Source organism: Haplochromis burtoni, unplaced genomic scaffold (assembly GCF_018398535.1).
Source record: "Haplochromis burtoni strain Fernald_Lab_line unplaced genomic scaffold, NCSU_Asbu1 Contig_41, whole genome shotgun sequence".
Classification (NCBI taxonomy): domain Eukaryota; kingdom Metazoa; phylum Chordata; class Actinopteri; order Cichliformes; family Cichlidae; genus Haplochromis; species Haplochromis burtoni.
This window is the reverse complement of record NW_024582402.1, coordinates 157886-212885: the sequence shown is the minus strand read 5'-3', so window position 1 is coordinate 212885 and position 55000 is coordinate 157886. Positions and strand designations below refer to the sequence as shown.

Below are 55000 nucleotides of genomic sequence, written 5' to 3'. Positions count from 1 at the left end.
AATGCATTGAGTCACTTTACAAAATCATGAGCTGGTCTGAGTCACTGAAAATAACCACGTGCATCCATATGGGTGGTCTGTACTTGCTGTCATTTACTTGGCTGTGCAGACCAACAATCTCAAGCTGTTATTTGAGCTTCTCTTTACAACTCAACAAGTATTTCAAGTCAGCAGATGTTACAGACTGAGTTAACTTAGTTTACAGAACTCTTTTTCATTGTCCTGATGTCTTTCCTCTAAACTTCCAATTTTTTTTTCATGAATCAGGTTAATGTTTTCATAAGGCTCTCGCTCTGTCCACGTAACATTCAATTTCCTTTTGACTAAGACTGTTTTTGTTGGTTTTAGCAGTCAGCTCCTGTAAAGCCTATGGAGATCAAGACCCAGTGCTCAGGGACCCGTATGGACCCCAAGATCTGCCCCGGAGATCCAGACTTTATAGCCTTTATCAACAACAATGACTTGTGGATAGCCAACATTAAGACAGGCGAGGAAAGGCGACTCACGTACTGCCATAAAGGTCTGAAGACTCAGTTTTTTTTATTTAAGCAGTATTTTTATTGAGTGAGCTTTACAAATTTCACACTATTAGTGTGTGTCTTGTTTTGGCACTTCATCTTCCCTGTTTTTTCTCATCCAATTTCACTTTGTAGCGCAGAGAGAAAACAACTTTGAGATCCCACATGTTCAGTTTTGTGTTTAGGCATATGAATATGGCATATGGATTTGAACCCATTTGCTAATTTATTCAATTTCTTCCAGGTTTAGATAATGTTAAGGAGGACCCAAAGTCTGCAGGTGTAGCAACTTTTGTCATCCAGGAAGAGTTTGACCGTTTCACTGGCTACTGGTGGAGCCCCACAGCAGTAGAAGGTCAGCAGTATGTATTTTTCCAATAGTACCAGCTCAGCTCGGCTCGACTCAGTTTTTAGGGTTTTCCATTAGGTGGTAGTACCTGGTACCAGGTACTTTTTAGTACCCGCTTGGCCAGGATTCCAAGTGACCTGAGATCTGATCCAAAAAATGTGATGTCATCAGACTGCATGCGGCCGATTGTCAGTCAGTGGCGTCACTCGATGAGTCATGAGAGTGTCTCCTTCACAAAAATCGAAGCTGCCATTTTTTAAACCTGGCAATGAGAAAAAACATTGTGGTCCCCGAGCCTGACAAAAAGCCATACACTGAGCAGCGGGTGTACCATCACCTCGATGCCCTCTATTGTTATGGTGTTCGTGTTGCATACAAATAATGTCGCTGAACTTTCAGCTGCACTGCTATAACGACCCCACGTACATTAGGTGGCACTCAATTGTAATGGAAAACTTCCGAAACTGAGTTGAATCGAGCTGCGTTGAGTTGAGCCGAGTAGGTTCTCGGCTCAATGGCTCTTACTAACAAAAGCAATTCTTAAGGAACGATTCTTGCAGCCCATGTTATAGGTTCTGTTTCTTTGGATAAATTGCGTTAATTGTTTTTCTCCCGTCAGACCCTAATGGAGGTAAAACAGTGTACCTTCTGTATGAAGAGGTGGATGAAACAGAGGTAGAAATTATTCATGTTCCATCTCCGGCACTTGAGGAGCGGAAAGCAGACGCATACAGATATCCTCGCACAGGTCAGTGCAGGTTTGCACAATGTATGCACAAGGATTTAGAGTAGTGAAAACATACGCACACATTTCTACAACTTGTATTTTTTTCTAATCTCTTATTTATAGGTAGCAAAAATCCCCAGTCTACACTTAAACTGGCAGAGATCAAGACAAATCATCAAGGAAGAGCAAGTGTCTCACTTCCTTTTCTTCACTTTTTTTCTACGTGCTTTAGCATCTTCATTCTTTAGCATGATCTTTATCTCACGTGTGCGTATGCATGTGTATGTGTATTTACAGATAGTGAGCACACACGACAAAGAACTGGTCGCCCCCTTTAACTCCTTGTTTCCTGGGACAGAATACATCGCCAGAGTAGGATGGACGAGTGACGGCAAATAGTGAGTGTTGCAAAATTCTGCCACTCTCAGAATAAACCAGCATAAGAAACTGTCTGATTGAGAACCTTTTAAAATTGTGGCATCAGTTTGGAAGCTATGGACGTACACAATAGTCTCGTTAGTTTTTACAGAAGTTGTACTGGAGGGAACTATTTTTCATTCACGATTGCTCATCATTCCATACAAATTAGTGTTTTGATCGTTGTCTGCTCTCTGTTGTAGTGGTTGGGCAGTGCTGTTAGACCGTAGTCAGAGGAAACTGCAACTTGTTCTGCTGCCACCCGCCCTCTTCATCCCAGTGACAGATGATCCAGCTCTAAGACAGGAGAGTCTGGAGGCTGTGCCCCCTAACACGCAGCCATACATAATCTATGAAGAAACCACTGACGTCTGGATAAATGTAAATGTTTTCTCACAGCTCTCTATGGTTACATTTAAAATAAACATTTAAAATAAACTGATTAAGTACATTTATAAATTCTAATTATGACGCTTTCTTTCTTTCTGCAGGTTCACGATATATTCTATCCCTTTATTCAAACGACAGAAGATGAGTTTACTTTCATTTGGGTAAATGAGTCTAAAACAGGTTTCAGCCATCTGTATAAAATCACATCCCAGTTACAACCAGGCTGCTACCGTTGGATAGAGGAATACCAGCACCTAGAGGGTAAGAAACTAGGAGATGCCTCTGCATTGATTTGAAATGAAATAATCAGATTTTTTAGGCTGATATTACTTTTGTCTTTAGACTCAGCTGTTAGCGTTTACATTATAGAATGTTGATTTTTACTTTTTTGTCCTCCAGGAGACTTTAAATGTGCAATCAAAGAAGAGGTTACATTGACCTGTGGGGAATGGGAAGTGTTGGCAAGACATGGCTCCAAGGTGAGTGCCAAATACAAAAGAAAAAAAATCACACTTATGAGAGATACAGGTGAACTCAGTAAGAAAATATTTGGGCAGTTCTCAATTTTAATCTCAAGTAATGATCATGAATTTGGAGTGTTGATTCTAAATCCTAATTTTAGGGTGTTTATAAAAAGACTGGTGCTGCAGTGTCTGAAGTTGACAACAGATCCACATCAACTGACATTTGGTATTTCCCTGGAGATTTTCTGTCAGGCTTCTGCTGCAGTCAATTTCAATTTTTGCTTGTTTCAGGCATTTTTTTGTTTTCAGTCTGGGTAAAACAGATGGACAGAAAATGTCTAAACATGTTGACATTGTGCATAGTATGGATGCAAACACCGTCAAATGCTACTAAAGCTGAAAGATGACAAGTTAACCTGATGCTACCTTTAAAAAAATCACTAGAACAGTCAAATATACATGTTTGTTTGAAATGTACATTTTACTGTATTTTCTGTATTTTGTATTCTGGAGTTCAGCACCAATGCTGACTAGGTGTCAGCTTTTCTAAACTATTTAATATATTATTTGAAACAAAGATTTTTCAGTGGCTTTATTTAGGTTTGTCATGGACTACTTTATGGCATCTGAAATTGCTGTATTTTTGCTGAGAGCTGCTGTTTTCATTCACCTTCAAATGCTCTCTAATGTTTCCTTTGCTAGATCTGGGTCAATGAGGCAACAAAGTTGGTGTATTTCCAGGGCACCAGAGACACTCCTCTGGAGCATCATCTTTACGTGGTCAGCTATGAGTCACCTGGAGATGTGGTCAGACTAACTAAGCCTGGCTTCTCTCATAGCTGCTCTGTTAGTCAGGTACTATCATTTATTTGTGCACGTACCTGTTTGCTTAACTCTGTGTGCAAATTTCAGTAATCCAGCTGTTTATCCACCTGTTTTTTTTAACATGTTGCTCAACAGTTGAGTTGCTTTAACATATTTTACTGTTTTGAGTAGTTCTGGTGGGAACAAATACTTCAGTCAGTGCCAGAATTACATTTCAAATATATGAAAAATAAATAAATAAATAAATATAAGTGTTGTTGTCTTACACCTGGGGAAACAAGACCAGTCCAGATTAAGTACAGCTAATAGAGGATATAGAGAAGGTTTAAGTAAAGAGAGAAACTGCCTGCTTAAGAGCAGTGAGAAATAAAGCACTGGCTTGAAGGAAGCGTTTAACCTTCTCCAGGCAGGCAGTTACGACCTAACATCCTGATCACCCCACATACATATTTTATGAGGTTTTTTTACTCAGAAGTACCACTGCAGGACTTGGTTGTGCATTAGCAACAAAAAACTTAATTCGGGCCTGAGAGGGTTAAAGAGAGTGTTGACAGCATACTTGATAGTGTCTCATGTCGGGCTTTGTTGTAGTTAGTGATACAACTTTGCATCCCTCTTGCCTTTTATTTCCTTCCTCTTCTTTATAAGGCATCTCTTTCTCTTCTCTCTTCTTGCAGAACTTTGACTTTTTTGTCAGCCACTACAGCAACGTGAGTACTCCTCCCTGTGTTCACGTCTACAAGCTGACTGGCTCAGAAGGTGACCCGCTGCACATGGTTCCTGAGTTCTGGGCCAGCATGATGGAATCGCCAGGTAAACAGAGCCTGATGTAAAAAAGACCATGTAACATCGCTCGCACTAAAGACGGAGAGGCACTGCTTGTCAGCAGTGTGTACACTGAGATAGTATCCAAGAGCAACTGCATTCCTCTGTCTATAAGTGGTTAGTTCCAACGAAAAGTACTTGTTTGACGTTTTGTCAAACTAAAGGAAAAGTCAGCCAAGAGTCATTGTTTTAAAATCTCTCAAAGGATTTGATAAATTTGGTTTTCACATGGTAAATGTTTTGTTCCCTTTTTTTAAAAACCTCTCTTGCAGTTAAAAAATTACAAGTCTGGCATTAAACAAAACAAAGCCTCTCTGTGTCAGTATAGTTTTGTGCAGAGGATAGTCTGTCCAAGTGTGAGTGTTCATATCAGGAGACGATCCTAAACATCATCACATTTCTTCTGTTTCTGGGAGCTTTGGAACTCCCGAAATTTAAGGCTTAAAGTTTATTAACCTCTTTAATTCAAACTACTTATCATGGACCAAACCATCACAATGGATTGAAAATTGCTCTATATAAATTTTTTTAGCACTACACCTTTAGTTAATGTAGTTTTCATTATATGCGTGTCAGCTTGAACAGTTTGTGCTTTGTTGGAAGAGTAGGAATTGAAGCAGAAGTCTTGATTTAGACTTTTGCAGGGAATTTTTGCAGACGGTGTAAACTATCTAGTGGCCGACATCGTTGCTAGCATTTATGCTTGTGCAGGTGCATTATGTGTAATTACCTTGTGGCCGTATCTTGGTGTTTTATGTGTGGCACCAGACGATAGACAGCATTTTATTTGTTTGTTTGTTGGTTTTGTTTTTTTCTGCCTTCATGTCCATTCCGATAAATTCTGCAATCTCCCACCTGAAATTTACTGACATTAGAGAGTCCTTACATTGATGTTAGAATTATGTTTCCTTGTATTTAGCCACTTAGAGAATAACAATCAATATGCTAACTCAAAGTAGCCGAACATGCACAATGCACGAACAAGCCAATCACAGTCGATGCAATCTGTAGTTAAATTTCTAGAGAGGGGTGGTTGAGGTGTAGATTTCCCACTAAAACATAAATCCCTGTTAACCGCCACCCCATTGCAGGAGCTTCTACAGAGTTGCTTGTCATGATTGTGCTGTTAGCTGAAACAATGTTTTGAAGCTGTAAAAATCTGGCTGAGGGAATGAAAAATAAACCTGCAGCAGAGTCCAGCTGTGGAATATAGTACAGGTTCAAGAGTATCAGTAACCTTAAACACTAAAACGTTTCATTTTTTTATTCCCAAACAATCATTTAGTTCTGTAAAATGTTTTAGAGTGCTGAGGTTTTTTTCTGCTGTAACATTTGTTGACAAAGGGTTCTCAGGCATGCTGTATGAAGCACTTTGAGTAGAAAAACTTTATATAAGAGAACCAGTCATTTCACAATTTACATTTTTTTCGACATAAAACCTTGTTTGCGTATGCCTAACCTGGTGACTGCTTGTTGATGTCATCCAGGTTGTCCGGGAGATTACAATCCACCTGAGATTTTCGACTTTCCGGGGAAGTCAGGCTTCCAGCTTTATGGGATGGTATACAAGCCTCACAACCTGCAGTCTGGGCGGAAACACCCCACTGTTCTCTTTGTCTACGGAGGCCCACAGGTTTGTAGCTGCATCTTATCCATCTTACTTCTAACTGTGTAATCATCGGCTTTGTTACATAAGATTTAATCATTGCTGCCTTCCCTTTGTGGCTAATAAATGCTGCTCTGAAAGTCTATTACTGTGTAAACAAAATGTTTCTAAGAATGTGATTATATCTTTGTATATGTAGGTGCAGTTGGTTAACAACTCTTTTAAGGGCATGAAATACCTCCGCCTGAACACGCTGGCTTCTCTCGGCTATGCTGTGGTTGTCATTGATGGGAGGGGTTCTTGTCAGAGGGGCCTTGAATTTGAAGGAGCACTGAAAAACAAAATGGTAAAGTTTGACACATACAAATAATAATCCAGTATCATTAAAGAAATAGATGTGATGTCAAAGCTCCAGCCGAAATAACTCTGTTTGCCTCTCCAGGGTCAAGTAGAGATTGAAGACCAGGTGGAGGGGCTGCAGTATGTAGCAGAGAAGTTTAACTTTGTGGACCTGAGCCGTGTTGCCATCCATGGCTGGTCCTATGGAGGTTTCCTTTCTCTCATGGGCCTCATCCAGCGACCCAATGTCTTTAAGGTTGGACTACCTGTTTACCCTCAAGCTGTCGTTTATTGTTAAAACCATATTAAACTTTTGCCTATAGCCCAAAACATGCAGGCATTTGTTATTTAATGCAATATAAAGTGGAGAAATCATTTCTTAATTCTCCGTTTCCTTATTGCTCATAACCTCATTTGTGATGCAGTTGCCAGTTGCATCCACATGGTGTCTGTCTTGGAGTGTGTTAGCCATTATTAAGTAGAGATGTCTGCAGATACATCAAGATTTTTCTTGTGACATGCGTGCATATCAGATGTAAAATAATGACATCAGAATATACCATTAATAATCGTATTATAACACACACAGTAAGCTTAAACAATTACTCTCCTGCAAAGTGACTTCTTTCCAGATTAAGATGAATTCTTTTTCTTTTAATGTTATTTCTTTTCCATCCCTGACAGCTGGCTATTGCAGGTGCCCCAGTGACTGTGTGGATGGCCTATGACACAGGCTACACAGAGCGCTACATGGATGTGCCTGAGAACAACCAACAGGGCTACGAGGAGGGATCTGTGGCGCTGCATGTGGACAAGCTCCCTAGCGAGTCAGTACACACACACTCTTATTTAAGTTAACAAGAAAGAAAATTTTTTTTAAAAATCAAAACGCACATTCTCTGCAGTTTCTCATATTGTCTCTGCATTTTAATAACGATTGTAGGATCTTTAATGTTATATTTTGGTTAAATGTGCTTCACATTTGGTCAGTCCGATTCCTGTGCGCAACTGACAGTTCAAACACTTCTTAAAAAAATCAGTCTCATTCTTATGAAACACCTTTAAATGTGACTCTTAAAACATTTAAACTCTTGAACTCGTGCTTGTGCATGCCACACCTTGCCTCTGTGTCCTTGGGCTACTTGGATCATTTTCATTAGCTGAGGAACGTTGAGTTATTGATGTTTCAGTAGCAGGGTCTTCCTTTAAGTCAAAAGCTGTGGATTATTATTATTATTATTTTTTTGTATGTAAAATAAGTTCTGCAAACATTAAGATTGCATCCTGACGGAACCTCACTATTTAGGGTTCTAGTGATGACCTTAAATACTGAAAGAGAGGGTAAAAGATTTTTTACAACTGCATTTGTGAAATCATTCTGTAAATCTCTTTGTGCCACTTAAAACATTTGTAATGTTGGGAACATGTTTTTACTGTTCTCGGAACACGTATTCATTGCAGTTTAACTAATCACATCGTAACTCTCTTCTTCAGGCCCAACCGTTTGCTTATTCTCCACGGCTTTCTGGATGAGAATGTACACTTTTTCCACACCAATTTTCTAGTGTCACAGATAATCCGGGCTGGAAAGCCCTACCAGCTTCAGGTTTGTTTCATATCTTAAGAGCATAATACATGTGTGTTTGTGTATGTTTATGTTGTTCCAGCATTATCACAATCATGTTGTCCAGGATCAATGCTGCAGTTGATCACTTATGTTGGTTTGTTAGTGATAGTGAGTGATCGAACAACATCACTGGTCAGATGCAGGGCTGATCCTGGACCAACATTATTATTATGATAATATAGCCTATATGGTGATAATATAACATCACCAGCACTTGGATATCAGATCATGCTTCCAGAAACATAGAAGAAAGTGCACTTTTACTGCTAAGGGCCATCTTAGTTTTCACAGGATTTTTGCTTGTATCACTTATTTATAGTTCAATAAATTAACTTCAGTTAACATAATACAGTAGTTGGATTATATATTAGGATTAGGATTGTTGTTTTGAATTTTGAACCTTTAGTGTCAGCGGGCAGCTATTTCCATAATGACAGCCTCAATGCTGTGACACTTTGCATCGACAGCGTTCAGTGCGATCATGCAAAGCAGCTTCTTTTTCCTGCTGCGCTTTCAGTGCTTTCATTTGGAAATACAAGTTAACTCTTGAACCACTTCTCTGTCACCAACCAATCAAAATCAAGAAGTGTTGAGCTTCACAGTGTCAACTTCAACACGGGTAAAGGTTAAACGGCGCTTGTTTGTCCCTCATGGCCCAGTTATATATGGATAAGGGAGATGGTTTGTGTAACCTAGCAACAGCAGGTGCATTCTAGGCTACAAAAACAACCTTTGTAAAGAAGGTCATGAGTGGCTTCAAAGGCAAAAAAGATATTTTCTAGATTAGATATGATTGGTTACACACACAAAGAGCATGTGTATTAATTTATAAATTAATTTGCTGATGTTGGTTGATTGCTCTGTTTTCATTTTTAAAGGTCTACCCCAACGAGCGGCACAGTATCCGCTGCCCTGAGTCTGGAGAGCACTACGAGATAATGCTGCTGCACTTTCTACAACAATACCTCTAAAATCAGACAACAGGGGACAAGTGAAGTCAAATTCCCCTCTTCCTTCTTTTACCCCTCCCAACTGTCCGCCCACCTGTATTCTCCATGACCTCCCCACCCCAGCCCATTTCTAACTGTTTACCCTGTCAGCAAGAAACACATCACACACCCAGCAGCCACCAGCTCCTTTCCTCCCAACCAACTATTCGTCTCACTTCTGCATTACATTTCCTCCTCTCTGTCTTGTTCTGTTACTCAATTGCTCTCCCAGTCTTCTTCACGCCCCCTTCACCCCCATGTACAGTCTGGAGAAAGGTTTACGTGCACGACATGTGGTGTCCCACCCAGAAAGCCGAACAAAGACTTGTGAAGAAATGTTTGCAGGCTGTGTCAGTCTGACTCATTGCTCACTCACATCTTCATTTCTACAGCCACGATGGTTTCTGCCAAACGTTATCAAATTGTTTTCCCGCCCCCCCAAGCCTGTTTTGTTTACTCCAGTCAGAGGTAGAAGCGGTGGTTACAGTTCACAGATATGACATGGAAATGTGTCCACGCATTTGCAAACGTAAACCTTTACAGTATACATGCATATGTAAAATACAGTTCATCTCATACATAAGCACAGACACTCACACCCACCCTCACAATAGCCATACATACTGTGGGTCTGTACCTCGGAGTTGGTGTAATAATCAAGAAAGGAAGAAAATCAAGGCTCTTCCTCTGTCTGTGTTTTTAGCGTTTGTTGTTTAAAATGAAATATTTTTATGGATTTTTATTCTTTTTTTTTTTTTTCATGAGTGCTGATGGAAGGCACTCATTGATGTTTTTGCGCCGTCTTACCCCGTCATATTACATTGCTCGAGATGTCTGCTTGCCTTCTTAACACATAATTTATATTTGCCAAAGTACCTCTTGACTCTTGATCATGCTGGTATTTCCCTTTTTTACTGCAATAAAGACAACAAGAGGGTGAGCACTGGAGTCTTACAACAGCTTTGTACCACCGAAATACAATTTGTACATGATAATGAATAAATGTATGAATCAATCACAAGCTTTCTTCTGGTGCAGTTTTATTGTTTTTCTACCTGTGAAGGGTTATATGTCTTGTTGTACTTCATATTTTCTGGGATTAAAAGGTTTTTTAAAATTATTATTTTAAATGTCAAGTGTGGCTTAAAGCCTCAATTAGACCCCCCGGCTCCTGTATTCCTCTTCACATCAGACCTGCACCTGACTTAAAGAAATCCACCTCAGCTACAAGAAGAGGGCTTTGAAGCTCCCCAAACATGTGGCAGCTGATGCTGTGGTAACCTTTAGATGTATTGAGTGATGCTTCATATTGATTTGGGAGCACCGCAGAGACTTAACTGGATTCCACTGCCCTTAAAATCACTTCAATAAACAAGCAGGCCTTTGGAGAAGAAGGAAATGGCAATATTTGATCCTTTGCTTGTTATTGCAAGCCTCTAATCAGCCATGTCTTATTAGTGCAATTAGACATTTAGGCATGTAGCCATGGTCAAAGCAGCCTTTTAAAGGTCAACCTGGACAATAGAATAAGGAATGAATAGTGATTTAAGTGACTGTGATTCAGAAACTGCTGATCTACTCGGATTTTCAAGCAAAATCTAGGGTTCATAGAGAATGGCCTGTTGTCCAAAACTGGACAACAGAAGATTGGAGAAATGTAGTCTGGTCTGATTATTCTGCAGCAAAATTCAGATGGTAGGGTCACAATTTGGCACAAATAGCACGAAAGCATGGATCCATCCTGCATTATATCAATGGTTCAGGCCAGTTGGCACACTTTTATGGCCTTTGGCACCAACTGAGCACCATGGACCTGAGTATTGTTGAGCGTGGATCCATCTTCTGATGACTGCTTCCAGCAGGATGGTAAATGGTAAATGGCCTGTATTTATATAGCGCTTTACTAGTCCCTAAGGACCCCAAAGCGCTTTACATATCCAGTCATCCACCCATTCACGCACAGGTGATGGCAAGCTACATTGTAGCCACAGCCACCCTGGGGCGCACTGACAGAGGCGAGGCTGCCGGACACTGGCGCCACCGGGTCCTCTGACCACCACCAGTAGGCAACGGGTGAAGTATCTTGCCCAAGGACACAACAACCGAGACTGTCCAAGCCGGGGCTCGAACCGGCAACCTTCCGATTACAAGGCGAACTCCCAACTCTTGAGCCACGATCGCCCCGATAATAACACACCATGTAACAAAGCTCAAATCAAACTGGTTTCTTGAACATGACAATGAGTTCACTGTACTCAAATGGTCTGCAGAGTCACCAGATCTCAATCCAATAGAGCACCTTTGGGGTGTGGTGGAAGGGGAGATTCCCATCACAGATTTGCAGCAGCTGTGTGATGCTTTCATATCAATATGGACCAAAATCTTTAAAGAACATTTCAAACATCTTGTTTAATCAGTGCCATGAAGAATTAAGGCAGATTCGAAGGTTAAAAGGGGGTCCAACTTGGTACTAGCACGGTGTACCTAATAAAGTGACAGCTGAAAACTGGTTAGATTCGTTTAGTGAAAGGTCTTGATTAAGGTTAATCAAATCTGTCTACCAGCTCCATTAAAGCTAATGAATTATTCTGCTTCATCTGGTGTGTGCTTAATTTGTTTAAAACAAACAAACAGAAACACTGGACTGTTTCTTGGTAGGGAGTACAGCCAGACCGCTAATGCTTTGGATTGTACTGGCACTGTTCCCGAAAGAGCCAAAGAGAACAAAACAGCAGGAGGTCAACACAAATAAACCAAAAGCGCCTTAAGTGAAAGCTTTATTTATTTATTTATTGTTCAAATTAAAACTCTACTTAATTTATAGGCCCACCTTGACTTTGAACCATGAAAATCATTTTAGCAAGTTTACATTCATTCATATAAAACTTTGCAAATCAAATGGGAATAACAATATTTAGACTATCCCAATGTCTGGGCTTAGAAGCCCCCACCACCACGACCAAAAAAATAAATAAAAAAATAGAGAGAAATTTAAAGGTGTTAGACAAATGCAAATAGGTTTGTGTTGCCACAGTTTCTTAGTATGCCCTAAAAGTACATTTCAAGAATAAATTGGTTTTAGTTTTGATTTAGAGAGTTGCAGAAAGAACACTTTAAATGCATGCTAAATGAAAAAAATGGTAAACCTTATTTACCAAGGTTTAAAAAAACAAAAACAAAAACCTGTTCCCATGCCTTACAGTCGCCCGAGCAGACAGTCACCACAACAAGTCACCAAATGCTTTCCATTTGCAGGAAGTGCTGTCCCGTTCTTTTTACATCACCCAAGCTGTGACATCAGGCCGTCGACTTTCACTGGCAACACCGTAGCCCAGAAGAGAAAGGCGAGTTGAGATGAGGGTAAACTCCTTCAGATCAGCTGTCTCAGATGTTGATCTTGACCCGGCTGTCAGTTCTCGGAGGATCACTGTGGATGAAGCACATTAACAGTAAGCCTGACAAGGATGTAGAAGGCGGTGCTCTGGAAATTAAAGCTGACACCTTGGAGCTACTAAGGTTTGCTTCCAGGTATAAGCTGCTGATCGAGAGGTCTGTCACGTGCGGCTGCGGTTTAGTGCAGATGTGTGTTTGCGCGGTTAGCAAACTCAGTGTTGTGTTACAAGTGTAAGAAAAATAAATATCAGTTTAATTACATGAGGTAGCCACAATGTGAAATCAGACTACATGCCTTGCATCACATCTTGGTTATGGATTTACTGCAAATTGCAAGAAGTTTTCTTTCCCACTGTTGCCCTTGGTCATCTTATTCTTGGGGTTTTGCATGTACAGCATCTTGAGGTGACTGTTGAGGTTTGCGGCTGTGTAAATAAAACTGAATTGCATTGAACATAACAGAGATAAAGTGCACACAGATATTGGTTTCAATCAGTTTTATTGGCTCTTTATGGCCCCAAATCTTTCTCTTAAAAAAAACCAGAACATAAATTACAAACAGCATATATAGATAGATAGATATATACATTTATCAGGTGATTTTTTTTTACAACATTTAAATAAGGAAAAAAAACCCATCTACAGTAGCTCTCAAGTCTTAAGGACACAGATAATATCACTGGACAACAGTAACAGTTATAGTTATGAAAACAGTCCTTCAAATACTACTTACAAAAACTCGTCTTAAAAGTAGTCAATATGACTTATTATCAACAACATCTCCACAGGAAAATCAGAACAACTCAGTTAAGAATAGTTTTCGACTGATTCAAATTTGCAGGCATAACGTGCAGTATGTGGTACAAAAGGCTGGAACAGTGTTTCTGCATCTAGTTTACAGTGAAGTACAACTTTACACAATGCTTCTGTTGTCATGTTCACGTAGAAAATGACTGTTTTAATTAAGTCTCCATTTGGTCTGCCCCATTGGGTTTAAAAGGCTTGCTTGATGCATGCTGCATGGTTTTTTTCTTTCCTTTTTATTAAAAATCTGACAGTCCTTGCTACATTCAAACTTATCAACAGACCGCATACACAGCTGACACCTCACATGTGATGAGGAGTCTGGACTTGTTGGAAAAGCTTCTTTGCTTACAGCTCACTGGACAGGCTGGGACACGCTGTGATGGGACGTCCTGTTGACTGGGAGCACCAGCTTCAAACCAGCAGAAAGAAACTGCGCAATGCTACGACATATAAATTTTTTTTTAAAATTCCATTGCACGTTTTAGCTTTGTCTCTTCTGTGGCCATCAATACCGGGAAGGAATCTGCTCATCTTCTCTGGAGAACAGTCCTGATTTTGAGGGCTGTAGCTCTCGGATTAAGTCCCTAAAGGGAGATAACCAAGGAAGTGGCAAGCTCTACCTCATCAACCAATAGTCCTGCTTCTTACAACCCTTCTTGTTTTTGCCTCGTCCGGTTTTTTATGATTTGCTCTCGATTGCAGCGGGAGCAATCATCATCATACTGGATTTCAAAGGGTAGTAACGGCCTCTCCAAGTCTTCCAGAAGATGCCTTGCTTTCTCTGGTGCCGCTGCTTGGGAGGAGGACTCTGGAAATATCTGCCATTCAAGTTGGAGCGCCCACAGTTACTGAACCACCAACCACCTAGAAAAAACAGGACGATATTAGGTTAGTTGATGCGTTTTTACTGGACTCTATGTGAGCCACATCACGAGTTAATATCTGAAGGATGTTCATCATTGTATCTTACCAGAGAGGTGCTTGGCACAATTGGTGTCACTTTTCTGGTCATTGTCCTGGTCATGGGTGGAAAAAGGCAGACCAGAGGCGGTGTCAGTGGCCAGGGAGCTCTCGAGGTCACTGAAAATGCCACCCTTCTGAATCTGGAGGGAATATTTAGTTTCCTGTCCGCCCAGTTGGAACGGGAGACGGACGGTTGCAAGGTCATCCACCCAGTCAGAGAGCTTGATGTTGAGGATGTAGCTGCCATCTTTGGCAATAGAGTAAATCTTCTCTAAACCTAACCAGAACTCTCCTGGAGAGGAAGGAAAGAAGAGGAGTTTGAGCTCTGTTTGCATGTGGTCCATTTCAGGTTTAAGTGCTAAAATGTTTTTGGAGGGTATTTCTGTCCACTGATGCAACGTTACTAAAAGGCAGATAACCTGTCTGAACACTGTACCAATCAGCCAGTGAAATAAAATTCAAAAGCATTTACCATTCAGGCTGCCGAAGCCTTTCTCGTAGGCATCCCACAGCTGGTCAAAGTCCACTGAACCATCTTGGCGCCTCTGAATCACTGTCCATCCGCCGTCTGGATAGAAAAACAGAGAAAGAATGATCAGAACATATTCCATCTGATAAAACAGCAGGTTCAAAATCTAAAGGAGTTTTGTTCCACGTACCAGCTGTCATCTCACAGAAGACTTCAAAGGGCTCTGAGTTTGCTGGCTGGATGGTGTACACCCCACTGGTGGTCTCTCCTCTCATGAACAGCTCGTGACAGTCCGATGCCGTCTCTGGAAAAAGAACAAAGAAGAAGGAAAAAAAGTTAAAACTTGGACTGTATCACAGATGCCTTTTTCCCTGGATGTGCTTTAGACATGCTGCCTTTTTAGTCCAACCGCTGTGTTCAGATTTTGTTCCAGCTCCCTCAAATGTTTTTATTTTGGTTATCCTACCCAGCTTTCAGAAATAGGTCATTCACAGTTAGTGAATCTTTCAGTAATGGGCTGCTGCACACTTCGAGTAGAGTGTTTTCAAATAAGACTATATCTCCAGGGGAAAGAAAAATAAAAGCTTATCACTATGTCTGGAGATATGAGTGTGTTCCTGATAAAAAAAAAACAAAACAAAACTTTGACCTAGCTTCAGCAGGACTGTTGTAAACATGACCTTTCTCCCAGTTCCCAGGCAGCCTGCCCTCCTTAAGTGCTGGGCTGTGCAACCTATAGAGTTACATACTCCTATCCTTTACATTCCTCTACAACCCCCCCCCCGCCCTCTCGCTCATGCATCCGACCCCCTTCCTCCCCCTTGGCTTGTCACACCTCCCTCACGTGCACAGCAGTCGCTTGGTGACGAAGATGTGCATGGCTGCTGCATGCATGGGGAACGATCACAGCGTGGTGTAGGGATGAGGGGGGCTGTTATTGTATGCAGAGCAGGGGTCTCCAGAGCTGGCACGTGCTTTAATAAGGGATGAGGCTAATTGCACCCCTGGCATAATCCTTTTTTAGTAAGGATGACATCATGTAGTGCAGTTTAATATCCTGCCAAAGCCTCGTCACAATTTACTGTGCATATATATAGATTTAAATTTGGTTGTTCTAGTTGTTTCAGTGAAAGCTCATCAGCTGATCACACAGTAGCAAAATCTGTTTGTGTGAGGTGACCTTTTCTTCTTTAGAGAAATGAACTCTTGTTGTGGTGACTGTCTGCTCAGGGGTCAAGGGTTCTCCTGAACTTTAGCACATTTCTAATTCATTATAATTGGAAATAAGGAGGAGATGGGGGTGGGGGGCGGTGGGAGGTTTGTGCACAGGGATGGGGGAGGAGAGGACGACCAAAGGGAAAGGAGGCTCAGGAGGAGGAATGCCTGTTTGATTGTTGTAGGGCAAAGGTTGCTCATTCTTCAGGGATGTAAAAATGTTTGTTTAACAGAAAAAGGTGGGACATCTTGGAAATGGGGAGGAGGTGAGTGTCTTCAAAACAACATACGATATCTGTACAAAGTTCAGAGATAAATTTAGCTTGCCTTTCCCCTTTGTTTTCCTTTATTATTATTATTATTATTATTTTTATTTTAGTTAAGACCCAAGGTGAGAAATCTGAACAAGAGTCCAAGAAAACCTTGTTGCCCTTTCCCTCCTCCACAGCGCAGAAATGATCTGCGCGTAATCCTGGCATGCTGTCTGACCCTGACTGAATTCTCCCAGAGACCAGCAAACTTTCCCCCAGTTGAAACCTTTCCAGAATAACTCCCCCCCCCTCTCTCCCCCATCCCTGAATCCTGCTGATGTCAGAGCTTTATGGTGTAATTGTGATTTCAATGACCGAACTCTAATGTTACCTCAGCCACATTCACCTTTCACCTAGTTCACACACATGGCTATTACAACCCGAGAATTCAGTTTGAATATATCATTTTCCATTTGTATTCATTCATAATTACTGCAGTTATTCCATATGTGCAGATTTCAGCGTTATTTAAAACTAAAAAGGAATAAAATGAGATCTATATCTAATCTGATAGAAAGCTCAGAGTTTCTTATCGCTTCCCCATTTGTTCAGCATCCAGTCCAGTCTGGATGAAACCAGTCATGCTGGTTCAGTCACAGCAGCTGTTTGGCGTGCCTGCAGTCTGAGAGCCTTTCATAATTACTGTAAACCACAGAATCAGAGGTGCTGACTAAACACCTTACTAATTTCCCGTACAACTCCTGCAGCGATATTCCAGCAACTTCCTGTTGCTATTGTGATTAAAATCCCTCAAATGTACGATAGACTCAGCTTACAATTAAACAAACAAACAAACAAAAAAACCCAAATCTATACTTTATATTTTAAATATGTTGTACACGTGACTGTGTTAACCCTCTCAGGCTCAAATTAAGGTTTTTGTTGCTAATGCACAACCAAGTCCTGCAGTGCTACTTCTGAGTAAAAGAAACTCATAAAATATGTATGTGGGGTGATCAGGTTGTTAGTTCTTAACTGTTGCAAATCTGCAACGTCTGCCTGGAGAGGGTTAATGCTATGTCGTATTTAACGAGTAATACTAATATTTCAGTCGCTCTCAGGGATTGCACCTGTTGGTATTTTTGGCGTCACGCTGAGCTGATAAGCTTGTCCCGAATTAATTAGTTTCCTTGATTTTAATTGCTAGTGATTTAAGCTTCTTTGTGGCCTTACTAGACAGATGGTCTGTCACATTTGGCGTCAGATTTTGTAGAGTCGACTTAAGACAGTGTCAAGGGGGGATTTTGGACGCTTTTTGGCTTTACTTACCGGCCGGCGAGTCGCGCTGCTCCGCGACACCACCCTGCACGGAGCTCTCGGATTTGCTGCTCCGCTGGGAGGCTTTCTGTCTTGACTGCTGGATCTGAAAAAGGTTGCAAATCAGTGATGAGACAAAAAAAAAAGACAAAATAATAATAATAATAACGATAAAGATGTTTAAAGAATTTTTTGTGCAAGCAGTGTGCGTAAATGTGGCGCCTGCTTACTTCACTCTGCAGGGTCCTGATGCGCACGTTCTGTTTGTCAAGCTTATCCTGCTGAAGTCTGATGCGCTCCATCAAATCATCAATTCGTCTGTTCTGGGCCTCCAGCATGAGCTGACAGAAAAATATGACACAGGTGCAACAATATTAATTATTATATCATTTTTATTCGACGACGTGTTTTTGCGTAAAATAAATCCATCGCTCAAAGGAGGTCCTCCAGTTAACACCGCAAATAGGGTACCCGTAAGTTTCAAACTGTTGCTTGAAACTTGTTATTTTATCCTACAATGACAAGCCAATAGTGTGTAGGTGTAGTTATGTAACCCATTCGCCGCTCGGGATTTTCCAGCTCACCATACAAAGCTCTCCGACTCACACAATGCTTTGTAAACGAAGCTTTGCTAAGAAAGCAAAACTTTCATGAGCCCCTTCAGTGTCTGTGCTGCAAAATGCAACAGCTGTGGAAAAACGGAAAATTCTTGCATCTGATGCTGACAGAGCCTTTTTATCCGGCAGCTCTGTCTGCACGTACTGCACGTTTATCCGCGCCTGCAGTAGTAACCTTCCACTCCGGCTTACCACCACCCGCTGCTTACGCTCTGTTTAATTTTTATTTAGGACCACTGAGTGTTCAGACACCCCCCACCCCCCCCACACACAGACACACACACCTTGTAATCCTTGGATGCTGTAAATCCACTGACTTGATAACCAGTGCAAAATCCCTTTGTACTTTGAGGGGCCTACATGAAAGTATCTTAACTCTAAGAAAAATGGTTTGCACACAGTGGAAAAGCTTCATTTCAGATAATTTCCCTCCCAGACTAACTTTCATTCAACTTATCCAACATAGTTCTAATGATCATCATTAACCTACACACATAATCTTACCTGGATGTTGTGAGCATCACTGCTGTTCTTGGCACCAGCATTCATGTCAGACATCCCTCCATCTCCCTGCAACATGCCGTCCACCTTCTCCTCCAGGCGGCTGAGTCTTTCACTCATTGTCCTTCTCTCCTGCTGCATCTCCTCTGCCTTATCCCTCAGCTCAGCTGTGACATTCAGCACCTGCCCCTCTCTGTCTTCCAGTCCCTGGGCCCGAGCTTTCAAAAGCTCCCCGTCTGCTTGTAACCTCTGGCTTTCCTTCCCCAGTTCGCTCACAGTGCGATTGAAGACTTTCAGTTTGCTTGACAGGTCCCTCATCTGGATTTTAGTTTTGTCCACATGCTCCTTCAGCCCCTGGCCCAGTTGCAGGAGGCCGTGGGCAAGGACGTTAACATCATCCCATGCTGCATACTGGACACGCTTCTCCTTGGTAGCACCACCAGAGCTTGAGGCTCTTTTCCTCTCCACTGGGAAACTTGTGGCCATGAGCACCACCAGGCAGAGAGTCAGAGTTGCCAGTGTTGTCTTCATTTCTGCCGTTTTACTAAACTTCTGAAATACGTCTGTAAACTGTGCACAGAATTGTGCAGTGTCCTGCCTTCTCTTCTCGAATTGGATCTGATAGTTCAGGTTCCTGGATAAACAAGCTCAGTGCTGCTATTATATAGTTTCTCAGCCGTCAAGTCAAAGCTGTGAGCCGCCTGCTATTGGCCAGCTGAGGAGAAGGAGGCGTGCAGTCACTCTCAGGTTTCTGTCCCTCCTCCACCTCTCTGTTAACTCTTCCTGTCAGAGGCTGACGCCAGAAATGATAAAGTGGTGTTCATCTCTGTGCGCTGGGAGACAAGACAGTTGTGTACCCTTCTATGATTTGTAATAGTAGTATAGTCTGATCATTATGATTGTAATATGATTATGAATACATGAACAGTTGATAATGATACCAGAAGCCAGATAAAAGGTTATATTCTTTGATGAACAATGTGGTTCTGTGTTTGGCGAATTCATGCTGGATAAAGATGAAGCACAGACCTTTACTGAGCTTCTTCATTGTGTCCTTAGTTCATGCTGACAGTGAAATAGCTGAACTTATTTTATTCATCATTTAAAATCAAGCCAGCATTCAATTTTCTGTGTTCTTCTGTACTCGCTTGTATTATTTAGTTCATGTGCCTCATGCTGTTTTTATTTTAGCAGATAGCAAGCTGTGAAAATGTCAGAGTCAAAATGTTACAGCTGTGATTCAAATTAAAAATACGAGAGAAGGTGCACGATGACCACAAACGTGGGAGAGAATCTATCCATACCTGAATTATAAATTAACCTCCCTTCACAGTAAACTTTGAAATATTTAAAGTTCATACCACTGAAATGAAACCCATTAATCTGAAACGAGCGTCTTTAGCTGAATATTTTTATTCATTAATGGATTTATTGTTGAGCAACTTACATTTTTTATTAAATGTCAGAAAACAGTGAAACCGCACGTTTGTCCACTGAAATCTTAAATTATCTTTTGTGTTAAACACTAAAAAAACCTCACAATCATCCAGTTTCCAAAAATATAAATAATCTTCAATTATTCATCTTGGAGACTTTGGGACAAAGAAATTAAAATGAAAAAAATTGCTTTAAAAATACCAAGAATGGGTAAAGATAAAGTTAAATAGCTATTGAATTTCTCCTCTGACATCCTATTGGGAAAAAGTCAGTCCAGAGAAATGGCTATTTAGTCTTTATCTGGATTTTTCTTTATCATAACTCCTTGGATAATACAAGGAATGTGTGTCATCGGAAGAGGAACATTCGTATTATTTGGCCTGAGGTTCTCCATAGTAAAGATCTGCTGCTGCTCAGAAGCCTTGAGGACTGTGAGAATTAGGGGAAAGTTCACACGGCACAGAGAATGCCAATATTACGGGTTCTAGGATTTTTCTTTTTTTAAACAACCTCTATTGGCAAGCCCTACGTGATCTGGGGGGAGACCACAAATGAAGGTCCTGGTTAACCCTCTCCTGTCTGCAGACCAGACTAAGTAGGTGAAAGGTGACTCAGAGACTGCTGACAGTGCTGGGATGGGGAAACTCAGCACCCTCATTCATGGACTGGAATGCAACAAACATTCATTATTTTCCCCCCAAAGCCTCAGCAGGGTAGGGGTTTCCACTGAAAGCCCTCAGTGCTCCGGTTAAAAATAGGCTTTTCTTGTTCAGTTTTATGCCCTTCATGTAATAGGAGCACTGAGGTCAACCCACACACATTTACCTTTGTTTCTCAAACTGACGCACTGCAGGGATGATTCATATCCTCTCAGTTACAGTAGAGCAGGATTATTACTGAACGTAAACATCTTCTGTATATTTACTGAATTTATCTTTTTTTTACGGTTTAATGAAAGGCCAAGTGGTTGTAGAGCAGGCACAAGCAGGATTACTACATAACAAAAAACAGACTCGATTCATCCAACAATTCCTGTAATGAACCCGATGACTGTCTGGTTTACGTGTGTCATGATGGTACATGCTGATTATACACCAGCCTTTATGCAGTCCTTCAGGACAATACAGAACTTGGGAGGGATGTGAGCTACAGTAAGGATTACTTTTTTCCTGTAAAGATTGCTAAATATTCCATCTGTCATGTGTGGAAAAAAACAAGCTGTTTGAATGTGTCTGTTGAAGGAGACCTTGACATGCAGCACACTGGACCGTTTCAGATTGTCTAGAAGAAATGTTGTCTTTCAGATATTTAGATTTCATCAGGGGTAGAAGTAGTCAGATGCTTTACTCAAGTACACACAAGTATTTTCACAAACTGTGCTCATTACCCACAGCAAAGCCGTCTATTCTGTTCTGTATCATTTAATTATGTGATTTATAGCATGCTGCAGGTACACTATTAACATTAAGCTGCATTTTAATGTTTACATCTATTGACATGCTGCTGGAAACTTTAATCAGTGCCAGTGTTATTATATTTTACAAGATCATATGTGTAGAGTTTTAATGTATACGACAAATGGTAACTGCGATCCAAAAAGTGTAAAGTAAAAAGTACACGATCTATCAAAATGTAATGGACTTACGACACAAAGTAGCTACTGGAATTACTCAAAGTATGTACAAGTACCCCAGAGCTTAGTATTCGAGTAAAAACAAGAATAAAATCAGCTCAAACATGAAGAGCTGAGGAGCAGACAGTTTATATATTTACCCCAGAACAGACTAAACCCATTGATTACAAAAACTGTTGTTATCATTTTTTAAAAATTTGTTTAATGTCACGGATGTTAAACAGTGTGGGAATCAGTCTCCCCCGTTTCCTCCGAGCGAGTGTGTGTCCCTGCTCATCACCGCATCCACACCTCACTGCCACAGCTGCTTATTCAATTTCCCAAAATGGCCGCTCCCATCTCTGGCCGGCATGCTGACCTTTTACCCAGATTCCAAACACAGAACATCTGTAAATCCTAGTGCAGCCCCCCCTTCACCCCCACAGACATGGTTGTGCACGAGGGAATGGAAAATGGGAAGAATGAAAGAAGAAGAAGAAAAAAAGCAGGTGCTGGAGGCAGTAAACCGATTCTCATGGGCTGGCTGTTTCACGAGGTTTTTGGGTGATTTACATCACAGTTTTTTCCACTTGTCTTTGCTGGAAATTCACATCCAAAAAGATTTAAATGAATAAAACAAAAATAAAAATGAAAAACTGAAGAAAAACCCAGAGGAAAGAAAACAATTGAAGCTTCTTCTTTCATGTCCCAGTTTGAAGAGATTATAAATATATGATCACACAAGGCAGGCTCAAACACATCCATCACACACATCATGAGATATTCATGAGGAGCAGGAAAGCAGTGACCTTTCGAGCCGACTGCACAGCCGGCGAATGGAGCTCATGACTGCTCTGTGATTGCCTCAGTGAAGATGGATTAAGGATGCAACTCTAGACGAATAGGCCTGCGTGCAACAGGACTAGTCATCAATAAAAGGCTGGTTTTATTTATTTATTTATTTTTAATAATAGGGGTGACAATTGAATTATATATATAGCTTTTACTTAAACTCAATTTTAACTATTGAATATAGCACCAAATCACAACAACAGTTGCCTCAAGCCACTTTATATTATAAGGCAAAGACCATACAATAATACAGTTTTACTCCTGGTGTATTAGTTTTTTTATTTAAAGGAACGGTAACATGAAAGGTGGCCCTCATAGTCATGGAACATGAACTATAAGAGATCCATAGTGGATTGCAGCCACAGCTAATTAAACATTTATTCAAATTTACAGTTATAAATCAGACCGGTGTGTCTGACACTACAGCAAAAAGTGGACATTTTAAAAATATACATCTTTGAAGACATTTATTTAAGCAGAGATACACTCAGGCACCATCCAGATGCAGAGGGGAACTAGCTAGAACCAGTTTTCCAGCTCCTGACCTCCAAATAAATGCCAAAGAAAATGCACTTCTGCCTCCCAGTGGCCAGAAGCGAGAGCATACCCTGCCTACTTGCTCAACTTTGACTTGTACTCATCTGTCTACAAGGAGGGGTGATGGTGGTGGTGGGTCTTCAGTGCCTGCTCTACTGCTTTCGCCTTAAGCACTGCATACTGAATGCGACGCAGCATCGAGCGAATCAAAACCTGCCAGTTTCTTTTAAGCCTCCAGCTGTCCTGAAACACGAGGTGTGACTTGTTTCACCTCCAGCTGGGTTAATTGGGTACATAGAAGGGGGATAATAGAAATAAACAGTTCAATACATGGACCTGTTTACATATTGCATGTTCCAAGAGAATCCTTCAGTATCCACACACTAAATGCCAGATTTTATGCCTGTTTGTGAACTTTAACAACCTGCTTAACCGAACTGTGATTTCTCAGTTCTTTAGTAAAATCATGGAGCCATTTTTCTGTTTGAGTTCAAAACATTTGGGACAAAAAACAAGTTATGTAAGGTAACAGAATGAATAATTACTATTGCTCTTTTTGTGCAGCTGACAAAACACACAGTCTACTGCGTGTCTATATAATTATTCGTTCTTGCAGAGCACACAGACAAACACCTTTTACAAGTCACCTCACCTCAGACGCACATGCACAGACATGCTGCAGGATACAAAAGAACATGGTGCTTCTGCTCGACTGACAGCTTTGGATATTTTAACTTCTCCGATTGGACATATAAGGAACACATGCAGACAGATGCTGGATGCTTTTCCCTCAGTGTTTTTATTTTTATTTTTTTATTGCTTATGGACTAAATGAGTAACCCAGATGCAGGAAGCAGAAAAGTACAGAATGTAGCCCACACATTTTCCATTTTGGAAAATTTAGATATGTATAGACTGTGGCTGAGAACAGCAGCTGTCTTCCCATCATACAATTTTTTTTCTTTTGATGGTGCCGGAGATCCACAGTGTTTTACACACTTTTGGGGTTAAACCAAGTACACTGAGCAAACTAATGCTATCTATTTAAGACTCTGAATAGTAATAGAGTCGTCCTCAGGCTAAATTCTGTAAGACTATGCAGAGAAATGTAATATCAGGACAGTTGGGTGACAGATTGCACCAAGAATTTGAGTCAATTCTGCAGCGTGATGTGTTTTTTTCCTCCCTTCTGGCCACAAAATCCAGAGTTACACAACAGCTATAAAAGCACAGCACCAAGATGAACTGCTGGGATGGTTACTAATGAAAGCAACCAGAGAAGCCATTGAGAGAACAGCCCAAAAGCTGCTTTTTCACATCTGTGCAACGCTAACTGGTCCCAGCAATTCAATTCAATTCAATTCAATTCAATTCAATTCAATTCAATTCAATTCAATTCAATTCAATTCAATTCAATTCAATTCAATTTATATAGCACCAAATCACAACAATAGTCACCTCAAGGTATTTATATTGTAAGGTAAAGACGCTACAATAATACAGAAACCACAACAATAAGACGACCCACTATGAGCGAGCACTTGGTGACAGTGGGAAGGAATAACTTTCTTTTCTGGAAGAAAGCCCTGGTATGCCACGTCTTGGAATGATACTGCCTAAGTTAAGCATATATATGTAAATAGAATTCGTCCTAGCGTTGAACCCTGTGGTACTTCATAATTAACCTTTACTTAGGAATGACTGCCACTTATTTTCTTTCTTTAAAAAAAAGAAGACAAAATTCTCAATACTGAAAATATCTAGTGTACTTCCAAAAATGTAAATCTAACGCCCGCCTAGCTCTGCACAAATACACAACCAAAAAATATTCTCCTCACAGCAACTCTAAACATTTACAGGGATCATGGTGTATCTTTTTTAATCAGAACAAAAGTGTTTAAATAAGGAAGACCTGCCCCATGTTTGAGGTCAGGTAACAGTCTCTGAGGCTGTAACTCTCTCATTTAATAAAGCACAGATTTTATGTGGAGTGAGATCAAAAACCTAATCAGTTCATTTCTACATATTCCTTTAACAGTGTGTACATACCAAGGAATATACAAGATGCTCTGAAAATATAAGCCACAGGAGAACAAAAAGAGTTTACGTGAATTCCTAACTAAATGCTGCAGCTGGAAATAAATAGAAACACATATCTATATTGGCTTGGGATTGTGCAGAAATGAGGCTGCGGGCTTTGAATGATCTCTCCAGAACCCGTCTTTTACATTTTATGGACTTAAACTGCAAATCTCTGTGGCTGTTTAGTCTCCTTGGGGTTTCAGAGGATGCAGCTTTGTTCCTTGTTTGTCCCCAAAATGAGCCCCTTGGTGTGTACCCCAGTTACCGAGCCTGATTCCCATGAACTAATCGGCCTCTTATGAAACATTCACGCACGCACACCGAGTTCACCACGGCGTAAGAAGCACTTTGGGTCACAGGGTGTAGGTCGCTAATCACAATGATACTAATTCACTTCTCAATTAATTCTAATCAACAGGAGTGGAGGTGGAAGAGACACTTGAACTGAAGTGGGATCTGACTGTGAATGAGGCTTTTTGTGGGATAGCTGAGGGTACTGGCAGACAACCTCCCCAGCGTTAAGCAGCTGGTGGTTTGCAGAAGAAAGAGAAGGAAAATAGGCTTGTGTTACAGAGTGTTATTGCTAAATAGTGGAGGCTCTGACCCGTGAGTGTGTCCGAGCAGATGTGCACTCTTTAGCACTGACATTTCTGCAGGAATCGTGCTCTTATGTCTCTTATTCCTGCTGCGAAAATGACAATACGCTAAATTTGTTTGCAGTGAAACCGCCCACCTCCTGTGAGAAGACAGTGTCTTTCTCAGGAAATGCACCACTTGAACCACTTCAAGATTTATAAGATTCCACATTGAGTGCATGACCTCTGACCATCTGCTGAATCCCCATTAAAACCCAGAGTGACTGCCTTGATCCGCGTTAATCCAAATCCAGAATCCTAATTGGAACTGTGGCACCAGAAAGCATTTCAGGCCTTGCTTTTTTCCCTGTGTTTTCACAAGTAACGGTGCAAATCAGAGCTACTCTTCTCAGCAGTGCAGGAATGGAATTAAAAGAAGCAGTAATAATAATAATAATGCATAAACAACAGTTTTAGCCAGTATGTTATTTTGTGTGTTTTTTTCTTTATTGTGGTAAATAAAAATAATTTTGTTTTTTCACCTGGGCTGAAAGTTGGTACATAATCTTTTCTACACATAATAGAAGGAAGATCATTCACCTGAGTTCAGATAGACAGAGAGAGTAACATCCAATTGAAAATTTGGTAAAAAATTTTTGTTTTAAACTTGGATTTTAGCACGGCAACTTCCATTAAAGCGTGGGTGCTGGGTGTGTCAGCAGCTTGGGCATTTACAGCCATATTTTGATTTTCTGTGGCTCTACAAACCCATGTAATAAATGCAAAAATCTTTCAGGAATGTAATATAAACCCTAAATGCAACACCACTAGAACTTAACTCTTCAGTGACCTCTGTAAAATTTTAGCATGTGCCATCGACTGCATATTGTGCGTGCATTCAAACTGTCATAATATGTCTCTTTCTGTATTTTAGAGAGCACATCTGAACTGACGTGAAATCAACACCACCTTTAACCCAGATAACATTTGTTTAAGCCCGCTGGCCACTGTGGTATGTACTGTACATGACGCTACAATAACAAGCAGTGATGAGCAGCATATTGATTCATTTCTTTACCTACAAGCTGTGATCCATATGAAGAAATATTACAGCGATGTGGAGAGTGAGTGCTTACTGAACCCGACTGTACTTTTAAATTCCCCAAAGTCGTATAACAGGGCCATAAGATGAGCCAGATCACATCACCCCACACAGACATTTTCACGTCTGGAATAATACATGATACCGTGCCAGTACTGAAGTTTTTCCAGCAGTTATGGAGCCAGAACACAAAGCCTTGTTGTTACAGTGTTTACTTAAAACCCTGTGCTACAGAGCTTCAAAACAGTGTTTTTTTCATTACCGTCCCTCCACAACAGGCTTTTTATCAGACGCCAAGAATCTGACCCTGTATGTGAGCCCGTCACTTTCCCGTCTGTGCGAGCACCTGCTGTTGTGCGGCGAATTGTGAGATATTTTGCATAAGTCATGCACACTGTGTGTGTGTGTGGGAGTGGGGGCTACTTTATAAAATAAATAAATAAATGAGTGAATGTATTCTGTTTCTGACCTTCACACAAGGAAGCTGTCCCCCCCTCTTTGCACTTTAGCTTACATAAAAGCAAATCAAGCATGTCCAAACTGGGTTTTGTATTTTATCACCCAGCTGCCTTCTTGTGCTTATATATTTCTTTTTTCTGTGGCATGCTGTTCATGGTCACATGGTTATATGTGCATTTCTTTCTGTCTGTATTCAGAGTTATAGTTCAGGCAAGGTCTTACGTGTTATTTCAGAACGATGTACTGTGTTGTTTTTTTTGTCCACAGTTGTGAATGAAAACCTGTGTGATTTTGCAAACTGATAAACTGATAAACAGAATCAGCATGTTCTGAGTGAAAGATGCACTGTGCATGCTTAAAAGTTTTTAATCTTTTTTTTTTTTTTTTTTAGCATTTCCCTCTTATGAAGATTCTCGTTGACACTGAATGTGAAAATCTGGCTAAGTGGACCAACCTCATTTTCCACAAATTAAAGGCAGGAAATAAGGATAACCGTTTCAAATGCAGAGTGTACTACAGTTCAGTAATCAGCAGGGATGGAGGGGAACAGGGAGGGTGCCAAAGAACTAGATACCAGCAGAGGGACTGAAAGAGAGGGGCAGGGAATGACTTCTAGTTACCTCTGGGGTTATTGTCTTCTGGGCCTATGTGTCCTATGTGTCCTATGGGCCCCATTTGTAAATTTCATGGCCTTGACCCAGGTCGTGGTTGGGTTCAGAGTGTGTACATCGGTGGCCTGTCTCCCCTTGTAGGTTCCATCACCCCCCCTTTGGCCTTCCTGTTACCCTGCATGAGAAACAAAGCCCAAAGCCTTTAGCCAGGTTCCCTTATTTTCAGCGAGTCCCCTTCTAATATTTGTAAGAACGTTATCATGAAGGCATTCAAATAATACCTTTATACATACTATACTATTCTCAATGTATTTCTTGAGACCTTAAAGAACATACTGGTACAGAGGAAAGTATATGATGCTTTAAAAGAAGCCACAATAGCATTTGCTTTATTGATGGCTATATAACTAAGTACAAACAATTTAATAATGAACTATATGACTATAAACATTTTTACCTTTAGTTTGATACTTTTTGATGATACTAAAGTTGTATTTTGATCAAGCAGAATAGGAAACACAGTACTTTCGTGTTGTAGAAGATGCACTGTTAAACCCTTTTTATACTTACTGATACATTTAGCAACATTATTATTCATTGGGAATTTTGGTTTAGGTCGTCTGCAGATCCACACACACACACCTTTCAGCTCTGTCGTCCTCGCCACCAACTCCAAAGCACACCAACAGCGCTACAGTAGCTGCATTTCTACAAGTCACAATGTCCTTGATTTCTTCCTGGTTTCTCTGGAACCGTGTTAAAGATCTGAGACAAACAGACTTGTTGTCTCAGACTGCTGATGTTTTCTCCTGGCTGGGTTAGACCTTGGTGGCATGCAGGCAAACAAGTAGAGACCTTGGGATGGATTTTCTTCTAACCTGCTGTATTTCTGCTTCAAAAAAAGAGTGGAAACAAGGACCGGTGGGAGATACGGGAGCGATAAGGAAGAGGTGGTAAACACATGCCAACTGAAGTTCTTGAAGGGTTGTTGACGCAGAGGGTTGGAGAGGGGCAGAATGACAGTGACGTAGGGGCCAAGGTGACAGCAAGTTGTTTTCGTGCACGGAGCTGCCGAAGACTGAAAACATAAACAGAGTAGGACTCTCTCCTCTTCCTTATGGACTACGTCTGTTGTTCCAGAGAACGCTGATTTTGAAGCGTTTGTGAGTAACAGTCAGCTACAAGCTGGAGTGTGTTTTCTGATTTGCAGGTAAAGCTCATTTGGGTAAATAACCACTTTAGGATAAATGGGATTTATCAGGATTCATGTCTGAAGGTTGAAAAGAGACAAAGCAGTTTGTCTCTTCTCTCCTCTGTCCCTCACCTCTCTCACCGTGTTATTTTGTCTCCTTCAGGTTCTCCTGGAAAAGCCGTCAAGTGCCAGCACGCTCTCCCTTTACCCTGGCAGCTGAATAGATTCCAGGTATTAATTTGTGGCTTGGTGTCAAATTTCCTCTCTGGTTCCGCATATACTACACGCTGATCCTTTCTTGTAGAAGTCACAGATATTGTCTCAGTCGTTTTAGAACTCAAACCGTTCAGTTTCACTAGCCACACTCAAGCCTGATTACTGACAAACCTGCTTAATCTAGAAACTACTTAAAGAGAAGGTATCTGACGAAGTGAAGCACTAAAAGATCTCAAAAAAGCAAAACATTGTGCCTCGATCTAAAGAAACAGCTGAGAAATAAAGTCGCTGACATCTCTCAGAATGGAAAGGGGTTACAAAGTAATTTCTAAGGTGTTAGGACATCACTGAAGCACAGTCAGACCTATTATTCACAACTGGAGGAAGCTGAAATTACTCCAAGAGCATATTGATAACTCATCCAGGATGTCAGAAAAGAACCCAGAATGTAATCTGAAGACATGCAGGCCTATTTGCCACAGTTAAGGTCAGAGTTTATGATTCAACAATAAGAAAGAGAGACTGGGCAAAAGTGGCACCCATAGGAGAGTTCAAGGATAAAACCACTGCTGACCAAACGCCCCCCCCACAAAGGCTCGTCTCACATCTTGATGATCCCACAGGCTTTTGGGAAAATATTTGTCGACTGACAACACAAAAGCTGAACTTTTTGGAAAGTTTGAATTCTGTTATATCTGCATAAAAGTAACACAGCATTTCATGAAGCACATCATACCAGCAGTCGAACATGGTGGTGAGGATGTGATGGGCTGGGACTGCTTTGCTGCTTCACTTGGACAATTTGCCATAACTGATGGAACCATGAATTCTGTTCCCTACCAAAAAATCCTGAAGGAGGATGTCCGACCATCTGTTCATGCCCTGAAACTCAAGTATGCCTGGATTATAGGCTACCACAGAACAATGATCAGAAACACACCAGCAAGTCCACCTCTGAATGGCTAAAAACCAAAATGAAGGTTTCGGTGTGGCCTAGTAAAAGTCTGAACTTAAATCAAAGATTAAGATGCTTTGGCCTGACCTTAAACAGATCGTTCATGCTCAAAAACTCTTCAGTGTGTCTGATTTAATTATTTCTGGAAAGAATAGTGGGCCAAAATTCCTCCACATGGGATGTGAAAGACCCATTGTCAGTTAAAAGAAGTGCTTGATTGCAGTTCTTGCTGCTACGGTTGGCACAAACATGTCAGTGTGACAAATGTGCATAAAACTATGAAATCATGAAGGAGGTAAATACTTTTTCACTGCACTGTATGTCTGAAAAAGGCACCCAAGTGTTTAAGTTGAACTCAGCTTTGCACACAACCTGTCTGTAAAACAGGCCAAGGTAAAATAGGAGATCATTAAACCTACAGTGTACATAACTCAAACTGACCTCCTTTCCTGTTTAAACAACCGCAGAGATCCTTCAGGAACCCCAAGCTGGAATTTAGCCAGATACCTTTGCAGAGTATTAATTTACAGACTGCTCAGTATTCCTCTGATGTATTTCCTGACATTTACACATCGTTAGTTCAGAGGTAACTGACCTTAAAGTTCTTTAGACCTCAACATTTAAACATAGCCACGCTAAACCTGGATCACCAGCATTCATGACCAGATTTCACTTCTAATGCTGCAGAACAGCAAGTAGATCTGGAGGGGAAAGCATTACTATAGCTGTGTGAACTAGCACATCCTCAGCTTTTATCTTAAATAATTTGAGAAAACGGGTCACATATGTTTTGAACAATTTGAATCTGTCTGTACTGTGTTCATTAGCTATACAAGCTACACAGCTTTGGAGTGGTGCTCAAAGTGGGGAGCAGTTGCAGTTAAAAATATAAAATAAAACTAATGTGGATAAATATGATTTTTGGTGGAAAATAAACAAATTCTAATGATATTTAATGATACAAATTGTGTTGTGCAGATGTTTTTCAGCTTGTCCCATTATTATTAGTTTATGATGGAGAAACAACACTGCTGGAAATGAACGGTGGCATGAATGTTTAAGTTAGTTTAAAGGAGAGAGCTTGGCCTGTAAATAGTCTTCACTTGCTTACTTCTTACATGCAGTCGATTGTGTTGTACCTGAAATGGAGGTCAATTCCGTTAGCTTTTAAAACTCAGACACTGCCCCCTGCTGGACGGAACGTAAACTGCACAAGGTGAAATAATGGCGTGCCCGCTAAATTTGTGGAAATTCCTTAATTTTCATACACAACAGTGCAACAGAAAACAGCTATATTAGCCTTGTAATGTTTGCTATTTAAAAATAAATCTACTTATCTGTGTCTGGGAAAAAGTAATTATAGAATTATTTACAGGAGCTGGAGGTCAAGAGGAGAGATGGTTTGGACACGTGCACAGGAGTGAAGGTGGATATACTTGACAATTGATGTTCATGGGCATGATAAAGGACATGCAGGGAGTTTGTATGACAGACGCGGATGTTAGGGACAGGGTGAGATGGTGGTAGATTTTTCCATTTAATGACCTCTAAAGGAAACAGTTGAAAGAACTAACATCCATTTACTCTGAAAGAGTAGTTTAAAACTAGTCTATTTTAATACTTTTGAACTGTAATGGAATGAGTTGAGAAGTTGACACTTCAGAGTAACTAAATGTATAGAAGTATTGGATTATTTACCTTAATTCACATTCAGCGTACAAGAATTTGACAGCCACACCTCACCTACTATTAATGCATCAATAATGAGCTATTACTTGTCTCATGCAAGTTTATCATGGCAGGCTAATGTTCCAGTTTATTGAATTAAAAAAAAAAAAATCACTTAGTATAAAAGAAACAAGACTTCAAGGATAATTTTCAACTCAAATTTATTTCAAAACATCTGAACAAGTGGCGGGTAGTCCACTGAAAAAGACTGCATCCTGCTGTAGTTGATGCTCCACAGTGTTGGATTGGCAGCTTCAGCGGGCACTGTGAAGACAGAGCAAGTGAGAAAGGTTTAAGCCTGTGTTCAAGTCTTATACATTCCCAAATTTGGAACACTGATACGCTCTGAATTGAGCAGCATTAGACATGAGCAGCCTATCGGGAGGACTGAAGGAAGAATTCAAACATCAACCCCTGACCACCATGGGACATATTCCCTACACACTGAAAACAGGCAACCTTTGTGCAGCTCTGTTACACTTTAACTAGATAAGAGCTTCTGACCAGTGGCCAAGATGCAATTATGATCTAATACCGCAGATATTTGAATTGAGAACTTAGAACATTAGGTTGAGTTTAAGACTCGTTGTGGACATTTCAAAGCCAAAAACAGATTGAACCGCAATATGATTTGCTGCAAGCCATTTAAAATGTTTTTTCTAACCTTATGAGGTTATATAAGGAATATAAATATTCCCATAGTGCATGTTAGTACTATGGGAATATTTTTTACTTCTTGTTAACTACAATACAACGGCAAACATTGTCATCACCTCCCCCGCAGTGTTTTATTATCATAAACTGTTCTTGGTTCACTAAGTTTTTAATAACAATAACGTTCAGCATCATCAAAGTATCTAAGGTCAAATGCATATTATCCATCAGCACTCTCACTGTGGGCTTCACCAATGCTGACAGTTTAATGACTCAAAACACTGATCACCTGAGGTTATATCGTCTCACCTATCGCAGCCTCCTGGCTTCTCTTTCAGACTCCAGGAGTGTCAGCACATCTCCCTCTCTGACTGGGCCCTTCACGTTCCTGATAATTGAGCGGTTGCTGTCGTCCATGAACTCGACACGGACCTGGTGGGAAACGGGAGTGCCCAAAACTTAAACATTAAAATGACTCTACAGCAGACAAATTTTTCTGTTTAAATTAATGATGTACCAATTAAAGAGGGTTTTGTTCAAATGTTTACAGACAGCCTATATGGATTTTTCCTCATTTTGTTTTTGTTATGCATTCCTTTCTGTGGCAAGGGAGCAAAGCAGTCGTAATTCAAAATATATATTTATTTGGAAATTTTTCAGCTGTTTAAATTATCCACTTAACATGGAAAATAAACCAATGGTCATGATAATCAATTTCAACAAGGAGTAACTGTGGGGTGATATAGCACAATATCTAAAAATTTATTCGGATGGCATTTTTTTCAAACGTTATTTTTTATAATCTGCTTAATTTTTGGGACCCCGACTCCGTTCCCTGCTGTTTCACTGTCAGAAAACAGTAACTGAGGATCTCACTCTGCAATGCTGTAAAAGCGATCAAGTGAACACCCAACAATCAAGTGAACACACATTTTAGTAATAAAGTACTCAGTTAGTGGGCAGCACAGTGTTACAGCAGTTTGAAGAATGGAAGTATAAACACATGTATGTTAACTATAGACCCTTTTCCCATTAGTACCTACACAGATTGACTTGGTAACGCTCTCATCCAGACACTGACCAGCGAATCGGTGGCATGCAGTCTGGTGATGCAACATTTTAGGACCTACCTGCTCAGATCGCTTTGTAACCCCGTTAGCAGGTAGCAAGTAGTATGACCTAATGGAAAACCCCGAAAACCACTGCAAGTCAATCTGAGTAGGTACTAAGAAAAAAGGGGCTTAAGTTGGGTGTAGCTATGAATGTAACATAAATTGTCATCATTAGCCCAAGTAACCAGTACACCAAACAGCACACTAAATGACAACTGAGTTAAATGGCCTGCATCTGTATAGCGCTTTACTTAGTCCCTAAGGACTTAGTCCCCCTAAGGCAAGCTACATTGTAGCCACAATGTAGCTTGCCATTCACACACTGGTGATGGCAAGAAAAAAAAAAAAAGCATTGATACATTTCAAAGATACATCTGGTTTCTCTATTAAACGTGGTTTCCAGTTAGGATCAATGGCTTGCTCGAGTATGTCATTAGTAGTTAAAATCCAGGTTAAAACTTTGTCCCCCCCAAAATAACCTGCCTCCTTTGTGGTAAAAGAAATCAGAGGAGTCATATTTTGTAGCTTAATCAGTTTTTCATCTTAAACTTCTGATAATAATTCAGCTTAGTTTCAGTTAGTTGGTAGAGCGAATCTGCCCAGTTTCAACGTTAGTGACTTTAGTTACAATACTATGGAGGATATTTATCAGGAGCAAAAAGTTAAGCTCAGATCAAGTTTTTTTGTTTTGTTTTTAAAGATACAAACAAAACCCCTGACTTACAGCTAAATCAATGTCCAAACTTCAAACAGCTGTCTCAATACCTCATACTTAATGTGTAAACAAATTATCTAAGACAACACGAAACTTGCATTTTTCATCCTAGCCCTTTTTAAGAGGTACAAAATATCGTTTGTCATTTTTTCCTTTGTTTAGAAATCTAGTTTTTAATTTCACATGAATTTACAGCCCTAGATTGTGTATATCCTTGGCAATAACTCAAAGTAAGCTTACACATATAAAAAGTAAATATTAATCGCAGATACTGGTTTGTGCCGGATAAAATTTGAGGTGTTAGCCAAACTAGCATACCTGTGTACATTGTCCCTGGGAACCGGTTCTCCCGAGAACCTTGGTGACCTGAAAATGAAAACACGAGCAACATGAACATCAAATCTCTAAATTCAATATAATACATATATATATAATTTTTAACGAACACAGAGAATAAAGAAAAGTGAGCATAAGTACTGCGGCAGCTAGCAGAGACTGTAGCATTGACAGGCCTCCATGATAGAAGCACGAGAGCCGAAGAGACGTTTGCTAACTACGACACAAAAAGTGGATTTAGCCTAAAAATTTTGAGCCCATTTGAAACAATACTTATTGTTGTGGGCATTTAATCGCTTTGATACGATAATTTTCAGCGTTTTATAGATTTTCTTACTCTTGCAAGCTTGATGGGCTGCACGCGGCTGGCGTCCATGTTGTCAGGTTAGACCGGAAAGGAAGTCACGTGGTGCTCGGATGGCATATATGGCAACTGTAATCTTTTAGTTTATTAAAATTTTAAATTTTAAATTATTTTTTAATCAAATTACAAGTAACAGAATCTAAACTTACGAGTAATAACAACAATAACGAACTTTAATAAAAACTATTATACATTCGTAGTTACCTTCTTTTCCGGTAGATTGGGAAATACCATTCGAAGCACCCATGGTGGAAACCTGGGCCAAACCATTATTCACAGAGTTCCCAAAACTATTTTAATGTGCAGAAACAGAGAAAGGAATTTGTCTCTGTGTAACTGTATCTCTTTTTTTGTGCGTACATACAGACAATTCAAATACTGAATTATTGGAGTAACTACAAATGCTTGTGTCTGTGAAGGTTCTCAGTCATCCAGGTCATCGTAGTCAAAGGAGCTTGCAAAGAAATGCTTGTGATATCAGTCAAAAAACACAGCCTATTTATCCAAAGTCAGTATCAAAAAGGTTACTGATTCAGTACATTATTAAATAAATTCACTGTTATATAATCAACATTTTGTTTTTAGTTGGCTTGACTTAATATTGAAATGAATACTTTGTCAATTATACCAGTGAGTTATTGTAAAGAGAAACATATCAGTGATAAACAGTGATAAGGGTCTGTGCAGAATATACAGAAAACAAAGAGAATTTTTATCAGTCATTATTAATTTTAATGTATTTTGACTTTAATTCTAAAATCAGGCTTGTTTAACTAGTTCAGCAATAGGTCAAAAAGGCCATAGCTGATAATTTGCGTAATCTACCTGAATATCCTGTGTAAAAGCTCTCTGTAGCCTTGTTAGCCATGCCATACTGTCGTGACACCACCCTCTCTGCTTTTCTTCCTCTCTCAGAAGTCAAAGCCTTAAATCACAACACTAATCCTTGTGAACAGTATTTTTAACTTGCGCTGGGACAGAAAGAACAGCAATAGGATTAGAGAATCAGTGAAGAGGCTGAAGCCCTAACTCATGCAGTTGATCTTCTTGCACAGTGACTCAAAAGTACCACAGCTCTTTCTTTGTCTTTATTTCAACCTGGAGGATTTTTTTTTCTTTTTTACCATGGTGATATTTTTGCTTGATATTGTAGATTTAAAGAAAAAACATATTATCGTTTTTCTCCTGTGATTTGATTCAAACTCGGCATAAAACATTTTCCAGTGATTGGTCTTCTGAGCAGCTGTCGCAATGGAGAAGTGGAAAATTCTAAAAAAACGTCGCTCCAGTCTTTTTGCATCCGTAAAACGCGACTTGAGTTTCACGCAAAGCATCGAAGAAGAGGAGAGTGAATTCCCCTTTTCACAGGACAGCTCAGTAAAACCGTGGACATCAATGGACAACCTTGACGCTCCTGGTGCCAGAAAAGAGGTGAAAAAAGATGAGAAGACGGATGCACCTAACCCCTGGCAATCAAACATTGTCAACCTAAATGTGGGTGGAAAGGTGTTTCACATCCCTAAACACTTGGTCCTCCGATACCCAAAGACCAGGATCGGAGTCCTTGCTCTGTGCAATGATCCAGTTAAGCGTCTGACGCTCTGTGACGATTATAATTTTCAGAACAACGAGTTCTTCTTTGACAGGGACCCCATGTTTTTCCATTACATATTTCACTTTTACTGCAGTAATGTTCTGTGGGTGATGGATGGCTTGTGTCCTGTCAACTTTGAGGAAGAGATCTCATTCTGGGGGCTCAAACTGAAGGATACTCCAAGGTGTGCTGTAGATATTTGATATGCAGTGTATCTATTGTGGCTTTGTCTGTGGATATTTAAAATGTAGCTATGGTAAAGCATTTGTCTGTCTTTCTCAGGTGCTGCCGCATTCTGTTTGAGGAGAAATTGGACGACATCAGAGAACACCTGAAGGTTAACCAGGAGCTCATAGATGAGATTAAACCTCACCATGATGACGAGGGCTACAAGACCATGTTTCTTGGAAACTTTCGTAAAGCACTTTGGGACTTGATGGAGAATCCTTACTCCTCACTGTCAGCCAAAGCCTTTGCAGTGTTTTCCAGTCTCTTTGTGCTTATCTCTATCGTTGCCATGACTCTGAATACAGTCAAAGAACTTAGGCAGTACAAACCTGCAGGCAAAACCTACATGGAGTGGGTGGAGGTTAGTTCTATCCTTTTCTTCACGTTGGAGTACTTTCTGCGACTACTCACCACATCAAACATCAAGCATTTTGTGAAGAGCGCCCTCAACTTTGTCGATTTGGTAGCCGTCATGCCCTACTTCCTCCAGATCATTTTTGAGACTTTTGTATTAGATGCTGAAGACATCAGTGCTCAGGAGGATTTGAAGGCCATGTCAAGAGTCAGCAAAGTCAGCAAGGTGCTCAAAGTGGTCAAGCTCATGCGCATCTTCCGTATCTTGAAGCTTGCCCGTCACTCCACCGGCATGAGGGCTTTCGGCTTCACCATCCGCCAGTGCTCTGAGCAGGTATGAAGGGAATAATCAATAAACACAAATGCTGGTAACATTTGAAGGCCTTTGAATAACATGGCAACCTGCAAGGCAAAGAGACATAAGAGGAACAGGAGGTAGTTTTATGTGAAAGTCACCACTAGGAGAAGAGAAGTAGAGAAGATGAGATAAGATAAGAAGAGAAGAGAAGAAGGTTATGATAGTTTTACAATAGGATATCACAATCGATTTAAATTTGCATATTTTATTTCTTGAAGAGAGTGACACTAGATGATTAGCTTATGATAAAGAACAAAATCCACCTACCAGCAGCTCTAAACTTCACTAATGTAACATAATATCACATTTATTCATTTAATTAACAAAAAACAGAACGGTTTCATTGCATATGATGTGTTTAAAACCCATTAATTGAACAAAGCTTACACAGCCGAGTGCAGAAATGTCAGGAAGGCTTTATAGTAACATCTCAAACTGTCATATTACTGGATGAAAGCCACTAAAATAGTATCTGCTTTATGACATAGTTTTATATAAACAAGCGCTGTCATTGACGTGCTCTGTTCTGTCGTGCTGCAGGTGTGCTGTCTGTTTCTGTTCATCACCATGGGCATCTTCACCTTCTCTGCTCTGATGCATTCTGTGGAGGTGGATCAGCCCGGGACACCGTTCAGCAGCATACCAGATGCCTGGTGGTGGGCTGCGGTGAGTACGGGACAAGCTCTACGTCCAGTAAAGTTCTATGGCTCTAATATGTTTGGGATGCTTGTTACAAATGCAGTATAACTAAAACATCAGATTTGGGTTTTTTTTTGTGGCTTTTAGTGATTTCTATAAAAGTTTTAACACTCTGGGAATTATTTCTTCTTTTTAATGGCAGCTGTGATGATATTGTAAATTATTTTTGAAAATATTTTCAAGTCCAATTTTTAGGTCCAGCCACACTGATGATGTAACCCTACTTATAACACCACAGTTGCTCCACATCTTTTCATTATGAATGGGGCAATTAATGTTTTACAGCATTTAGAGCGTGTAGCCAGCTCTCACCGGCTGCCACTCAGCTTCTTCCGGATCAATTAACTCAGTTATGAAGCTTTGGTAAGCTCTTTCTCTTGACAGCGCTGAAGGGAAGCTCAGTTGGGGTGTGTCAGTATGATCAAGCAGTGCAGTGCATTTCGGGTGTCAGGGATTAGGTCTATCTGGATTTGTGCTGCCTGCTTAGTCAGACCAAGGCAGATTCACAGTACAGATCATGTTCCGTGCTATTTTTATGCCTTTAAAATGCAGTAAACACTGATTATATTCAAGAGCTCAAACACAGTCTTCTTTAGTGAATTAATGGTTGGCTAAATAATATTCTGAAATCGTCTCTCTTGCAGAAAAACCTACTAACTATAATAAATGTAGGATTTGCCTTTGTGTAATTCTTACCCCAAAGTATCTTCCATAATTGGTGCTATATGTGAAACGAAGAGAAAGATGTGGAGTAACTCTAGGGTCACATAAACTTGATATAAATTATCTAGCCTATACAGATGTGGAGAGTGGCTACTGATGGCCGCCAAGCTGTCATATGGTTAAACAGTAACTTATGCAAATTTACTTTCAAGCTTCATATATAAATGATCAATATTTAGAGGTATGAATATCACACCATTTCTAGGTTCACATGGGTCACACTGTGTCACCAGCCTGGTACTCTGTGTGTCTTTCAGTATCATCTGAGGACATGGTTTTCATTTATCTGGTGGCAGCTGTGAATTTATATGTGTCTAATTCCCTCTAATGCTGCGTAATGCGTCTCATTTGTAGCCAGACAGAGTGATTGCATTCAAGAAATATAAAAAAAGCATTTTAATTACTCGATTCACAGAAAGTAATGGATACAAAGTGCATGAGGCCAGGTGAAAGGCAGGTACTGTGAGGAGTAAACTAAAAACTTCTTCTGCTCTTCTCTTGATCCCTACTTAAATCTACACGAGAGAGCACTGGCTTTGAGTAATTTTATGGAAGCTGACGCTATTCCTTTTTTCCTATAGGTCAGCATCTCTACTGTGGGCTATGGAGATGTTGTCCCCATCTCCTACCTCGGCCGCTGTGTGGCATTCAGCTGTATCTCCTTTGGCATCATCCTTAACGGCATGCCCATCTCCATTCTGTTCAACAAGTTCTCCGACTACTATGCCAAACTGAAGGAGCAGGAATACAACTTTTCCAACACGGTGCGCACCTTCCAGCTCAAGAAACGTCTCAGGCGTAAGTTTGACAGCTGCTTCGAACCCCGGCCGGAGGACTCGGATGAGGAGATACACTATCGGCCCAGTGGCAGGCAATTTACCCCCGAGATTGAAGAATAAGAAAAATTGCCTAGTTGTGACCTCAGTAACCCTAAATTGCCTTATCACCCTTGGGTATACAAAAGTAAAAGACTCCATCTGCCTCTAAGTCTCAGCCTATGTGATTGAATAAAAGCGATCTGATGGGGGAAAGCAGAAAGCTGAGACAAGCATTAAGCCTCAGCTTTGCAGTAGGTACTGTTTTCACACTATAGCGACAATTCCTCTGTCAAATGGACAAGATGCTCAGACTAGACAACTTGTTATGTGTTTCCACAAATAGCACACATCTACAACTAATGCTCACTCAACAGAAATAGATGTTTGACACAAGGAGGTCAAACAGTGACATTATGAATGAAGCAAAACTTCCCTTATATCCTTTTGAAAAGACTACTGTCATTGAAAGTGCTATTAATGAACAGTTTTGAGTGACTACATAGTCTCTTACATTTTACTTTGATGCTCAGCAAAAAAGAAATTGTACCTTCAAGCTCTAACTAGTGCAACTTTTGGCCATTACCAGCATGTACCGCCACACATCATGGCGGCTTTAAGTCACCATTTACTTGACTGCAATAAAAACATTTTATTTATGTGTGCATCTCAGAACAACTATAACACCATCAATGGAAAGTTCTCACATTTGACACAATTTATGTTTCATCGAAGTGGCATACCTATCGAAAAAGCACTCCCTCTGTTTTTGTCCAGTCACTCAGTGTGGTCTTGAAGACACCCAAGTGGGGTGAGAGATATAGCAGCGGGTGTCAGTATACCGATCAGGAGCCTCAGTGTAATTTGGTTGTCAAGGATTAGTAGGATTTGTGCGTCTGTTTCCTACCTAGTCAGACAAGTGGAAAAGTCAATCAAGTACTGTGCTATTTTGGTGACAGAAGGAATCTGATCAGGTGTGCACAGACAGGACGTATTTAAATACTTACAAGCTATATTTAATAGATGTACAATAGAGGCCTCCAGCGTAGTGATTTTTCACTCCTACTAACACATGGGCAGTGATGCCTATATCTGTCATCCAACAGCTCAGAATTTGTCGCGATCCCTGCGGCGAGAGAGAATTGAGCTTTCCGTTCTTGACCAGGAGATGTCAGGATCAATCATGGTCTAAGCCTTGTCGTCACACTGTGATGCTATGATTAGATCATAAACCCAAGTCTTGCCTTGGGCACCAGAAGACCAGCATTATAACATATTAAACAAACATACAAAAACTCTTCGCGGATACAGACACCACAGTTTTCTTGGCTCATCTGCTCGACACTGGTTTTAAATAAGAGGGACAGATAGAGGGGATTAGAGACAAGTTCTCTGGTCAGTCACGACAGATGCTGTGGGAGTTACACTCCATTTCCAACTGCAGGAATATTGTGTTGAGCCTCTGCTCATGAAAGACATCCTGAACATCCATTTTACAGCAGACTGGGACTTCATCCATTTGAATAATAATCAGAGACAATGACTCATTAGTGACTGATGTTTCCTTGTCATTAAGTTCTGTGCAAGTGCACTAATTAAGGAGCGAACGATCAAATGTAGTGTCAGATGTGTCTAATTTACCCTCTGATCTGGGGTTAAAGTGGTCCGGAACGGTGGCACCTTCAGTTATTGAGTAATTATATCTGATAGGAAGTTTAATATAAAACACTGTCAAACAGTTCAGTTTTCATGCTCTGCAGTCTTTCTGGATGATTCTGATGCCACACACGGGTTCACCACATGATCCCGTCTGCACACGTCCTTTTTTCCGTCCCATCCCTGTCAATAAAGTTGTGTTTGTGGTACAGAAGAGGAGTGAGCATAAAAGGAATAACTTTTAATAAGTGGCAGGTAATTACAAATTCAACGTTTCAAAACAGCTCAACAGATTTAATGCACAAATTGTTCCTGTGCAATTTGGATCTCAACCTGTCTGCTAGCTAGAGGTATAGTGGCTGTATTTTTGATGAGTGATGGCAAAACATGTTAATGTGTATTAATTTTACTCTCAGAGCTGAAGAACAAAAGGAAGGTTTCTATAGCGACTGACATGATTTCATTTGGAAATGCAAAGATTACATGTTATTTCATTAATTTAAGATTTTTTTTTAATCAGACACTGTTTCTGTGCATGGTGTGTAGCTGAAGTTAGCAATTTCATGTTCTGAAATGTTTTTAAAAAATGAATTAAATGATAATAATACCAAAGTTTATACTGGAAAGTAAGTGCAGGTTAAACAGGGTAGTTTGCAAGTGTTGTGGTTCAGTTTACAGTGGGAGAAACACGTGACTCAGTTAAGATAGAATTCTGCGACAGAGGTGGAAGTGTAGCTTTCAGGGGAGAAAGCTTATAAAACGTCATTTGTGTACAAAGTCAACAAATTTTTAGGCGATTTTTATCAGACTGGATGGTTACATTTTTATGATATTGCCTGAAAGAAACAACAGTTGGAGCAAGTTTCAATTTTGAAGATTAAGGTAAAAGAAGAAGGTCACATCACAATTACTTCATTACAATAAACGTATCTACGTATCCCCATTTAAAACTCAAAAACAAAAATGAGAAAGTCCATTTATTTGTCATTAAAAATTACTGTCTTTCAGCAGACCTCGCTTATGCAAAATTAGTTAACGTAAAAGAACCTTAAAGTTCGTATTTATTAGTGGACACCTGTCTTATCTTTCTGAGGAATGAAGCTATTACAGGATATAGGTACTGTTGGTTTTACTGTGCCGTCAGCATCAATTACACCTCAAGAGTATGGCTGTATCACATGACTCAGCCAGAAGGAGAGAAATCAGAAAATTTAGAAGGCTAACACATAGTAGTTGACAAGAAGAGGAAGCAATGGATGAACATCAAGAAGGAATCTGAGAAGCTTGAGAAATACCAAGGGCTGAGTTAGGAGTTAGAAAAAATGTGAGGGTGAAGGCAAAAGTGATCCTCATGTGTGTATATATCTATATATATCTATATCTATCTATCTATATCTATCTATATCTATCTATCTATCTATCTATCTATCTATCTATCTATCTATCTATCTATCTATCTATCTATCTATCTATCTATCTATCTATCTATCTATCTATCTATCTATCTATCTATCTATATCTATCTATACTATCTATATATCTATCTATCTATCTATCTATCTATCTATCTATCTATCTATATCTATCTATCTATCTATCTATCTATCTATCTATCTACTATTACATATATAGTTATATATATTATACATATATAATATATATACACATATAATATATATATATATATATATATATATATATATATATATATATATATATAGTATATATATATATATATATATATATATATATATATATATATATATATATATATATATATATATATATATATATATATATATATATATATATATATATATACTATATATATAATATATATATATATATATATATATATATATATTGTATATATATATTATATATATATATATATGGCATATGATAGAACATCGGCAAAAGAGAGAACAATGAGTTATCATAGGTTGCAGTAAAGCTTTGATTCCACTTTGGTGCAGTAGGCAGTGCCATGATGAGGTAAACATACTCAGCTTATTTGACATCTGCAAACTGACTGACATCTGTGTGTTCTGGGCTAAATGGTTGAAAATGTTAACACACAGCATCAACCTCAGCAAGAAATAAAGGGCAAGAATCTGTGAAGGCAAAAAAAAAGAAGAAGAAATAATCAAGGTGCTTTGCGCTGAGCACAGCAGCTGAGAATAACAAACAGGCCACTGCCTACCAGTGATATCATCCTTAGAGGTTAAAATGCTAATCATAGCCAGAAGTGCATTTTAGATGTTAAAGTGTCACCTTTCATATTGTTCATCTGTGCTGGAGATATGAAGCAGTCACCTCTGGTATGATTAAGCAACTACAGTATAGCCACAGGGTGACCATGTGTGTGAACAGTTGCGTCATAATCCTTGACATCTCCTTTTTCCGGTCACACTCTCTTCCGATTAGATCCCATCCTTCATGATGTGTTAAGATAAGATGCTAAAGGGACTCATAGTCAAGGAAAATATTTTAACCACAAGTCAGCACCAAACCCAGATTAGATTCTGCACAATGCAATATAAACAAACAACAGGAAAGTTGACTAAAAGCAGAAAAGCTAATCAAATATAAGCACTGAGTCTTTGTTTAAATACACCGAAAGTGGACAGTGGTGGATGCCCATAAAAAACATGGTCAGAGGTTCAAATATAAAAGTCAGCGTATGTATATATGGATGCACTTCTTTCTATGTGTAAGTAACCACCAACCTTCAGACTGGGAAAGGACCTGCTCTTTCTCCCGAGCCAAAATAATACTCATAATGATAATAACACAATAATAATACTCATTAAAAAAAGAAAAGAAAAGAAAGAAAAGCAGTTTAACAACAGTAACTGCAGAAGTAGTGACTTGTTACTTCCACCCTGAAAAACAAGATCAGTGCCAGAGCAGATTTTTTATCTCACTGAGAGTTTCAGCCTTGAGATTCCACATCACTTTCATGCTGAGCTTTTGATCAGGACATGCTTTTCCCTCACCAAGGCTGAATGCAACTTTTGAACAACCTGTGGCCACTACATACACTCCCTATATAAACCCCCTCAAATTCCTCAGGTCACTCATTTTCTGCCTTTGCCAACCAACTGAGGAGCAGTAACACATCATACAATGCCGGCTGCTAGGTGTTTGGTGTCTCTCGTGGCGGTGCTAGTGGCTGCAGTGTGTGTGGCACATGCACAGGAGAGGATCAAGATATGTGGACGAGAGCTGATACGTCTGGCCGTCTCATCCTGCGGCAGCTCCCGGGCCAGGAGAAGCATCCCGGATTTAGGACTGGAAAAGAATCAATACGCTCCTCTCTGTAAGTACTTAAACAATCTTTTATTTGTGTTTTCATGACATATATGAAAGGTAAACAGGGAAAGACGTACTCTTGCTTCTTGACATCAAAAGTTTGCAAGATTTTTTGGGGATGAAGCTGCACGTTTACAGTGATCTCTCTAAATCCCAGATGTGTTGCCTCTGCACAGGGGAGCAGATCTCCTCCACAGAAGAGTACCTGACTTCAGGGACTGTACGCACGGCTTCAAGGGCAGATGGAGAAAAGGACGCCGTCTCCTTGGCTCCTCACCTTCTGTCATCACGGATCAGGCGAACTGCTGGAAAAATATCTGATATTTGCTGTGAGAAAGGATGTAGCATGAAGGAGCTGATACAGTTTTGCTAAATGAAGCCGGTGGCATATCAGAACGAGTTAAGTGATTATCTTCAGAGTTTTGCTGGGTTTTCTTTTAGTGATCCTGAATGTACTTGGTGATATTTATCTATGACATTTAACAGTATCAAAGATAAAACTGGAGTGCACACAGGATTTTGTTATTTGATTTATTGTTTTTATCAATGTAAATATAGTATATTAACTGAACCGATATTACTGGACAGTCAGTCCATAAGAAATCACAAAAGTCCCAGAATCAAACCCTTATTTTCTCAGACCTAACAAAGATGACAATAAATATTACTCCCAATGAAGTGAAGGTTTCAGTTACTGCTTGTGTCCTATACACTAATCTGCATCAACTGACCCAAATCTTAGACAATTATGATAAGTAAACAAATGCAAAGCATACAAAAAACTTCAGATGCCAGAGAGCCATTTTAACACTTGAGCTGTTTTTCTGCTGTATATGCATACTGGTATATATTAAGATCCATGTAAGTTTTGTTGTGAGCGCAGTTTATTGGTGCCAAAGGAGCTAAATCGGATTGTGGCTATTGGCCTAGCCATTGAGCTATTTAACAGAAATAATCTTTGTAACCCGGCCTGTGCCTCACACCGAGGAGTGTATAATTCTCTCAACAGATAATCAAATGTGCCGCTGATTAGCTGCCACTCTATACTGCAGCCTGCGCCGAATGACTCCTAATAGCAAATGAAATCAGCCTACAGTGACTGATTGGTTAATTTGTTTTAATTGAGGGAAGAATGGATTGTGCTGTACGTACGATTTGTTTTTGCGTAATTGGTTTTATTTGCTGTGTTATCAGACAAAGCGCGCAAAGATGAATGCTAAAATTAGATCAACTTGTTAGCAGATTATATTGTTAGAAAGGTTTTAACTGCAGATAATCAGAGAACACAGCACACTAATAATGCCTGTAACAATTGGCTTAATCCATCAAACAATAAGGAAATTAAATTAGAAATTTTGGGTTCAAACTGATGGCATGCATTCAAGATTTGTCAGCCATCATACTACAGTATTAGTAGTATGATGGCCCATGCTTAGAGTAATGTGCAAAAGTCTTGAGCCACCCATCATTTCTTTATATTTTTCTTAGAATTGACCAGACTCAAGCAATAGTTCTCCAGATTTTTTGAAAGACTTTAAAAAAAAAAAAAAATCATTTTTAGTCCAGTCATTGTACCTGACCATTTGAAATGTTATTTTTAGGGTTTCTTTGTTGATTCTATGAAACATAACATAAGATAAAGTAGCATTTTTGTACCAACGAGGTGATTCCTGAAGAGCTATTAGGTGAAAACTTTGCATATTTCAGTGTGGTGTGCAGTGTGGTAGGCATGAAAAACTATCTGCAGAATATGATTAGTATCTGAAAGTGATGTCCTTAAGAAGCAGAAAAAAAAAATCCAGCAAAGACCTGACACAGGACCCATGTATCCCCACCCTTCAGTTGATCATCGACTGTTCACCGAAGCCTTATCAGAGACAGAATAATGAAGTTAAATTAGAAATTGTGGGTTCAAATCTTCAACAATAAATATGGAAGAGGCCAGGATAAACACAGTGTCTGCTGTCTGCAGTGTTTTGGAGCTGCATTTCAGTTAGTGGAATCTGGGATCTCATCAAACTTGAGTTGCGGTCAGATTTTGATCTGTCATGCAGACCCATCATATGACAACAATTTTATTTTTCAGTATGACTATAACCCCAAACACACTGCCAATGCAGTGAAAGAATCCCTGCATAGAAAAACACACAGTGGATCGCTATCAGTCATGGACTGGCCTCCCCAGAGCACGCACCTCAACATTATTTATAAATACAGAGAACAGAAAAAAAGCCACTCGACATCCAAAGAAGAGCATTGAATGTCAGATTAGAGAACTAAGAGAGATTGTGTTGAAGAATAAATGTCAATTCTCACATTGAAGCTTGTTAGAACTATACAAACACCTATTGTGCATTTTCCAATCAAATTATAAAGAAATAAGGGATGGCTCAAGACCTTTGCACAGCACCATATGTATATAAAAAGGGTATGAAAGGACAAAAATTACCAAACAAACACTACAGTCACCCTTCATCTTTTCCCCCCATTCACTCACATATAATTTTATGCTAATGATAAGATAATTCCAAAAAACATTCTCCTACACCCACAGATTCATTGCTGTTAGTCACCATAACTTGCATAAAAGAAGTGTACAAGCATAATTCAGCTTGTACAATATTACTAATATTTGCTGTCCTGCAAAGACGGGGAGAAAAGCATAGTCGCAGTTTTATAGTTGCCCCACAGTAGGTCATGGAAATTATGAAGTAAAATTATTCCTAATTCAATTTAAGAAGAACACATGTGAACTAAAATAAAACGATTTCATGAAAGGTTTGATGCAGTGTCTCATGCTAACCAGCAGAGAGTGACAGATATCAGATTTTATGCGAGGTGCTACACTGCTATCTCCCACCTGACACCCATCCATCGCTCTGTGCATGAGCTGGTTAATTCTGTCAGGTTAAGGGTGTCGCATTTTTGTTTTTGTATCCATCCCATTCTTTTCTCGTGTATTTCAGCCACATTTCCTGCTGCGATGATCAGCCTCTCGCAGCTCATTATCGTAAAATGCTCAATCACCTCGAGTGATCCTTTATCTCCTTGTGACAAGAGGGAAAATGTGATCAGAGGACACTTCTGGGCCTGAACCCGTCCTTATGCAGTGCCAACATGAGATGACAAACGCACGGCTGCAGGGGGGCCCCTCTGGTGGGCTTCTCTCCATGCCTGTTTTGTCAACTGAGAAGCTGCTAAACCAAATATGGAAAATGAAATCAGAGCCTTTATCTCTCCTTCTGCCTTTCTATCTCTTTGTGTCTAGTTTCAGTGAGCGGGTAAAGCAGCAGGGCAGAATAGCACCTTTGCTGAGTGCCAGCAGAGCAGCTACACGGCTCACACATGAGCACACAAACGCACACACATACACGTCAGGCAAGAGTGTACGCGTGTGTGTGTGGACTTGTGGGTGTCAATTTGCATGTAAATGAAATGGCTCTCAGTGCTCTTGTTTCCAACAGTAAAAGTGTCAAGGCTAAGGATGCCATACTTTGTCAATGTGTGTGTGTGTAGAGGTTTCATGTTTTCATGTGTCGGTGTTTGCATATGTCTATGTGCTCTGCATAATCTGTGTGGGCGTACGAGACCGGGAAACCCATTTGAAGTCCGTGGCTGTGCTTGTTTTTTAAAGCGTGTTGTTTTTTTTGTTTTTTTTACCAATGTGCATGTGGTTTGTGCAGGTTTGTGACCAGCGAGCACACGTGGGTGTGCAGAGGGGAGCAGAAGTCAGGACAATGACTGACATGTCTGTTTTTGTGAGTCCTTTATTGTTAGAGCTCCAAGCCGTGCTTTTACGCAACATAAGCTGTCAGACGTTGTGTCAAAGAAATCCTCTGTGACAGGCTGTGCGTCTTGATTCACACGGCAAACCTGAAGATGAGGTTTACTCCGAGATTGTCATATTTCCCCCTTTTATGGCATAGATCGGCTCTGCTCTCCTCCAGATCGTGGAAATGGTGTGAATGATTGATCCTGTTCTCAAAGATCTCAGATTTTATTTTAATGGATCTTCTGCATACGTCTGTGCTAATAACAATGCTAATATTAGTGCTTTTGGGAACTTTTCTGAATGCTGCTAATAATATCTCAATCACTCAGGTTTTCCATCAAATTCCAATTATTCCAATCTTAACTTTACTGATAATTCTGTGTTTTTGAGGGTATTCTTTCAAAAGCCAGAATACTTCCTACTAATCCAATCTTAATGGAGGGTAGAGAAATTTAGTCTGTTCCTTATGCAGTCTTACACAGTTATATGATAGCAGAGCTGGTGAGGGTTAGAACAAATTGCTTGTTTTGCATTGCAAGTTGTAAACTGTAAGTCCAGTAATATGTTAAAATATGCTCAGCAGCCAGTTCATTAGGTACACCTACTGGGTGGGATCCCCTTCAGAAAAGCCTTTTTTTCTTGATGGCATTGATTCAACGAGGTGCTGGAAACATTCCTCTGAGATTTTAGTCCATGTTGACATGATAGCATCACACAGTTGCTGCAGATTTGACGGCTGCAAGGCTACAATGTCAATCTCCCTATGCTCTCAAAGATGCTCCATTGGATTGAGGCCTGATGAGGCCTTTTCTTTTGATCTTTTTCACACTATCTTCTATAAACCCTAGAGATGGTTGTGTACGAAAATCCTAGTAGATCAACAGTTTCTGAAATACTCAGACCAGCCCTTCTAGCATTTACCTAGTCACTTAAATCAGCTGTCGTCTCGATCATGTCGACATGCCTAAATGCACTGAGTTGCTGTCATGTGACTGGGTGACTAGGCTTTCATGTCAACAAGCGGTTGAAAAGGTGCACTAGTGAAGTGGTCGGTGAGTGCATGTGTAACATAATACTTTAAATATGCAGACTGTGTCTTGAACCGGCAGAGCTTCTTACAGCTCCTCCCTTCTTCACAAAGGGTCACCACGGCAGGTAGCTCTGCATACTTAATTTGGCAGATTTTTTTTTTTATACATCAGATGGTCTTCCTTACACAAACCCCAAGGGACATATGTCTCCTCCTGGGGTAAAACAAGGAATAGTTCACTTTATAGCAATTGTGCGAACCACTGCACCATGGAGCCAGACACAGATAACAGGAAACATTTCACTCTATCATATGACAGACACAAACACTGAACAAACTAACGAGATTTAACACAATAAGTTGTAACTTCTAATTATCTACATACCTTTTAAAAAAAAAAAAAAAAAAAAAAAAACGAAAAGCAGCAAGCAGCAGAAAGTGGCACATGCAGCCAGAACAGATATGAGTAATGATATCGGACAAACTGGTGCTCTTTGTGCTGTGATAGAGAAAAACACTCCTCCCCTACTCCTGTTTTCTTCAATTTACAATGCAGAAACTTATTTATCACTCACTGTTCCACTGTTGTTCTGCATCCAGCTAGTTTTAAAACTAATTTAATGTTTGCTTTATTTAAGGTCAGCTCCAAAGCTTCACTTTAATCAAATCTGAAATCATTATGCGGTCATGAGGACTCTGTAAACCAATAAACACACCATCAACAGAGTGTACGCGGTCCTGAAAGTTCTAAAAAAAGATAAGACATCTTTCAGACCTATCCCTAGTTCATCTGCAGAAAACCATTTCCTAACATCATCCCATATACTGTGAAACTTTGTTATCCTTCCATCTGCTGCATCCACCATCTACTGCAAAATGATGGGTCTGTCTTCTCCTCTGCTCAGCAGCATTTAGATGGCCTGACCAGCAGTGACAGCTTCAAGAGCATTGTGCAATCAGACTGCTCCCATGGGAAGCCCGTTGTTGTTGGGTGTTCTCTTATCTCCTGTCATCTGGGATTTATATTTCCCTATCTTTAGCATTGGTACTACGAGATAAAGCAAATAAACCACAGTTTTTCCAGAGAAAAACAGAAGTGAAGTAGTATGGCTGTAATGCTTTTTGCCTGTTTTCAAACCTCTTTTTTGCAGATGCTTCCATTTCTTAACTGCATGCCATGATTCAAATCAGACAACTCATTTGACATTGTGGACACATTCAGCTGGACCAGTGAAGCTAAATGACCAATATGTAAAATTACAGAACAGGTTCTGGTAGACTTTCCTGTAACTTTAACATATTAAGTTTTCATTTATTCATAAAAAAATGTCCTTTACTGTGGACTCACTGTAAAAACAACAACAACAAAAAACAACAACAGAGTAAAAAAAATTAGACATTTCTATATCAGAGTGGAAAGCAGCAACTTTTCTGCCAATTTAATTGTGGTATCTTTTACTTAATTACTTGGGTGGGGGTGGGTGTGGGGGTCTTGTTTAATAGTAAAATTTAACAAAGTTTTTATGGTAACAGTTCAGACTTTCTGCTTTACTTTGCATTTTCCAAAAGCCTGTACAAATAGTGATTATCTATGAGGGCGATATAGCCACAGAGATTCTTGTTTTGCAGTGCTTGTTAATATTTTGTTGTAAAGTGCTTTGGGCCAGGAGTGTCAGTATCCTTCAGTTTCATTCTTCTGCAACTTAAATGTCCTCAGATTTTCGCTGCCCACAGCCCCCAAACCAAAGCCAGTTATTACCTTAGCTCCCTTAATTACTTTCTCGCCCTATACAGTCCGTCATATGCTCGTTATTATAGCCCCTTAATCTGTCTAGTGGAAGACAAGATGCTCATGCAGCAAACACACACACACACACACGCACAGACACACACACACAGACATCAACTGCCACTTTGTCACAACCTTGGGGCCGCTGGGAGGTGGTGAAGCTGAACTAATAGAGTTGAACTGGTAGAGGGCAGTGTGGCAGCAGCAGCCGCTAAAGCAACTGCAGGCAGGTTTTCTGCAGCTGCAGAGCTCAGTGCCACAGTGCAGCACAGATAAAGTGATGCTCCAGTCTACCGCTTACAGCTGAGTGTAATGCCACTGCTGAATAATTAAAAACCTACTTTTTTGTGTGCATTTTCATTTAAGATAGTATTATGTAAAAGTTTGGTCATTTATTACTTTTATTAGTTAGTCCAGAGAGGGACAGAAAATAGCAGATATCTGTCCGGCTACATGTAACCCCTCAAGCTACTCACTGACGTTACTAAATAGCTTTGCGTTTAACATATAATGAAGTGAAACATTTGCCTTTTGATATTTTCCGTTGATTAATTTAACACTTGTCTGTCATTCTGTTAAGTTAGGTTCTAATTATTTTTTGTCAGTGAACATTTCTTTTTTTGTTTACAAGGATTACATTTTAAAAATTATTAGTCATGTTACTAACACCACAAAGTACTAAAGTGTAAGTAAGTGTAAGAGTCTGGCGTTTGTGGGCTGTATACTACTTTTTAAAATAGATGCATAAATAAATATTCAGTAAGTACTCAAATCAGAATTACTGGAATGTTCCCAGGTGTAAGCAGACTTCCCATAATTTGTGGTAAACAAGAAGAAGAACAACAAATCTGTCCATACCTATAATTTTTTAATAAGCACTCCTTATGTTTATCTAGGACAGTATTTCTCAACTAGGTGTACTAGCACCCCTATGGGTACTTCGGAGTACTGCATGTAGTTTTGTAAAATGTTAATTAAAAACAAAAAATGTTAGTCAAGCAAAATTCAAATGAATAAGCACAATAATTACCTGTTTTTGTGTGAGATTAAAAATAAAATATTCAAAGAAAAAATTGGTTGACTGTGTCCTTTGTGTCTGAAAGTTGTTCTCCTGGTACCTGTGTGGATAATCCAGCTTCCTCCCACAGTCCAAAGACACGCATATGTTACGTTAACTGCTGATTCTAAGTTGACTGTAGGGTGGCCGAAAATGAGCGTGAATGGTCATCCATCTTTCTGTATTAGTGAACCTGTGCAGGCTGTATCCTCTCACCCGACCTCTTGCCCTACGACCGAGTAAATTAAAGAAAACTAATTTGTGGTTGAAAAGATAAAATCAAAAACAAAAGAAATAAAAGCTTGTTAAAAAAGGTGATCTTTACATTTATTTGAGTCACTTTCTGTAACAACTCTAATCAAAAGAAAGCAGACAGAGCTTGTAAAAGAGTTTCAGCACCTAAAAATGACACAGATCCTCAGTGCTGAACAAATAAGCGCAGTAGAAGTTATTTATGTGGTTTTCTAGCCTTGCAACTTGCATATTGATTTTTTATTTTTATAACACCTCTCTGCTCACCCTGATGGGGGAGGGGGGGGGGTGCTCACAAAATGTCATAAATGTGATGGGGTGCTTCTCACCTGGTAGCACCTAATCTGATGCAATTCCCATGTGAAGCTGAAGCTAATTGGATGAAGCGCAAAGACCCAGCAGTCGTCTCGTGTGTGTGCACGCGTGTCCGTCCACACCACGTGTTTGCAGACGTTGAAATGTAGAAGGTGGAGTAACCTCCTCATAATTGCAGGGCACGGTAGTGACACAAGCAAAACATGAGATTAGTCTCCAAGCGCAATGAAGAAATAGAGAATTGATTAAGATGGAAAATGCTTGTCAGGGTGTGTGTGTGTGAGTGACTGAGTGAGTGAAAAGGCTACAAGGAGAAAAACGATCAGGGACTGAGAGAGGGAGAGAGAGAGGGAGACAGCGGTGGGCAGGCCCAGAAAAGCGATTACTCCAGCTGCTCTTTCACAGCTGCTCCCAATTGCTCCATTGCACCTCTTTCTCTCCGTCCATCACTCCCTCCGGCTCGTCCCTCCGTACGCTCATGTGTGACTGGACTGTTTGTAGCTGATGTAATCTTGACAAAACACTCCACAGTGGGAGTACTTAGCTGATGTGCAACCGTCTCACGGATGTACGTTTAAAAGAAGCCGCTGTGCAGATGCAGGAGAGGATTGTTCTTGATGGAATAGTAAAACGGAGTTAAATGATGTAGTGGAGAAATCAATGCTGGGAAGGCTGTCTAAATGTTATTTGAGATCCTTACTCTATTAAGTGAAATAAAACACATTAAATGTTCCACAAAACCGCTGCTCACACACAAACATGGGGGCTCCGTTCCCGCCTGTTCGACTCTTTTGAAATTCCTTTCACTATTGTCGTCAGACCGTCTCGGGGGTGGGGAGGTGGCTGTTAAAACATGAGCAGTCCATTCAGTACGCTTCACCTAATCAAAGCTACGCTGCTTGTGAAACTTCCAGTTCTCCAGCCCATCAGGATGTGTGATAAAGACAGACTGAGAGACATGGGCTTCCTGGCAAGCTGAGATGTTATGAGTGTGCGCGTGCATTTTCCATCAGTTTTTTGTGTAACACACTTTGGCCTTTGTTTGCCTCTCTCCCCCTCTGTGCATGTGTGTGTGAGAGAGAGTCAGAGCATTACTTAAGCCCAGAGGAGTTGAACAACAGCAGGTACAGTATCTTAATACAATGAGGTACCTTTTAAAAAAATTGAAACGCTGGCTCTTTGTCACTTCTACTAAGTCGACCCATTAACGAATATGATAGCTTAATTGTTCGGGGTTTGCCCCCCTGCATTAAAGGCATCACTAAAGAAGTTTTCACCTGAGCCTGGGAAGTGAACATGAAGAAGAGGGCTTATATTTCTACTTTATAAATGAGAATGAAGGCCAGTACACAGCATGTTGTAAAAAAGCGACACAAAATTCAGTACCGTTTGGCTCCAAACTTGTCATGTGACGTACATAAACACTAAATGTGGTTAGTTTTTGCTGAATATTTGCCCTTAAAGAAAGCACTGTAAAAAAAGAAAAATGGCATCAAGCAATGATGAGCTGTGTTTCTGAACAAGAAAGAGAAGAAACAGAGATTCTGGGTTCATCCAATTCTCACGTGAAGGCAGCAGCAGTGAGAATCTCATGGTTTGATCCAGGAGTTGAAGCTGTACCACGACTGCTTTCGTACAGATTTGACCCAGAGCAGTGTCTAGCTGTCTGTCTGAGGTAAAATGGCTATTATTTTACTTTTGGTATATTCTGCACAGGTGCAAGTTTCGAGCTACAAGAGCACTTGTAGCCAGATGTAGTGGTCTGATGGTTTATTTGGATCCCAAAGTCGGAAAAGTCAAGCACGCTTGGTTTGAAAAAATACATTCTACACGTTTGTCCACCAACATTATGATATTGTGCAAAATGTTACACGGATTTTACACATCCAGCATAT

General features: G+C 40.0%; 5 protein-coding genes across 8 annotated transcripts in view; 3 read left to right on the top strand and 2 right to left on the bottom strand.

Annotated features, from left to right (window-relative positions):
- LOC102291302 (dipeptidyl peptidase 9) overlaps window positions 1-10097 on the top strand; it is a 16494-nt gene extending 6397 nt beyond the window's left edge. For 2 of the 3 annotated variants that reach the window (XM_005920655.3, XM_005920654.3), the window contains exons 6-21: window positions 349-520; window positions 763-873; window positions 1487-1615; window positions 1718-1779; window positions 1892-1992; window positions 2215-2392; window positions 2503-2662; window positions 2801-2880; window positions 3568-3720; window positions 4368-4503; window positions 6003-6148; window positions 6321-6467; window positions 6564-6716; window positions 7145-7287; window positions 7955-8066; window positions 8966-10097. In XM_005920655.3, the coding sequence (XP_005920717.1) occupies window positions 349-520; window positions 763-873; window positions 1487-1615; window positions 1718-1779; window positions 1892-1992; window positions 2215-2392; window positions 2503-2662; window positions 2801-2880; window positions 3568-3720; window positions 4368-4503; window positions 6003-6148; window positions 6321-6467; window positions 6564-6716; window positions 7145-7287; window positions 7955-8066; window positions 8966-9058 (2076 nt within the window). In that variant the 3' untranslated portion in view covers window positions 9059-10097. The remainder of the gene's footprint in view (window positions 1-348; window positions 521-762; window positions 874-1486; window positions 1616-1717; window positions 1780-1891; window positions 1993-2214; window positions 2393-2502; window positions 2663-2800; window positions 2881-3567; window positions 3721-4367; window positions 4504-6002; window positions 6149-6320; window positions 6468-6563; window positions 6717-7144; window positions 7288-7954; window positions 8067-8965) is intronic. The other variant, XM_005920656.3, reaches the window with a different exon arrangement.
- A 2854-nt stretch (window positions 10098-12951) lies between these two features.
- Window positions 12952-19331, bottom strand: angptl4 (angiopoietin-like 4). Its single transcript, XM_005920659.2, has 7 exons — window positions 18613-19331; window positions 17722-17832; window positions 17504-17597; window positions 14899-15012; window positions 14712-14807; window positions 14247-14531; window positions 12952-14140 (listed from the first exon to the last, which is right to left on the bottom strand). Exons 1-7 carry the CDS (start codon window positions 19138-19140, stop codon window positions 13956-13958), a joined length of 1413 nt encoding a protein of 470 aa, XP_005920721.1. The 5' UTR covers window positions 19141-19331; the 3' UTR covers window positions 12952-13955.
- A 12780-nt stretch (window positions 19332-32111) lies between these two features.
- rps28 (ribosomal protein S28) lies at window positions 32112-35352 on the bottom strand. 2 transcript variants are annotated; one of them, XM_005920660.2, is made up of 4 exons: window positions 35122-35352; window positions 34767-34814; window positions 32931-33053; window positions 32112-32231 (listed from the first exon to the last, which is right to left on the bottom strand). In XM_005920660.2, exons 1-3 carry the CDS (start codon window positions 35158-35160, stop codon window positions 32931-32933), a joined length of 210 nt encoding a protein of 69 aa, XP_005920722.1. In that variant the 5' UTR covers window positions 35161-35352; the 3' UTR covers window positions 32112-32231. The 2 variants fall into 2 exon arrangements, with proteins under 2 accessions (XP_005920722.1, XP_014188583.1); XM_014333097.2 differs by having other exon boundaries at window positions 32911-33053; window positions 35122-35246.
- Window positions 35353-36399: 1047 nt separating this feature from the next.
- Window positions 36400-42894, top strand: si:rp71-39b20.4 (potassium voltage-gated channel subfamily V member 2). The gene is made up of 4 exons (XM_005920661.2): window positions 36400-36926; window positions 37025-37658; window positions 38223-38348; window positions 39686-42894. The coding sequence occupies exons 1-4, from the start codon at window positions 36400-36402 to the stop codon at window positions 40001-40003; spliced, it is 1605 nt and encodes a 534-aa protein (XP_005920723.1). The 3' UTR covers window positions 40004-42894.
- A 649-nt stretch (window positions 42895-43543) lies between these two features.
- On the top strand, window positions 43544-46389 carry insl3 (insulin-like 3 (Leydig cell)). Its single transcript, XM_005920662.3, has 2 exons — window positions 43544-44897; window positions 45067-46389. The coding sequence occupies exons 1-2, from the start codon at window positions 44705-44707 to the stop codon at window positions 45261-45263; spliced, it is 390 nt and encodes a 129-aa protein (XP_005920724.1). The 5' UTR covers window positions 43544-44704; the 3' UTR covers window positions 45264-46389.
- The last annotated feature ends 8611 nt before the right edge of the window (window positions 46390-55000 follow it).

Bases quoted from the DNA above. Each gene is read 5' to 3' on its own strand.
- angptl4 (XM_005920659.2), bottom strand. From the start codon at position 19,140: ATGAAGACAACACTGGCAACTCTGACTCTCTGCCTGGTGGTGCTCATG. The intron at 17,598-17,721 runs GTAAGCAGGCGC...AACCTTTTTCAG, and splicing joins TCAGGACCCTGCAGAGTGAA to ATCCAGCAGTCAAGACAGAA. The intron at 14,141-14,246 runs GTAAGATACAAT...TGTTTTTTCTAG, and splicing joins TTGTGCCAAGCACCTCTCTG to GTGGTTGGTGGTTCAGTAAC.
- si:rp71-39b20.4 (XM_005920661.2), top strand. From the start codon at position 36,400: ATGGAGAAGTGGAAAATTCTAAAAAAACGTCGCTCCAGTCTTTTTGCA. The intron at 36,927-37,024 runs GTGTGCTGTAGA...TGTCTTTCTCAG, and splicing joins AAACTGAAGGATACTCCAAG to GTGCTGCCGCATTCTGTTTG. The intron at 38,349-39,685 runs GTGAGTACGGGA...TTTTTCCTATAG, and splicing joins ATGCCTGGTGGTGGGCTGCG to GTCAGCATCTCTACTGTGGG.
- rps28 (XM_005920660.2), bottom strand. From the start codon at position 35,160: ATGGACGCCAGCCGCGTGCAGCCCATCAAGCTTGCAAGA. The intron at 34,815-35,121 runs GTAAGAAAATCT...TTTCATTTTCAG, and splicing joins AGCCCATCAAGCTTGCAAGA to GTCACCAAGGTTCTCGGGAG. The intron at 33,054-34,766 runs GTATGCTAGTTT...GTTTCCCACCAG, and splicing joins CCCAGGGACAATGTACACAG to GTCCGTGTCGAGTTCATGGA.
- insl3 (XM_005920662.3), top strand. From the start codon at position 44,705: ATGCCGGCTGCTAGGTGTTTGGTGTCTCTCGTGGCGGTGCTAGTGGCT. The intron at 44,898-45,066 runs GTAAGTACTTAA...GCCTCTGCACAG, and splicing joins GAATCAATACGCTCCTCTCT to GGGAGCAGATCTCCTCCACA.